The sequence below is a fragment of the Cornus florida genome, unplaced genomic scaffold, assembly GCF_030987335.1.
Source record: "Cornus florida cultivar Cherokee Brave unplaced genomic scaffold, ASM3098733v1 CherokeeBrave_3.0.0_Hap2_Chr09, whole genome shotgun sequence".
Classification (NCBI taxonomy): domain Eukaryota; kingdom Viridiplantae; phylum Streptophyta; class Magnoliopsida; order Cornales; family Cornaceae; genus Cornus; species Cornus florida.
This window is the reverse complement of record NW_026775579.1, coordinates 41,647,718-41,702,634: the sequence shown is the minus strand read 5'-3', so window position 1 is coordinate 41,702,634 and position 54,917 is coordinate 41,647,718. Positions and strand designations below refer to the sequence as shown.

Here is a 54,917-nt window from a genome sequence, read left to right as displayed (position 1 = left end):
TAAGATAGCCGATTAATTATAATACATGTACCTTTTATTTGAGTCAAAGAATTTATTAATTATAATACATGTACCTTTTATTTGAGTCAAAGAATTTATTAAGCTGGAGAGTGTGTTGGTTGGTGTAAATCTAATAAGTGTGTATTTATTAGTGGTAAGTATAGATGTAATAATCTCTCATTCATCTAATATCATCTCTAATGGAGTCTTTAAAATTAGGCTCTTCGAATTTGCAACGTAAGCATTTTTCAATAGCTACGTCAGCATTTTTTAATAGCCACGTCCGCGTCATTTTTTATAGTTACGTCAGTGTTTTAGAGTCTTTAAATTTTAATTATCACATGTATTTTAATGGTGCGTTTTCACTCTCTAAAAATTTTAATATTTTTCAATAATTTTTTTCTTTTAACTTTTTTATATCATACAAAAAAAATTAAATAATACAATATTTACTATGAATTATAAAAATTAAAAAAATACAATATTATATAAGTTTTAGTAAAATATATATGAATTTAAAAATTATAATAAATTTTTTTTAAAAAAAAGTTCAAAAATATGCTTTTGTGCCAATGTAGCCTTTAAGGTACTGTTTGGGTCAGCCAAACAGTGTCTAAAATGACTATAATGTCAGTAATGTGTTTGGGTCAGCCAAATAGTGCCTAAAAAGAAAAAAGAAAGGCCCAAAAAAAAAAACAAAAAAACAAAAATAGTTTCTGGAATGCTTTCCAAGCCAAGTGTGCCCTTAAAAATAAATTATGGGCTATGGTACTTTGGGCCACTAAATCTCGGGCCCACTTTTTGGCGAGCCTTTTCGCCCCAAATCTCGGATTCACTTTTTGGAGACTCCATTGGACTATTGACATCGCCAATTTAGGCCCAAAGCCTCTAAAATCGTAACCATTAGACTTGCTCTAACACATATAGAATTTGTAAGAAAATCTTCTATGAATTAGGACATGAAAATTAATAAAAGACCCTTTATAAAAATTTATATTGCACATCTTTATATATAATATTTCCATGGGCATGACTAATATTTTCATTTCATTGGAGGGTGGAGGGAGGTTCATTCTTAACTCCTCCTCCGAAAATTTTAGGAGATATTACTTGACTTCAAACTTTTGTAAAGTAAGATATTTTATTTATTAATTTATTTGAAAATGTAAATAAAAAAAAAAAAAAAAAAAAAAGAAAGAAAGAAGGAAAGATTGCAAATGAACTGTTATTTCAGGTAAGGTATGTAATTAAAATCATGCTTCATCTCTCTCACACGTCACTTCTATGAAAAAACAAAATAAAGAGCTACTGTTAAAGTAAAGTTAACAATCCATCACTGCGCGCCTTACATGGATAATACTCAGCTAATACGTTGTCTCCACGTCACAAACAATTTCCATTACTTCTGAGTTCGCACCCACTCCATCACTGCCACTGGTCCAAAATCTAAAAGACACATTTTGAAATCTACACACGTAACGCACCGTGCATAGAAAGCTATAATCCAGTGCTTTGCCATATATCAAACTCCAAATCTGATATCATTTGAACGGTCATGATTGTCCCTTTTTAAGGTCCAACCTCAAGATCGGTCATCAAATGCTACACGTACAGTCCACATTATGTCTGTTCAAACTATATATCGTACACTTCGAACCTCATAGCATGTCACAGTATAGATTCACTTTCTTACTAAAAAAATTGACCCACTTCTTAACCCATTAATGACTCGTTAATTATATCATTCCTTATCAATTGACCCGTTTACATAAATTGCTTAGTCAAAACTCATTAATTAGTAGGCGAGTTGGTGGGTTTGGGCATAAATTGCCACCACCCCTCATCACAATTAGTGATTCTAATGCATTAAATTAGGTGACAATTCAGGCACTACCAATATTGCTAAAGTTTCTTATTACTGTATAATTCTCCTACTCTTGGTAGCTGCAATTATTTTGACTATGGTCATGATCTTTGTATTTTCAAAATAATATGATTTGTCAAATAATCAAATTACTGTTATTATTGTGAAGCTTATAAATTTGAGTTTGTAATCCGTCAATATCAAATTATGTAGTTCCTTGATTCTTTTCTCTTTGCTCAATAAAAGAATTCTTTCCATTCAATTGCAATAAAAACTGAATGACATTATGAAAAACTTATTTTTTGATAAGCAAAATAGACAGGTACTCATTTGCACTCATTCTTAACTTTCAATGTATAACTCGTGTTAAGCTCTTAATATCGCTTGTTCTCAGTAATAAAATTTATCTGTACTTTTTATAATGACCATTAAATTTAATTTAATGGTCGGATTCCAAACCTACTAATATCATTTCCTTTTAATACAAAACCACCATCTCTATGTCTACTTTCCAAAATTAATATTTACCAATACTACTAATTACAACAATAAAAAGTAATTACTAAAAAAATAAAAATAAAAATAGAAACCTCTCCCTTCATTGTCTTTGACCTTGAATACCCATGAAGCTTCCCCTCTATGACTCCAATGGCAAGACTGTGAAACCCTACTCTCTTTCCCACTTTTACTACTTTGTATTATGTAATTTTGTACGTTAATCACATAATAAACAACCTAATAAATATATTAAGTATATAGATGAGGTTAGAGATAAGAATCAAAAGGAATTATTATCCTAACTTCAATTCGATAAGGATAAAATTATCTCTATTCTATCTAATGAATTATAATAAACACTACAATATTATTGTAATTACATTTTAGGATTTAAAAATTACAACAAAGTCCTATGCTACTAAATAATTATATATAAACCTCTCCATTATTGGATATCCATAAGTAACTCTAAGAAAAATTAAATATTGTCCACCTAAGACATGCTTACTTCTTATACTCATTGAGTTGCCAATTTAATAGTTATGTTTACTGAATTAAATTATTTTATAAAAGAATTTTATGAATAAATATTTTTTAAAAAAAAATAGAAAAAAATAATTTAGTAAACATTTTACTAAAATGCCTTCACCAGGTTCAAGTGATCAAACTTATTAAATTGTATCAATGGAATATATATTCTAACTCTAATAAAGAGTGTGGATTCCATATTAAACATTTGTATTCCCAGAACTCTAACATTAGCCATCCAAGACACCATTGTATTGACCTTAAAATATTTCACACGTTGATAAATCAAAGTGACTAGAACTGAAACTTCAGTCCACCAAACCTCTCAAGATTTAGAGTTTAATGTATCTAGTAGATAAAAATCACACCAAAATAATGATAGTAATTTCTATGGTGTAATTTTATGGGAATCCAGTTCAGTGTATTCCAAGCAAACTAACACGCTAATTTAAAGTTAACTACCCCAATGATCGAGATAAACCTTCCAATCTCATAGAGGTTAAGTGCGTTACAATCTTAGAGATAAAAGTGTCCGACTACAAATGATTTCAAGGTGCAGAAAATCGGTGAGATCAAATCTCCCGTAATATGAAAGAAAGAAAGGGAGGAAGAACACAAAGGATGGGAAAATTTCTACTTTTCTAGTGTTTGGTCCATGGCACTTGTTACTAAAACCTGAACTAAACAGGTTCAAATTAAGTTTACAAGTTCGCATCCACATGGTATTTATGTACGTTGACATTAGTGGCAATGTTAGGGGCAGATAAGGTCTAATTTTTCACATGTTTTTGAATTGAGAGGGTTGCCATTTTCATTTATCTTAACAATATAGGCATGCCTACATAAGTAACTTATGGGTAATGTAGATTATAGAAGTATTACACAGATTTTTAATGTTCCGAGACCTTCTTATCCAAATTGTGGAAAATATATATATATATATATATATATATATATATATATATATATATATATTATTAGCATTATTCAATTTAATCATTTATTTTAAACATTAAAATATTATTAGCAATATTCAATTTAATCTAAGACTTTTTTTTTTAGAGGAAAATGTCAAACTTAACCCATATAAGACATAAGTTTAGTTTAGAAACTCACAATTATTCAATGATTAAATTTGTTAAGCAAAGTAAGGACAATGGTTTATCAGGAATTTATTTTCAAGAAACATCTTTCAAATCACTTTAATGGTCTCACTTATTCATTTTATCACATGAACCATAGGATTAAAAAGGTTTATTATATTAGGATCCCACAAAATTTTAAATAATTTGAAAGGATCTTTGATCACTTGAGATCGATATACTTAGATCCAATAGTAATTTTGAATGACTAAAATTGAATTCCATTGATGAATAACCTTCACTTTGTGATTGAAATCAAATAAAATTTGTTACAATCATAATTTATAGAGTATTCCTTATAAACACAAAATTTATTTAGATTTTATAAAGTAAGAAGGACTAACAATAATTTTTTGTGATGGGTTACTTAAAAAAAACTATAAGATGACTAGACTTACTCGTGTCACAATTCGGGGTGACAATTGAGCCTATTTGGGTGAGTTTTGGATGAGCCAACTCCAAAACCCGCCCAATTATCGAATATATATATATATTTCATTTCTCTTTAGTGGTTAAATTACAAAAACAATATTTTTATTTCACTGGGGAGTGAAGATCCATTCTTAAAACCTTATTTGAAAATTTTAGGAGATAATACATCCTTCAAACCTTAATAAAGCAAGACTATAAGATATTTATTTATTTAAAAATGTAAAAGAAAAAAAATTACAAATGAATTGATGTATATAATTAATATCCAGCTCATCTCTCACATGTCACTTCTATGAAAAAACAAAATAAAGAGTTAATTACATTATAATAATCTATCACTCCCTGACATGGATAATCCTCAGCCAATAGCTTGTCTCCACGTCACAAACAACTTGTATTGCTCCTGAGTTCGCACCCACTTTATCACTACCACTGGTCCAAAATCAAAAAAAAAAAAAAAAAAAAAAAAAAAAAAAAAAAAAAAAAAAAATCTAAAAGACACATTTTGGAACCTACACAGGTAACGTATCATCCATAGAAAGCTATACCTTACGATATATCAAACTCACAAATCTGATATTATTTGAACGGTCATGATTGTCCCTTTAGTAGGGCCCTGCCTCAAGATCTCTTATCAGAAGGCCTGCAATTCTGGGGTAAGGCACACCTCATAAGGGTTTCTCTTCACAAAAGATTACCTTTCAAAGTAATACAATCAGCTGCAGCTAAGTTATGGGGCACTTATGGACTCACAGACACCATCCTCAGTGAAAATAACACTTTTCTCTTCAGATTCAAGTCTTGCATAGAGGCAGAGAAGGTTTTATCTTTAGGTCCCTGGTCAATTGCTAGACATCCTTTCTCACTCATGAAATGGAATCACCAAAACCACCTCCATCCAATTCACTCTACTTGCATCCCTACTTGGGTGAAATTTACAACATCCCCTTAAGATATTGGACAGCAAAAGGGTTCAGTTACATAGCTAGTTCAATTGGGGAACCTCTTTATGCAGATGAAGCAACTGAAGGAAGGACCAAACTCAAATTTGCAAGACTTTGTATCAACCTTGACCTTACCAAGCCCTTGAAGAATGAAGTCAAATTGCAATTGGACGACAACAACATTGAGCATATCACAATGGAATACCAGTGGCTACCCAAATTTTGCTCTGAATGCAATCAACTGAATCACTTTGATGCAAATTGTCCCCTCAACATCATCTTCCCCACAACTTACAGAGCCAAGAAGACTAATACACCACCTCATCCAAGAAGCACAACTTAGGAGGATAACAGCCCTACATGAGTTCCTCCACTAACTATTGAAAGGGTTACAGTCAGGAAAAAGAAGAGCAAAACCACTTTAGCTACCATAGTGAAACAAACCTCCCATCCCTCATACATCTAAAAATAACCACTTCCACATCTTATCCCAAATGAATTCTGAAAATATCACCTCTCTACATCTTGACAACTCCACCACTTCCCCTACCTCCACACATCAATCATCACCAATCTCACCTCATTCAGTTACTTATATCACATCTTCCATTCCCTCATTACCACAAACTAACATACCTTACCACTCTCCCCTATGCAGCAGGAAATTAAACTTCTCACCCCAGAAATCAACCCATAAATCAATCTCCAATACAAAACCAACATCCCAGCAATAACTCCAGCCACTCTCTATACCAACCAATTGCCACATCCTCCCTATCACAAACAAACCAAGTGCTACACCACTATCCAGGGATCATGGAGAACTACTAGGGAAGTCTAAAAATGAGTTCTCTTCTTGCCAATCTTCCCTAAGTGAACCAGAAAGCCCAAGCCAACTGCACAGCAAAAAGACAGTTAAAAGCTTCAAGAAGGAGGCTAGGAAGAAGACATGCTGCAACACTGGATTGATGTCTAAGCCATTTGCAAAGGGGAATGGACATCCTGGAGGTTACTTCACACCTCCATTTTAATGATTTCCTTACTTACATGGAATATTAGAGGGTTGAACCAACCCTCTAAGCAGTCAGAGATAAAAGAGACTAATCTTTGACAAAAAGCTTGACTTAGTCTCCATCATTGAAACAAAGGTATCTCCCATAAATGTGAATTCCATTCACAGGGTTTTGGCACCAAATTGGGACATAACTCACAATTACAACTTCTCTGATCTTGGGAGAATTTGGGTATTATGGAATCCCAACCAACTTGAACTTTTTGTTATTGATGCTAATAGGCAGGCAATTCATTGCAAAATAATAGTTATAGGGGAGAGCATTTCCTTTTTTACCACCTTCATATATGCCTCTAATCGTGTAATTGAAAGACAGTTTCTTTGGGAGAATTTGATCCACCATGCAGGCCTCTGCAGTTCCTTCCCATGGCTATTAATGGGGGACTTTAATGTCATACCCAATGTTGGTGAGTCACATGGAGGTTCAATGAAGTGGAGCCCTGCAATGATTGACTTCAAGGAGTGCCTGCAACATGCTGAATTGGAAGACCTCAAATACAATGGGATCCTATATTCTTGGTGCAACAGAAGTTTGGGTTCTACCTGTATTGCAAAGAAACTAGATAGAGCCCTTGTCAACCAAATGTGGACCTCTACCTTCCCACTTTCTGAATGCACTTCCCTCACACTTGGTATTTCAGACCACATTCTAATTTTCGTTAGCATGGATTTACAAATTCCAAGAAGGTGCATCCCATTCAGACTCTTCAATGATTGGGCCACACACCAAAATTTTGCATCTTCAGTCCACAATGTATGGAAAAACATTCATAAAAGGGATTGCAATGTTCCAGGTGGTCCAAAAGCTTAAGCTCCTCAAGCCAGTCCTCAAAGAATTGTCCAGGAAAGATTTCCTGGAATTGGATTCAAAGCTTCATGTAGTCAATGCTGAACTAGAGGCATGCCAACTTGACCTTGATTGCTCCCCTAGTGATGTCTCACTCAGAGAAATGGAGAGGTCATTCATCTCAGAGTTTTCAAAACTTGCAAGTCACCAAGAGGATATGCTAAGGCAAAAGTCTAGAATGACTTGGTTGAAGCTTGGAGACAACAATTTAGCATACTTCCATAAGTCATTATCCTCTAGAAACAACAAGAAAAAGATCTTATCCATCACAACAGATTCAGGCCAAATCATTGACAGCAAGGATGGAATCATAACAGAAATTGTGGGACACTTCAAAAGGCTGCTAGGTTCATCTCCTCTAACAACTCATTCCATTTCTGAATTGTAGCCATTTATCAATACACAGGTCCCATCACATTTTAAGGTCCTCCTTGATGAAATTCCATCCCCATTGGACATTCAAAACTGCATGTTCAAGCTCAATAGGGACAAAGCTCCAGGACCTGATGGCTATAATGCAGCCTTTTTTCAAAAAAGTTGGGGAATAGTGGGTAGATCAGTTACTAGAGCTATCACTGAGTTCTTCAATAATGGGAAACTACTCTCGAAAGCAAACAACACTTACATCTCACTTGTCCCTAAATGACAAAACCTTAATCCATGCATGATTACAGGCCAATCTCCTGCTGTAACATAGTGTACAAGTACATTGCTAAGCTGCTTGCAGTCAAGCTCTAATCCACTCTTCCTCACATCATTGACAGCGCTCAATCAGCCTTCATCCAAGGAAGGAAGATCACTGATCCAATACTTCTGGCTTGTGAACTATTAAGAGGTTACCACAGAGACAATGGTTCTGCCAAGTGCGCAATTAAGATTGACCTAATGAAAGCTTTTGACTCTGTCAAGTGAGATTTCATCCTAAGCTGCTTAACACTTCACCAGTTTCCAAGTAAATTCATCTCCCTCATTCAGGCCTGTATCTCTTCTCCTTCATTTACCATTGCAATTAATGGTGAATTCAAAGGTTTCTTCAAAGGCAAGAGAGGGTTAAGACAGGGAAACCCTATCTCCCCCTTCCTCTTTGTAATAGTGATTAATGCACTATCCTCCATTATTAACAATTTTGTTAGTAGGGTTAGGGCTTTCAGGTATCACTGGAGATGTGGAGAACTCAAGATCACTCACCTTTTATATGCAGATGACCTCCTCCTCTTTTGCCATGGAGATATCACCTCAGTGTCAGTGATTAAGTCAGCTTTGGACTACTTCAGCACCATATCTGGTCTTGACATTAACACCACCAAAAACACAATCTTTCTATTAGGAATGGACCAACATACTCATCATCTAATCACATCTCTTTTTGGAATTCAAGCAGTCTCACTTCCAGTTAAGTACCTTGGGGTACCACTGATCTCCACTAACTTTAAGTCCTCTCACTGCAGTCTCTTAATTGAGAAGATCACCAAGAGAATCACACATTGGTCATCTAGATCACTCTCCTATATTGGAAGGCTACAACTCATCAAGGCTATCCTAGATTCAACACAAATTTATTGGTCCATCATCTTAATCCTTCCTAAAGCAGTGATCAATGAGCTCAACAAGATTTTCAGATCTTTTATTGGTCAGGTCCATAAATGAAATCCACTGGAGCTAAAGTCAATTGGGGCAAGGTTTGCAGAACAAAGGAAGCTGGGGGGTTGGGAATTCCTAACTTGGAACTGTCAAACAAGGTTGGGATTATGAGGTTCATTTAGGACTTGCAAACAGACAGCAATGACAGACTTTGGATTAAATGGTGCAACACTCATCTAATAAAATCAAGGAGTCTGTGGGAGATCAATATACCTTATTCTTGTTCTTGGAGCTGGAGGAAGTTGCTGCAGCTTAGACATCCAACAAGATTACTCTTGAAGCATTCTATTGGTAATGGCTCAGATACTTCATTTTGGCTGGACAATTGGGCTCCAAGAGGTCCACTATGCACCAGGTTCCCCATTGCAATCCTTTTACAGACTGATATTAATCAAGCCACTACTCTGGATAAATTCATTGTGGGTTCCTCTTGGTCTTTCCCCAACTTCATCACAAACATTATTCTTGAATTGCTCAACATACAGCCCCCAGTCCCTTCAAGGAGAGACAAGAAGAGATGGATTGCATCTTCAACAGATTTATTCAGTTTTAGCCACACAGTTTCTTTCCTTGCAGGCCCTCAACCCTTAGTTTAATGGCACAATATCGTGTGGTGTTCACCAATAGTCCCTAGAATGAAGCTGAACCTATGGTTAGTAGTGCGAACAAGATTGCCAACTCTTGATAACAGATCAATAGGGAACCATCCAAACATATGTCCTCTCTGTCTGTCTCATCTCGAGTCACATGACCACATTTTCCTCCATTGCTGTTTTACCTCCCCAATTTGGAGATTCATTAAGGATCGATGCCAATTCTACACATCAATTACAAATTAGGAGGAGCTTATACAGTATATTAGCGTGAGATGGAAAGCAAAATCGGTTCCCAATCTTCTAAGGAAAGTTTGCTTCTTAGCCATGATGTATCATACCTGGGAAGAAAGAAACGAGAGGATCTTCAAAAATAAGAAATCATCACAGAGGGTTGTTCTAGCTTGAATCTGCTCCACCATCATTACAATTCTAAGGCTGGGCTTCCTCCAAGACTGCTCTACATCTAGGAAAATTCTTTCAGAATGGAATCTATCCCTCTCTTGCTGCAGACCCCTTCCTCGTCCGCCGGATAGTACCTACTGCCGGCTTAATGCCGGAGCCTAAGTTCACCGGATAACCACCATTAACAGCAACTAAGGCAGTTAATTTTGGTTTTTAGTTATTGATTAAGGTTAGGTGTTATTTGGGCCTCGTCCATTTTGTTTTGCCCTAAGTGGGCTTGTAATCCCTTTTGGGCTGATTGGCCAAATGCCCTCATTGTAATTACTCTTATATTTATAATATTTGCTTAAATTTTCAAAAAAAAAAAAAAAAAAAAATGTTCTAGAATACGGAACTTGGGCTATTGAAAAACAAACTTTGGAAGCTCTCATTGAGAGAAATAAAGGATTGTATATTTAAGTCTTTATTTGACATTGAATCAAATAAAGACTAATCTCAATAATACACTACTTGCATCCAACTATTGTACTATCATTATTATTATTATTATTATTTAAGCTGAGTATAAAATATGAATCAATCTTAAAATTTGAGTTCTGATTATGATCAATACTTTTCATACCATCTTTATTTAATGGCCATTTTATTTATCTCTTTTGATTAATTTTATTTGGTTTCTGTTTATTCAACGGGTAGTGATAGGGAAGTGTTTTTTTACTGGACAAAGAAACCCAGACAAAAAAGTAGCCAAATTATTTTATTTTTGTTTTCTTTAATAAATTGTCTAATTCTGTAATTTTTCTTTAATGGTTTGGAAAGAAAATGTAAGTTTCTTAAAATGAAGAAAATAAAAGTTAATTAACTAATTGCCGTTAAATCCTAAGACTACAATTAAAAGTGAGTATAAAATTTCTTACTTTAGGGAACAATTGAACACAACTGTATATATATACACACACACATATACCATTAAATACACACACACACACACACACGTGTATATTCATACTACTATAAAGTTGTAAAGTATTGTAATATGCTAGAGTAATAACTTAAAAAAGAAAAAAACTATATTTACCTCGTCTGCAGAATACCCAAATTGAAAAAAAAAAAAAAAAAAGAGGTAGAGAAGGAGGAGAAGAATAATACCACGTCTCGGTCAATTCTGAAAATCACAAACCTTGTCATAAATAAAACCGAATACTCTTAAAAAATAAATTTTTTTTTCTTTTATATGTTGGCTATACTAAAAAGTATTATAAATATAATAATCATTTATCACTTTTTGAAAATCTAAACAATGACATGATAAGTCGATGTTATTTTTGAAATTTCAAAAGAAATTCATGTTATTTATAGAGGTAAGTGTAATTATCCTTTTAGAAAATATGTAGTTATGGGCATGGTTTGTAATAAGGTAATTGAAAATAAAAAATTGTAAAAAAGGGCCAAAAAGGGAAGCTCAGATCCTCTGCGGTTCCCTCAGGTTCCTTTAAACAACAACCAATAATACTCGACACGTCACCCATCAAAATCTCGCGCATTCCCCACATATTTGTGACAGTAAATATAATTATTTTTGGATGCGAGCCAGCTGACAACCACTCTCCTCTCTTTATATATCTGAACGAGCACTCTTCTCTCTCTCTATATCTCCATCTCTCAGGCAGAATTTAAAATTTACCCATCCAAGTCAAATCTGGTGACGTTGCAAGATCACCTTTGTACGAAAAGCTTTTATGTTTTTATCTGGTAACAACTGTTGGCTTATGTAATCTCGCGCATTCCCCAGATATTTGTGACAGTAAATATAATTATTTTTGGATGCGAGCCAGCTGACAACCACTCTCCTCTCTTTATATATCTGAACGACCACTCTTCTCTCTCTATATCTCCCCATCTCTCAGGCAGAATTTAAAATTTACCCATCCAAGTCAAATCTGTATTTACTGGTGACGTTGCAAGATCACCTTTGTACGAAAAGCTTTTATGTTTTTATCTGGTAACAACTGTTGGCTTATGTCATCTTTTCAAACCTCTCTCTCTATAGTATACTTCAGTCACCATAGCATCCACATCAAATATATATGTATAATACATAGGGAGTGAGTTCATAATAATATTACTTAGTTCTATGATCAATTTGAACTTTTAATATAGCAGGCAACAAAAGCTCTATGGATAAACCAAATAATCAAAACAACCTCTAGTTAAGCCCTATGGATAAACCAAATAATCAAAACAACCTCTAGTATAGCAGGCAACAAAAGCTCTATGTATAAACCAAGTAAAAGAAGCTCCCTGAGCAGACAACCAAGGCATTTCCCGCCAAGCTCATACTCAAATCTCATTCAAGCCAAGTCTTAAACCAGCCAGATATAATCCGGTAAACAAGAGTAAAAAAAAAAAAAATTAGCCAAAACTCGCGGTAAACAAGAGCATAATTTTGTGTCTGGCTAGTGGAAGACTGTAAAACCATTATTAGAGGTAGCTGTCACCAGGGAAGACGGTGAGCCCGTTCACGTATCAGGTTTGAATTCTATCACCATTTGTGAAGTTGGGATATGGGACCCACCAATTGTTAATCAAATCAAGAATGACACGGCTGCGAGTTTTTTTAGTTGACACCTAGAACTCATCTAGGCAGGGCCCTTCGGGATCCATCCTAGGTTACAAATCTCAGAGTGTAAGAGCCTCACCCCAAGAATAACACCGGGTGAGTCGGAGGACAAGAAAGACTTAGGAGGAGTCGAACCTGGGCCGTTGGTGTGTTAGGAGTTACTCTAACACAAAAATACAAAAATAGAATTTAAGAGTATTATTCATGGAGTCCGAATGTTAATAATATCATTTTCATATATTTCTATTATTTTTACCTTTTAGGTATAGTCTTTTATTTTACTATTAATTAAACCTATCAAATCCAAGTTTTTTTATTTTATTTTATTTTAATTAACCTTCCTTAAGCTTACACGGACAAAATAGAGATCGGAAATATTTATGGAGAAAAAATTGGAGATAATTAAAGAATGGAACTAAATTCGTAATAGAAAACGACAATTAGTTCAGAGATATTTATAGAAAATAAAATGGAGATAATTAAAGAAGAAATTAAATTTTTAATAGAAGACGAATAATTAGGGGATCGGAAATAAAATTAGAAGTTCAATACTTTGTAATGAGTCAACATGACTCACTCCTAAATATTATTTGTCTTTTTGTGTTACATAGATTCTGCTTAACAAATCGGTCTAAGAAATCGGTCTAAATTTCCTGCCCAAGTATCACGACTTTTATAATTTTTAAAAGTTAACGTAGCACTTATTTTTCCATATTGAAACTATTTCATTTCATTGTCTATCTCAAAGCTACCATTTTGTTTGAACCTAATTCTTTACATCACTTAGTTTAGCATAATTTACCATGTTAAATATTAGTCACATGGTTCAAAATTTAACTTCAATTTTCCTAATGAAGATTATTCAATTATAGTATATATAGTTTAATCTGAAATAATTTCTTTACATGTGGATGTAGAATTTGAAACTCTGAATGTGGTTTTAAGTTAAATATTCTAAATAAAATAATTATTGAATTTACATTTTTTTAATAATATTTTTTGAATTGTTAGTCTCAAATTTGGATTCGCTAAAATAGTTAATGAGGTGAATTCTTTTTTTTTTTAAGTAGTGACTGAGGTGAATTTATCTTCTAGGTTAGTTAAAAAGACCGGCAAAAATGGTCCAGGATTAATCAAGCGTGGTCCTTTGAATACTATTTTACTCTAATCTTCTTTTCAAAATCTATCTAACAAAGAAATTTTTTTTTTTTTTTTTTTTAATTCTCTTTAGTACCTTCAAATAGCTAGAGAGATTAAAAAAAAAATAATTAAAAAAAAATCAACATGAATGGCAAATTTTTGTATAGTAAGTTAATTAAGAAATTCCCAAAACATAAATTTTTTTTTATTCCCATCCATTTAGCCAGGGAATTCGCAAAGCATACAAAAGGAAAAAATATATATAAAAATTATTTCTAATCCGTTCAACCATATAAGGTTGAAATATAGAAGGAAGACAGTGAACTGACCAAATACAGAAGACAGTGTGAATTTTTTTATTGGCTTGGCAGTGTTGAAAGGAATGAATTTATTTTTTCAAATGCTTGGTTTTATTTTATTTGTCTTTTTGTGCCACATAGATTCTGCTTAACAAATCCATTTAAGTTTTCTGCCCAAGTATTACGACTTATATAATTTTTAAAAGTTAACGTGGCACTTATTTTTCCATATTGATATGAATTTAACATTTATCTAAAAGGTAAGGTGAAGTGATTTTAATTATTTTTTAAAAATAGTTGTATTGATATTACCAATTACAATTAACATTTGTCCTACCATTTTTATTTTGATACATTAGTGTATTTTTATACATTTTTATACATGTTTATATTATTTTGTAAGCTATAAGTTGTGAAAAGTGTTACTTTATGAGCTTGCGCAGTTGAAATTATAATTTCATTTTTTTTAAGGTTGTTTGGGTTGTTTATTTAAATTAACATGAGGATTCAATCATGTCTTAAAATTAGTTCATTTCATTGTCTGCCTCAATGCTACGATTTTGTTTGGACCTAATTCTTTACATCACTCACTTGAGCATAATTTGCAATGTTAAATATTAGTCACATGGTACAAAATTTAACTTTAATTTTCCTAACTAAGATTATTCAATTCTAATATACATAATTCATTCTGAAATAATTTCTTTACATGCGGGTGTAAAATTTGAAACTCTAAATTTAATGTGATTTTGAGTTAAATATTATAAATAAAATAATTATGGAATTTATGTTTTTTTTATAATTTTTTTTGAACTGTTGGTTTCAAATTTAGATTCGCTAAAACAGTTAATGAGATGATTTTTTTTTAATAAAGAGTGAGTGAGGTGAATTTATCCTCTAAGTCAAAACGACAGGCAAAAAATGGTCCAGTGTTAATCAAGCGTGATCCTTTGAACACTATTTTACTCTAACCTCCTTTTCAAAATCTATCTAACATAGAAGAAAAGAAATTAATTCTCTTTAGTACCTTCAAGACTGGCGTTCAACTGCGAAACATTTGAAACTAGAATAAAAAAATTCAATGTCACAGATATCCAGACAAAAATTAAAGCCTCTATATCTCTCTCTATGTATCTCTCTCTGAATCCCTCTCTCACTTCATCTCAACTTCTCTCTCACCGTCATCACTTTGCCAATCTCCACTCTGGTCTCAGTTCCCAAACCCAGAGATGGTGTCATCTTCACCATACCAAATCAAGTATATTTCACATTATCTCCAAGGCTTCTTCTCCTCTCAATTCAAAATGAGATCTGGTTCTCTCTTTCCCCTCCTTTATAAATCAGTTGGCTTTCTTCTTCTCGGCATCATTTTCTTCTTCTTGTCTTCACACCTGCTACATCTCTCTCTAAAATGGGACCTCTAAAAAATGTTCTGAAAAAGCTTTCTTCTTCTCGGCATCATTTTCTTCTTCTTGTCTTCACACCTGCTACATCTCTCTCTAAGATGGGACCTCTAAAAAATGTTCTGAAAAAATTGCATTTTTTCCGAAGGAAAAAAGATGTGGAGACTGGAAGGGCTTCGACTTCCCGGTCGGCCTCCGCCCGTCACCATTTTCTCCCTTTCCATGGTCAAGAAGGGAGCAGTAGCAGCCGGCATAGCTTTGCAGGAATGCAGGCAGCTTTCTCCAGGTCATTCAGCGTTTCAAATCCGGTCAACATTGGAGAACCAGCTTCTACCGGGAAGGAAGCAGTTCTCTCGCCCCTCCTCGGAGCAGCTTTGCTGAGGAATCCTCCAGAAACATCCATGGAGGAATTCCAAGACTGGCCAAACACAAAGATCATAAATCAAGAGCTCAACAAAAACGGGAACACGAGAGGGACATGCGAGATATGGAAAAGGAGGACTTGCAATACGAGGAAGAGGATGAGAAAAACCGGGAACCGCTAAAGTTGTACTGGGCAAAGCAGATCTCAAAGGGTAAATTGGAACAGAAACAACAGAAGTTTGGAAAGATGGCTCGATGGTTCCGACTTACCCTTCCAGATTGTGCTGTCACGTAGGATGTGTATGCACAGGGTTCCAACTGGCGACCTTTTTAAATTTTTTTTTTTTTAATTTTTAATTTTTTTTTGAACTTGATTTATCAAGACAATCTGACTATAAGAAGTATTAATTTGTTTGGGGATAGTTTTGTGCTTGTTAATGAAAATTTTCTTTCTTTTTTGATAAGTAAACTTTTGAGTTTATTATTAGAGATATATAGACATATACATTCTCTCTTTGTATGTTAGAGAAGATATTGACTCACATAAGCAACACTGAGTTGTGACCAGGACCCACAAAGAACATGAACCATAACCATCAAAACCTAGTGAGGATTCCAAATTTCTTGAAAAAAAACAGAAGGGGAAATTCTTTTTCCCTTCCGTGAGGCTTGTGTTACCTCTCACTAAATTTAACCCCAAAGGATAGTTTAATGACAAAAATTCTTACCTCACATTTTAGAGGTTGGGAATTTAAATTCCCTTGGGGCCACCCAAGAGAAATTTTCTGGTTTTTTATGAGTGCATATGAGACTGGGGGTCTGCACACCATCATCAAAAAAAAAAAAAAAAAATCTCTCACGAAAGTTAGACCTCAGATAGCGAAAATTACCATTGCTAGCAAATGAGAAACATAAGTAGTCATTCTACAAATTTCCATAAATACACGATTCAACAAATTGACTACTTAGTTATGGATGAATTGACTAGATACATTTAGGATGAAGTTCCATACTATTTGATATTTTTTTTTTCCTAGTCGATACTCACACTCTCCTTTTAAGGAATCATTCGCACCTAATGGTAGTCAAACCTTAGACCTAATTCTTCTTGAAGCATCAGGACCAAGTGACTTATTCACTTGAGCCAACCCCTTGGGGTTATACTATTTGGTATTTGCTAATGATGTTTTTTAAGTGATCAAATTAACCTGACAAAAATACTATATTAGAGATTCAGAGAAGCTTTATAATAAGAGTACTTATAATCAATAGGATTTTACTAAATACATGAATCACATTGGGACACTGTGAAGATCAAAACTCTAGAGAAGTAGTAGATGCGTTTTGTCACCAAGGATTGACTATTAGTAGGAAAGGAGAGCTAGAGATGATGTTAAGGGTAGAACTAAAGCACGATGGGTTAAGTGGACGATTTCTTAGGGCATTATGTGTGATTAACGTTTAAATAAAAAGTTGAAAGACAAATTCTATTAAAAAAAAAATAATAACTAGATTAGTCAAACATGTAAGAGAGAGCCTAGGAGATCAAGAAACAGATGTTCGTAAAAACGAGCAGGTGGAAGATATGGATATATAAATAGATGTGTAGTGAGATAAGATATGATAAAGTAAAATAAAATGTAAACGTTCGTGGAAAGAAGTAAGACATAAAATGAGAAAATTTGATTGAGAGATGAGGATACCAAAAATGACCTGGCCAGACACGACCTAGATTTCTAAAAGCGGGGTTTGGGAAGAATACTTGGTCCAATAAGATCATCACTTATCAGGCCCAGTACCAAAAAATCAGTCGTAAAGCCCAATCTCAAAACAAAGGAAGTGAGCCCATATCTAGGACGAGCCCAAAGGATTGACCCAACGAGAAGAATTAAGTAGGAAGCTTCTAGAATAATTTTAAAGGTCTATAAATAGATTGAAAAAAGAGGGAAAAGCGGTTGAAATATTTTGATGCAATAACTAATCTTTCTAAATTGAGAGAGCTTTTTGTTGCATGTTCAAGATAGTTTTGCTACGTGCAATGATTGCGGAAATCAGCAAGAGTCACGTGGTTTCTATTGGCAATACTGCTCTGGAAATAGGAAGAACAAAAATAACCTAGGCACAAATTGTAAGAAAAGAGTGGAATGACAGAATTGATGATTCATGTGTTAACGCTTAATTAATGGGGCAATGTTCATCAAATATTTTAGGTTCACACAATTGCTTGGTGTAAAAGCTAGGGTTGCCAAACATGAGAAAAGAAATTTTAGTTTGAAAGCAGCCATTTTGTGTACAAAAAGAATACAAAGGTTGCGTGTGGCGAATCCACACCTCCCAACACCCAGCATAGATGGGATTAAAAATGGATAATGACCTATTTTAGGCTCATTACATCCACATTGAATTCAACTATTCAAAAAATAAACGATTAACTACCATGTAGAGCACAATTCATAACTTCTTTGAGAAAACATGAAGAATGTTTTCACTATTTGCCAATTTGAAGAAAATCAAGAGAAGACAAAAAATGTAACTCTTCAAATGGTACAAAAACTAAAGGTGTCAGACCCCTCCTATGTGAAACAGCTGGCATGTCTGGGTTGTGTGTCTCATCCTCCTGCCAGCCTTCAACAACACCAAGAATGTCCCCATCAGGGCTATTAACCTCACTATCCAAACCACTTGTAACAAGTGAAAGTATATCCATGCGATTGTTAGCCCTTGGCTGTTGTTCCCCTCAACATGTACAAAGAAGAAAATGCTAATATGGTCTGGTTCACCGTGCATCTTGGAGGAACCCATGAAGTGCATCCACTATGGGACGATTACTAAATCATACAATAAAAAATTAAAATGACATCCTAACTTGAAAAATTAAAAAGACTTGTCTTACAATTACTTCTTTTTTCATTGGCAAAAAACTCACACACCCATTTGTCCTTATGGGAACTCGAATCCTCACTTTCCCCATTGAGAGGTATAGGAGATACCACTAGTGGTGCAATTAGAGTTACTCACTACATAATATTAAGCACGCCATGTTTAGAGATTGAGGCTCCATGAAGCATCCACCAATGCACACACACACACACAAAAACACAGGTAGAGGCTGCATGACACTTCTGATCCTCCTCAGTTGTGACAATCAAGGGGCAGCCATGCTTGTAAACTACCTAGGAAATATTAATACATTCTACAATTTAAAATGTACTTCGGGAACACTCACCAATTTAAAAATGCTCATACTAGAGGACAATAGTCCATTCACCTAAATATTGAACCATAAAGGAGTGGGCAACTCCTAACAATCATTAACCTTTTTATTTTTTTAATTTTTAATTTTTTTTTTTGACAAGAAACAATCATTAAGTTTGACGCAAGACACCCAAAAAAAGGCAGTTAATTTTTACCCAGAATAAAGGGCCTATGGGCTACACATGTATTAAGACAATTGCCAATGTTAAGAAGATATTAAGTTATTTCATGACCTGATAATCCTTTTATTGGATTATGGAAATCACTGAGTAATGAAATATATGGGAGAAAATTCTTCTCTGATATTTTTACACTCTCTCTGGAATAAGTGAATTACAAGAATAAATAGGAGAGGAAATTTGTCTTTTTAGATGATTTAAGGCCTTGTTTGGTTGGAATTTTAGAAAGGGGGTGTCATTGTCCACAAAAAACAAGTAACTTGTATATGTGTGTCCTTTTGGCAAACCTTGGGGGGTGTTGTTATATCCTAAAAATTAAATACAATTTTTCCTGCTTAAATTTTAGATGTTCGATCATTGACTTGATCGTTGATTTCCTAAGTTTGCAAACACAGGTAATGCTGTATGGGTTTTTAAAACCAGGAGGAATCTTCATGTAGACTTCATCTTCCAAGTCTCCATTAAGGAATGCATTCTTGACGTTAAGTTGATAAAGAGGCCAATCCAAATTGACCGCCAAGGATAGAAGAACCCGAATTGTGTTTAACTTAGAAACAGAGCAAATGTTTCTTGATAATTAATCTCGTAGATTTGAGTAAATCCCTTGGATACAAGTTTCACCTTGTATCGGTCAACACTTCCATCTGCCTTGTAGTTAACATTGAATATCCACTTACATCCCACATGTTGTTTGTCTTTGGGAAGTTCTGTGAGTTCCTAAATACCATTCTTCATAAGAGCTCGAATTTCTTCACTAACTGCTTCCTTCCATTCAGGTGCTTTAAAGCCTCTTGTATGCAGCTTGGAATGACTATGCTGGATAGATTCAAGGTAAAAGAACGGTAACAGGGAGACAATCTCTCATATGTCACAAAGTTTGAGATCGGGTGCCGAGTGCATGAACTAACACCTTTCTTTTGAGTAATAGGAATATCAAGATCATTATTAGGATAAGAATCTGTGTTACCTTGAGTAGAAGTGATTAGATTTTGAGAGGAACGCTTGATTCTGTTCAGGAAAAGTGAGTTGATCCACCTCCTTTGGAGCTGTTTGCTTTCTTGAGTAAACAATCCCTTTAAATATTTTTTATTTTTCTTGTTGAGTCAGAATCTGAGGAATGTTTGGAGTGGGTTCGAAATGAACAAGTTTGGATGTTGACTCAAGTAGGATAAGTATAATTGGAGGTGTGGTGGTGTTACTTAGAGTAGGTGAACTTGAGGTGATGGAAGGCACGGAGGTATCCGCATCTTGCCAAAATTGATATTCTTCTAGCACGATAGAATTCTCCCCCTGAATATGAGTTTTGGAGTAGAAAGGTTGATTCCCAAAGAAAGTTGCATCCATGGTGTTATAGAGCTTCCCAGTAGTGGGAGAGTAGCATTTGTAACCTTTTTGGTGAGAGGAGTATCCGAGGAATAGGCATTTTATGGCTTTGGGATCTAGTTTGCTCCTCTGATGAGGTGGTATATGGACAAATGTTGAGCAACCGAGGACTTTTAGTGGCAAGGATAAGATGAGTCTGGATTGTGGGTAGACTTGTGTGAGTACTTGGTATGGAGTTTGGATTTTGGTATATTTATGGAAGTAAATATTCTCGCATTTATTGCTACTGCACTGTTCATTCTAGTTTCTACTACTTTTCTACTTATCATTTATGTAAAAACAATCAGTCCAAATGATTAATTAATTTGAATAAAACTTAACTTCTGAGTTGATTGAAGAAAAAAAATGAAAAGGATTCCAATTTCGCGTCTTAAATGAAATGAGCGGATTAGAATTAGCAGTATTCTATGAGATCCGATAGTATGGTAGAAATAAATATACGAATATTTATTTCTACCATATATTATCTATTAGTGTTATTGTAGTGTATAAAGTCGTACTCTATAATAAAGATAGGGGCTTTAATATAAATCAATCATTAACCTTTTTTTTTTTTTTTTTTGACAAGCAACAATCATTAAGTTCGACGTAATACACCCAAAAAAAGGCAGTCAATTTTTACCCAGAATAAAGGGCCCATGGGCTACACATGTATTAAGACAATTGTCAATATTAAGAAGATATTAAGTTGTTTTATGACTTGATAATCTTTTTACTGGATTATGGTAATCACTGAGTAAAGAAATATATGGGAGAAAATTCTTCTTTGATATTCTTATATTCTCTCTCTGGAATAAGCGAAATACAAGAATAAATGGGAGAGGAAACCTTCACAATTAGGTTAACCAACTCCTTGATTCTAGGAAGTAAAATAGGAAACTAACTAACAGAAATCTTAGAGATTTGGATACTAATTATCCTCTTCTCTTTATTTAAGACTAACAGAATCAACTAACTAAAGGATTGCACTCCAAGATCTTCTCTGATTGCATATCCAGAATTTCCACACTACCCCTCAAGCTGGGCAATATATATCAATCATTCCCAGCTTGAAAAGAAGGACTTCAAAGCGATCTCGGTTAAGAGCCTTGATGAGGATGTCTGTGGTTTGAAGACTTGAAGGAGTACACATCATCTTGATGACTCCGTGATTGATCTTTTCTTTGATAAAGTGCCGATCAATCTTCAATATGTTTAGTTCTGTCATGGTGAATTGGATTTTTAGCAATACTGATAGCAGTTTGGTTGTCACACAGCATCTTTATTGGACTTTCAGTAGGGATTTTCAGTTCTTCTAGGAGTCGTTTGAGCCACATTCCTTCACATATTCCGTGTGCCATAGCCCTGAATTCGGCCTTAGCACTGCTTCGAGCAACTACAGACTGCTTCTTGCTTCTCCATGTAACAAGGTTTCCCCACACGTAGGAACAATAGCCTGAGGTAGATCTTTGGTCAGTTATGGATCCTGCCCAATCGGCATCTGAGGAAATTTCTATGCTACAGTCTGTCCCCTTTTTGAATAACAGCCCTTTCCCTGGAGTCTTTTTGAGATATTTGAGAATCCTGTAAACTGCTTCAAGATGTTCATTAGTTGGATTGTTAATAGACTGACTGACAGGAAAACTGATATCTAGTCTTGTGTGAGACAGGTAAATGAGTTTTCCCACCAGTCTTTGGTACCTCCCTTTGTCAACCGAAGTAGAACTCTCCTTCATGTCAAGTTTGTTGGAAGGTCCGTAGGTGTTTCTGAGGGCTTACAACCTAGCATACCTGTTTCTTTGAGCAAATCAAGCGTATACTTCCATTGAGAAACAAAAATACGTTGAGAAACCGAAATACCTTTGTTGGATCGAGCCACTTCCATGCCAAGAAAATATCTCAATGTACCAAGATCCTTGATTTCAAACTCTTTGGCACGAGTACTCTTTAACCGACTTATCTCCTCTTCATGATCACCTGTCAAGATAATATCATCCACATATACAATAAGGATGATAATTTTCCCTTAAAGAGACTTCTTGATAAATAAGGTGTGATCTGACTGGCCTTGAGTGTATCCATGCTTCTTGACCGCTATGGTAAATCTCTCAAACCAGGCCCTTGGTGACTACTTAAGGCCATAAAGAGATTTCCTAAGTTTGCAAACACAGTTAATATTGTTTGGGTTCTTAAAACCAGGAGGAATCTCCATGTAGACTTCATCTTCCAAGTCTCCATTAAGAAATGCATTCTTGACGTCAAGTTGATGAAGAGGCCAATCCAAATTGACCGCCAGGGATAGAAGAACCTGGATTGTGTTTAACTTAGCAACCAGAGCAATGTTTCTTGATAATCAATCTCGTAGATTTGAGTGAATCCCTTGGCTACAAGTCTTATCTTGTATCGGTCAACACTTCCGTTTGCCTTGTACTTAACATTGAATATCCACTTGCATCCCACAGGTTGTTTGTCTTTGGGAAGTTCTGTGAGTCCCCAAGTACCATTCTTCATAAGAGCCCGAATTTCTTCACTAACTGCTTCCTTCCATTTAGGGTGCTTTAAAGCCTCTTGTATGCAGCTTGGAATGACTATGCTGGATAGATTAGAGGTAAAAACGCGGTAACAGGGAGACAATCTCTCATATGTTAGAAAGTTTGAGATCGAGTGCCGAGTTTATGACCTAACACCTTTCCTTTGAGCAATAAGAATATCAAGATCATTATTAGGATAAGAATCTGTGTTACCTTGAGTAGAAGTGACTGGATTTGGAGAGGAATGCTTGGTTCTGTTTAGGAAAAGTGAGTTGATCCACCTCCTTTGGAGCTGTTTGCTTTCTTGAGTAAACAATACCTTCAAATATTTTTGATTTTTCTTGTTGAGTCACAATCTGAGGACTGTTTGGAGTGGGTTCAGAATGAACAGGTTTGGATGTTGACTCAAGTAGGATAGGCACAATTAGAGTTGTGGTGGTGTTACTTTGAGTAGGTGAACTTGAGGTGATGGAAGGCACGGAGATATCCACATCTTGCCAAAACTGATATTCTTCTAGCACGATAGAATTCTCCCCCTGAATATGAGTTTTGGAGTAGAAAGGCTAATTCTCAAAGAAAGTTGCATCTATGGTGTTATAGAACTTCCAAGTAGTGGGAGAGTAGCATTTGTAACCTTTTTAGTGAGAGGAGTATCCGAGGAATAGGCATTTTATGGCTTTGGGATCTAGTTTGCTCCTCTGATGAGGTGGTATATGGACAAATGCTAAGCAACCGAGGACTTTTAGTGGCAAGGATGGGATGAGTCTGGATTGTGGGTAGACTTGTATGAGTACTTGGCATGGAGTTCGGAATTTCAAGACTCTTGAAGGCATCTGATTAATGAGATAAGCAGCTGTAAGAACAGCTTTCCCCTAGAAATGTTTAGAGACATGACTTGTGAACATAATTGAATGAGCAACTTCTAGAAGGTGTCGGTTTTTCCTTTCGGCTATCCCATTTTGCTGTGGGGTGTCTATGCAAGAACTTTAATGAACTATCCCATGATCAAGAAGGTAATTCCCAAGAATAGAATTAAAGTATTCCTTGGCATTGTCAGTTCTGAAATCTGAACTTTGGCTTGGAATTGTGTTCGGATCATTGAGTGAAATTTTTTAAAAATTGGTCCTACCTTAGATTTTTCTTTCATGAGAAATATCCAGGTGATTCTAGAATGATCATCAACAAAGGAAATAAACCATGGGGTTCCTGTGATATTAATGACTCGAGAAGGTCCCCAAATATCGCTATGTATAACTGAAAAAGGATGTGATTCCTTATATGGTTGAATCGGATAAGAATTTCGAGTATGTTTAGATAGTTGACAGATTTCACATTAGAAAGACTTTGAATTTTTATTAATAAATAAAGTGGGAAACAATTTTTAAGGTATATGAAACTTGGGTGACCTAATCGAAAGTGCCACAACATAATTGCACTTTCATTATTGGAAACTGGAACAGAATTGGAATTCCTAACAGATTGACTCTATGCACAATGAACACTTTGAGATTGTTTTTCAAGTTGATTATCGCTCCTAAAGAGGTAGAGCCTTTCACTTTCCTTAGCATTGCCAATCGTCCTCCTCGAATCCAAATCTTGAAATTCACAATGAGTGGGAAAGAATTTAGCAACACAATTCATATCTCTAGTAATTTTGCTAATGGATAGCAAGTTACAGGTCAGATTAGGAACCAATAAAACCGAATTTAGAACCAGGGTCTTTGAGATGGTAATTGACCCAATACCAGCTACAGTGGAAAGAGAACCATCCGCTATTCTCGCTTTGTAATTTTCAGAACACGGGATGTACTTGTAGAATAACGAAGCATCCCCAGTCATGTAGTAAGATGCACCAGAGTCAATAATCCAAGATTTTTTATTCTCAGTTTTGACTCTAAGAGCACCTAGAAAAGTACATTTTTGTGCTACTGGACTTGTGCTGATGACTGGTATTGCAGATGACTGGTATTGCAGAGCTTAACTAAAGTTGGCTTAACATCTTCTACAACATCTCAATTTGTTTATTGCTGAAGGGTGCAGTTTCCACTGTTGGTTGCTCATCTGTGGTGGCTGCAAAGCCACGACCTTCTCTGTCCAGAGATGTTTTGTTTGGCTTCCAGTCGGCTGGCTTCCCTGAATTTTCCAGCATGTTTCTTCGGTATGTCCAGGCTTGCGACAGTGATCACACCAAGGCTTGCCTTTACGGGTTCGATTGTCACTGGTTGGATTCATTCCACGGTTTGCAAGAGCCAAGCTTTTTGGAACAGTAGGAACGCTTAGGATGTTTTGATTTCCCATAATAATCTTCTTCTTGCTTTCTTCTCGACGCACCTCAGAAAATGCTTCGCGAATTGAGGGCAAGGGCCTCATCCCGAACACTCTCTCCCTGATTTCATCAAGGTTTTTATTTAGCCCAAGTAAGAGTTTCAAGACTCTCTCCTTCTCGACTATTTTCTTGTATTTAGCCGCATCTCCAGGGCAATCCCAGTCAAGTTCTTCAAAGACATCCAATTGTTGCCAAAACCGGGTAAGAGTGTTATAATATTGGGTGACAGAAAGATCACCTTGTCGCAAGTCATGAAGGCTGCTTTTAATCTCTAATAATTCTGCCGCATTGTCATTGTCGGAGTATGCTTCCTTTGCCGCATCCCAAATTTCTTTGCGGTTACATAGAACATGAAATTCTGCCCAATTTCATTGTCCATGGTATTAATCAACCACGACATCACCATGTTATTCTCTGATCTCCATGCTCGAAATTTTAGGTCTTCCTTTTGAGGAGGTATGGCAGCGCCGGTGAGATAGTCCTCTTTTCCTTTTCTTGATATGAACATCATCACCGATTGAGCCCATTGAAGGTTGTCCGTTCAGCTTGTGCCCAGTTATTGGCAGCGTGAGACTTTCAGATCCGCCATGGCCGCCGTGAGAGATTTGTCCTGGGCTGGAAGAGACGTCGGGCGTGCTGCTTTTATCAGTAGCCATTCCGTACTTGACCATCATAGGAAAATTTTTAGGTTCAGAGGCTGCTCTGATTCCATAAAGAAATATATGGGAGAAAATTGTTCTCTGATATTTTTATATTCTCTCTTTGGAATAAGTGAATTACAAGAATAAATAGGGGAGGAAACCTTCACAATTAGGTTAACCAACTCCTTGATTCTAGGAAGTAAAATAGGAAACTAACTAACAGAAATCTTAGAGATTTGGATACTAATTATCCTCTTCTCTTTATTTGAAACTAACAGAATCAGCTAACTAAAGGATTGCACTCCAAGATCTTCTCTGATTGCATATCAGGAATTTCCACACTCAGAGAGGGGGGTGGAGGGCTGTGGAGAGAGATTGCAATATCAGAACAACCTACAGAATCATCCCAACCAGCCTACTGAATACCTTAAGCGGATTCTCCACATAGTAGGACGCAAGCCAGGATACAAGAAAGAAGCTTCAACCTGCAGATGGGAGGGCAACTATAACTACTTTCAGAAGGCAAATGAACTTAGAATTAAAGGAAGAAAAATCAAGTGAGAATTTTGCAGGATGGAAAATGACACTCGAGGCGTAACAGCTTCATTGGATTCTGTAATATTAATGGAATAAAGCAGAAACAAGTGGGAGCCCATATCTTGCAGAACATAGAGTTTGAACAATTGGCCATCAGGAAAGAAATGAAACCTGACCTTGTCATCAGTCAACGTATAATGGCCACTATAAATAGAGTCTACTTTAGCTGCCCAAAAGTTCATGGATTTCGCCACATCCTTTATTTTTTGTGATGAATTCTAACCATTGCAAATGTGCAGAAAACATGTATTGATCAGATAGAGCAACAAAATATATTTATTTTTCAGTAATTTTTACACACTTAAGGCAGTTTAGGGATATAAACTTGTAAAGAAACCTGCCAGCAGGATAAAATCTCATGTATCTGAAGTAGCAGACCTGCAATACCAGATGATAAATTTAGAACAATGGCAGCAATGAGAACTAGGCAACAAGCACCACCAACCAATGCTGAAATCCTTATGAGACCATCACATGTGGGTTTCTGGCCTTGACCTATTCTTCAAGACCACCTTCCATAAAATGATCCATATTCCTTTTAAAAACTCTCATTCCCATTTATTACTGTGAGGTTCTGTGATTAAAGAATCAGTTCAACGCAACAATGGTAGAATGGCTCAACTGAAGGCATGAATTTAATGAAATAGCTTAACTTCAGAAAACACACTAAGGGACTAAGAAATAAATACACGACAACAACAAAAAAGAAGAAACATTTTATTTTAAAAGCATCTCAAATATTAAGATTAATTATATGACAACATTATATTTTCAGTTTTTGAAGGCAAGACCACTTTAAGTTGGTCAACAAAGAAGTTTTACTACCAAAGGTTGTGTAGCTTAGTGGTATTTCCTCTACCTTTCAAAAGGGATGGTAAGAGTTCAACTCCCGTATGGACAAATGGGTGTGCGAGTTTCTTGTTAATGAAAAAAAATTTACTACGTAATAATTTAAAAACTCAATTGTCAACCCCAGTGCCTGGTTCAACCTTATGAGTCTAAATTGTTAATCTATTATTAATCTGGAAGAAAAATAAGGCAGTGGTTTGGCTTGCATTGTCACAACGTGAATCATTTTATTTCAAAATTCTCCTTAGATAAACCTTATACAAAATTTTACCGGTACCTTTCCTTCAATGTGGGAAAAAAGTCTATATGAGATTTACATGCCAAGCTATAACAGAGAGATAGAGGAGAAATATACCACATGAACTGGATTGGAAATCTTCCACTCTGCAACTCCAGCATGAATGTAGGTGTTCCTACTGACATAAAGACCTGATGAAGGAAAGGAAGACTCAGTACCAGTCATCCAAGACAAACATAGACTCGAAGACACTTGAAAATAAATTCCTAGAATCATGAAGTCCAAGTTTGGTGCTGAGGCTACACCCTACATATCCATGAAACTCAAATTTTTAGCATTTTAAAACACATGCATTTGGCAATTCAGGCATCAAACTAATGTTGGATGCACTCTGATTTTGGTCATGAAGCAATAAGCAATCATACTATTCAATTTTATAATAAAAAGGCAAAGGTACCCCTTGAGAGGAACGTAGTCACCCCCTTCCTCTCCCTTTTTCTTTGAAATGGAAAGAACACTCCTAAAACGTAAGACCTTAAGCTTCCAGGATACACCAAGTCCTTACACAGACAAATTATGGCTAACACATCCACAAAACATGGTCAAAACTATACTCATAAAATATTGAGGATGAAATTTGAAAAAGGAAAAATAGAAGGTAGAATGATAAAAATGATGTATTAAAAGATGGAACATGATTAAAACAAACTCGCAGATGTATATCAGAGAGAGAGAGCGGGAAAAAAAAGGGAATATATGTATGCATATATATATATATATAATTCATTTTTGGGGAAAATGTAACACTTAGGAAAAGAAGTTTTCAAGGGAAGATAATCAAAGCAACATGGAATGGGGGGAAGAAGAAGAAAAAATCACATTAGTAAGTTACATGTAAACAAAGCACAAATATGTCTGACACAAACTAGAGAGTTTGAATAAAGGTATGTCTTACCATCAGTACGGACCCTCGGTCTTGAAAGCCCATTTTCCTCCATGAACCATTATATTTTGACTGCAAGATTTTATAATTTTCCACCAACCCAGAGAACTTCACCAAAAAATAAAAATAAAAAAGTGTCGAAAAATTTAGGAATGACTAACTTTCATACAAATATAATGAAAAAGAATGTTAATAGAAATGCTAAATCTACCTGCCAAGCCTTTAGGCATGCATTGCGCCAGAACACGGGATTACGAACTGTATATCTCCATTTCCGACAAACAAAAGCTGCCCTTCCCATGATATATGGAGTCATTCTCACGAAGATCTGCGCGTAACCAAAAATTACTTAGGTCCCGTTTGTTAACCGTTTATGTTTAGTGTTTATTGTTTATTTAAATAGATCTAGAGGACCACGTTTGTTAATATTTGTTTTGTTTATAAACAAAAATTGTAGCCAAAGGCATTTTTTTATTGAATACCAAAAGGGTGCTTATAACTTTATGTTTAGTGAATAACTGTAGCGGATGCGTGAGTTCTTGCACTGTAGTGGTAACTAAAATATACTGTAGCAGCCCTTTTGTTCTTTTGTGCCAAACACCACCACAATTTCCTTCATAAACCCTAATAACCATTGTGCATTTTCTCAATCTGTCTCCACCAGCGAGCGATCTCCTCCATGGTCCACCACGAGCTCCTCCACCAGCGAGAAGACACCATTCTCTCTTTCCTCAGGTGTGAAACTCTCTGGGTTTGTGGTCTCTCACTTTCTCGTTTCTCACACTTTCTATTCTTCACTGAGTTGTATAGATCTACATGTTTTTCTTCTTCACTGAATTGTTCCTCTGTTTCTGACTCTTCTATTCTCTCTCTGGTTTCTTCCCCTCTGTTCATCTTGCAGTTAGTTCTTCTTCTTCTTTTTCTTTTTTCTTTTTTCTTCTTTTAACTACACGTACAATTAGTTCTTCTTCTTAAGCTTATTTCATTAATAATTGTTGATGTTTTTATAAATTGAACGTAATTTTCTGTTTATCAGCTTAGCCAGTTTTGGAGTTCAACTAGGCAAAATCTAATCTTGAAGCAAATGGCAACTGAGGGTTTAATTTTTTTTTTTTGTGGGTTTTCTGTTTGGATTTTATGTAGGTCTTGAAATTGAAAACTTTTTATTGCATAAAGCAGAGGAAATTTGTGTAGTCAATGGAGTAATCTGCACATTTCAATGTCACCAACTTAAATTTCTATTAAGGAGTCAAACTAGGGATATCCTAATATAGAAGAAAAAGGAAACCAGAAGTAACAAAGACCTGTAATCTTCAGATCTTCTTAACTATAAGTGGGACTCAACTCATATTAATTCAACAAAGCTTTTACCCAAACTACTTGGTGTTAGATCCAAGATATTTTTTTACCACCAGTATGGCCTTATCTTAATTTATGAGCAGTGGTGAATTTTAGTGCTATTTTGATTTTTTTTCACTCCATTCTTTTATTCAGATTTGGAGCTGGAACATTTGGAGTGATGGGTAGTTATGAAATCAGTGCATTTCATGTTTAGGCTTGGGAAGCTACTCAGTTTCTGTTTTATATCAATATGTTTTAAGGTTGATTTGTTGAAAAAAAACGTTTGAGCATATTGAATATAATGCAGTAACTTTTTTGCATCCTTTTTACTTCATTATATATGCTGACCATAAGAATATGAGATGCCTAGGGGTGTAAACGAGCCGAGCCGAGTAATGGTGTGCTCGAGCTCGGCTCGGTCAGGTAAAAGGCTGCTCGAGCTCATGTCAATCCTAGAAAATTTAGTTAGAGCTCGGCTCGGCTATGTTTGACGAGCCTCGACCCGACCTCGATAGCTCGTTTAATTATTTTTTTTTTGGTTGGTGGTACTTCGCATCTAAGTATCTAACAGTTCTGGAACAAAAAATAAAATAAAAAAAGTTTGAGAGAGAAATAAATTTGCAACAATAAAAAGAGAAAAAGTTTGAGAGAAAAAGAGAAAGAAAGTGATAAATTTGGTCAAAAATTAAACTCACTAGAGTTAATTTTGATGGAAGAAGTTGAGAGATGCACAAATCAATAGTAAACCCCAAAATTTATACTAAAAATTAGTTTGAATGAAAGACGATTAATTGAAGAAAACAAAGAGTTTTGGGGAGAGAAATGTGAACGGAAAAATGGTCCAATGGTGGCCATTGAAGTAGGTGAGGAGCGCTGCTGCATACAAACAGGCAAGAATGAAAGTGAGAAGATAGAAAAGTTAGGTTTGAAAAGTTGAATATAGACTAGGAAGTCTAGGATGGCATGGCGGCAGATTTTAAAAAAATTGAATATTTTTTGTATATAAATTTATTGATTGATGTGAAAAAGACTTTGAATCACATGGGCATAAGTTAAAAAAAGTTGAATACATTTGTATATATATATATATATATATATATTATAATTGGATATATGTGTGTGCGCGCATATATATATATATATATTATAATCGAGTATGTTCGTGAACGCATAATCGAGCCCAGTTCGTGAACGGTTCATGAACAAACGAGTCGAGTCTACTGATATTCAGACTCGGTTCGTTTATAAATTGAGCCTCATAATTCGGCTCGAGCTCGGTTCACTTATTAAATAAACGAGCTCAAGCCGAGTAATTAACGAGCTGAGTCCAAGTCGTTTGCGAACGGCTCGGCTCGTTTGCAACCCTAGAGATGCCTTAAACTTAAAAAAAAAAAAAAAAAATTAATGAGATGCCTTAACATTCTTGGTTGATTATGCTATTGTACATTGAATTCTAAATGACTAATCTTCTCTTTCTTGGATCCATCTATATGCAAATTATAATTACTACAACAATGCTTAGACGGATCCAAATTCGAAAATCTCTCACAACTCAACGTTCTAACATCGGAGTTTGAGGAGGAACCTACTAAGATAGGCAAGGATGGAAAACAACTATGGGATGACCAGTTTGAAGAAACATTCATTCTCTTAATGGAGCATGAAGTTAGAAATGGAAATCGGAATGCATCAACCTTCTCAACGAAAGGATGGAATGATTGCAAGCAGCAATTATTAAAAGAACTGGATATGAACCAACTTAGGAACAAATTCAACCTCATGAGGACTGAACATAAGGTTTTCAAAATGCTCTTGCAAGGGCAAGGTGTTGGGTTTAATCAGACCACCGGAGCGGTACTTTTTAGTGATGAGAGATGGGAAAAGTTGTCAAAGGTTAGTTACATTTACTAGCCATTTATTTCAGTATTCTCTTTTATCACAAGTGCTAATATATATGAACGTGTAATTGCAAAAGGAATTTTTATGGTAGCTAAACACAAAAGACAGTCTTTCTTAACCTCACAATTTTTTTTTTTTTTCGTTCTCTTTTCTATACTTAGAAAATGAATTTCAAAAAGACCATTTTTTACATTCAATCAAGCAAAGAGGTTTACATCCTTAATGTAGAAGACCTGCAAACTCAAGTCAACAAAATCTCAAAGTGCAACCACTTGGAATCTTTTTGGCCCTGTAGCTCTACCCAAAACATCTGTTTTGTTACTAACCAATCACTTTCTCCGTGAGAGGTCCATGATTCCTTAATATGCAGATGGAACCCGTAGATCAAAGGATTATATCATCCAATTACAGCGTGACATTGTGAAGAATCTTAATGATGTGAATGGGGAACAAATTATTATGATGGAACCGACGGAGGAGGAAGGTAGTTTATTTGCATAAAATATTACTAGAACAATAAATTTTGATTCACAAGAACATGCGCTAAAATTTGAAACCCAGGGAGAAATTTATATTGAAAATCTAGCTCAGCAATTTGATCAACCCCCATCATCAATATCTACAGTAACTAGGCGCTATTTTCGTCAATTATGTGTCCAAACTTAACTTGTTTTCTTTCCTGAAAAAGTAGAAAGGTATGTCTCCTGATCAAATTTCTTGTTCTAAGTTTTACATTACTGTAGGGATTCCTTCTTCCCTACCTTCCCCGCTCCTCTCAAAAATCACTTATTAATAGAAGTTAGTTATTATTTAATAGTTGCATATATTTTTCTACATTTAAAAAAAAAAATTATTTTCATGTATCTTGTTATGTAGTTCAAAGGTAAACACATCGCATATAAGACTAGCTAATCACATGCCAGTAGAGATCTCGCTTTGGCTGCTTCTGTGTTACCGAGTCCATCAAAGAAAGATATCTGGGAAAATTTTAGTTTTAACTACCAGTTGGCAACTCCGATTGCCAGATCACAGTGCCTAATATTTATAAGAAGGAGCTCCTTTCCTCTTAAAAAAATCATACAGTTTGCTTGGTAAATGGGAATACAACTCACTGTTCACTTCATAGAGAACTGAAGTGGAGAGAACTACTGAGAATATGTCGGATTTTAGAACTCGGTCATATTGAGCTTGTCCTCCATTTTAAGTATAAATAAAAAATCATAATGTATGTTAACATAATTAGATTATATTATAGCCGTTGTCTAGATTGTTACCATAATTGTTTTATAGTCGTTGGTGATCTCTAACCTATATATATATGTCTCCTTGTACATGTTTTACATATACTTCAATATACAGAATCTATACATTTCATATATCTCTGTCTCTCTCTTTGTTTCTCTATCTTTGATATTCAACATGGTATTAGAGCCATCCTGTACTGAGTGCCTCTGATATTCATCATAAATCTGCACCATCAATTTTTATTATCTTTTTTATCTTTATTTTATTTATTTATTTATTTTTTCTTGTTGAAATTGAGACTGAAGTTCAAAACCCATATATTTCAGTTTATCCATCTGTCTGCAAGAATCAAAATTTCAAAACCTATTACCTATATCAAAACCCATATTGGCATATCATTTCAGATTGTTCAAAAAATAATAATAATAATAAAATAAAATAAAATAAAATTCAAAACCCATATCTTTCAGTTTCCTCCATCCTCTGCTGCTGCCCAAAGCCCACAGTCGCTGTAGAGAATCAAAAGTTCAAAAACTATTACCTATATCAAAACCCATATCAGCATATCATTTCAGATTGTTCAAACAAAATCAAACCCATATCTTTCAGTTTCCTCCACCCTCTGCTGCTACCAAAGCCCACAATCGCTCGCTGCCATTACACCACCTCGAGTCGCCATCGGTGCAGCACCACAGTCCATCTCTTGCTCGCCGCCGCCTCCATCACGGCCGAGCCACATCGCCGAGCTCTCTCTTGTCACTGCCGCCTCTGCCACAGCTTTCACGGTATCACTGAGTTATGCCTTGCCTTGCCTCTGCCCCTGCTCTCTGATTTCTGCCAGTCCAGGTTCTGCCCGTTTACTCGCCGCCGCCTTGCCACTGCAGGTATCGCTGAGATATTTCGCGCCTCCTCGGCATCTTTCATTGAGGCTTTATTCAGAATACAATTTCTATTTTCCCACTTGTAATATTCAATTTCTCTCTTCTGATTGTAATACACCAACAGTATGATGTACACATCAGAGTTCTATCAATAATTTGTAAGTTAATTTATATTTGTAATTTCAGTATTGTAATTTAATTCCACTTATCGCTCATCTGTTACTATAATATCTACTTTGGAAGGTTATACACCTCCTATTATATATTATATTTTATTTTATATCATTTTACTGTTTTAGTTAATGTGCGCGCTTCCCCTTTTGGTATCAGAGCCATTTGGTGTAGTTGATCTGTTAATCTGTTTTGATTCTTCTCTTTCTTCTCTTACTAATCTTGTATCGTTCTATTTCCTTCCTGTGAGTCCAGATCCAAACAATAAGTCCTAGGAACCAAACAGTAAGTCCCGGTGAAGGGCCTGAGCGGTGTGGCATGAGCGGATGAACGCCTGGATAGGATATAGAGTCTAGCTTACCAGAGTCATGGCAATAGTCTGTCTTCTCCATCGACAAACCAGTATTAGTTTGTAGCAAGTCATCATGAATAGGTTATTCAGATCCACCTCTTCGGTGAGTTCTAAATCCAGTTTACCTCCTATTCCTCCAATTCCCAACATAGTTAATAAAGCAGAGTATCGTATAAAGGACAGTAACCTAGATTTTAGGGATTGAAATATCCCAAGAGTCCCAACCAAAGAAATATATGAAACCAGTTTCTTTAAGTCAACCTTTATTAGTGATGACACAGTCAAAACAGTAGAACAAATATACTCTCTGTCTAAAGAACATGAAAAGTGCCGGTTACTCACTGCTGAAGCAATCAAAAAACATAGGGAACGAGGTTATAACTTCATCCACATAGGACTAGTTCAAGTAGCAGTCAACCTGTTAACAACCAGAGGAATTAATGCCTCTGTCCTCTTAGCCCTTAGAGATGCTAGGTTCATTGATTATAACCTTAGCCTCTTAGGTGTAATGGAAACAAGCCTTTGTAATGGACTAGTTCATTTTAATTGTTATCCAGATTTCACCCTTAGTCTCAGTGACCCTCACTTACTAAAAGCCCTTACCCTCAATATTAAGACATCAGGTTACCCTATGCTTCCTGAATCTCAACCCTTAGGTTTGATCTACCGAATTTATTACAAAACAATCAAGACAAATCTTAATATTAAAGCAATTCACAAAGATATGAAAGGTCACACTTTGTTAATCCAAAGTAGCACTTCCAATGCTAATATTCAAATAAAGAAAACAATTACCTGGAAAGACATTTCGTTACCCAATGAATGGATTCTCCAGAATGAGAATCATCCAGCAAAAATTGATAATGACATAAGTAACCTTGATGTTCAGGAATTTCTTGACGGAACGGTCAGAATAAGCTTTGATGAACAGCGTCTTTTGACTAGATCTCAACCCTCAACTTCTTTCCATAGGTTAGACAACAGTCTGCTAGGAAAACAAGCTGAAATTCCTCCTCTACATAGAAAAAATTCTAATTCACATTCAAAATTAAAAGATATCAAACTAGATGGTTTAAAGATAGAAGATCAAGTTAATCATCCTTGTTATACACAAGAAAATAATTCTTCTGCAAGTTCTCCTACCCCTACCGACTTTGAAGCCAAGCTTAATCCCATTAACCCACAGTTAACCCCCATTAGTAAGCCTTTTTCATATAATCTCTCTAAATTACAGACAGAATATGACTCAAAAGGTAACAAAGAAAAACGAAAAGCCTTTAATAATAAATATACTGACAGAGAAAAAGATAAAATCCTTCATAAATGGAAAAAATTGTGTAAGAACTCTCTAGTAAGAAAATCTGGAATAGAATTGTTAGTTCCTTTAATATATTCTATATCAAAATCAAATATGCTTAAAATAGCTTGCCATCGGGCAAAAATCTATTTAGAAGCAATATTTTGAACATCTTTTTCCAAAACATATTTTGCACTTTGACAATCAACACGGACTAATAATTTTTGATTTAAAATGTCGTCATGGAATTTACTGATGCATAAAACAATAGATAAAATTTCTTTTTTAATAGTACTATAGTTACTTTGTGCACTTGTCCAAACACCAAAATGGAAATGAACTAATTGTTCGGGGGCATCTGAATTGACTTTTTGTTTGAGGATGCCACCATAGCCAATGTCTGAGGCATCTGTTTCAATGACTTTGAAGGAGTCAGGAGTAGGAATGCCAAGGCATGGTAGAGACTTGACATATCGTTTTATGGATTTGACTATATTAATATGAATGGAAGTTCAAGGAGGAGGATTACTCTGAAGATGATCAAATAGTGGTTTACATCATTTTCTGAGATCTTTGTAGAAATCAGCAATGTAATTAAGAGATCCTAAGAATCTTTGGAGATGACTTTTATCAAGAATTTCGTCAGGAAATTTATCAGCAAACTGAAGTGACCGATCAATAGGACGAATTTGTCCTTGATGAATGTGATAACCAAGAAACCTGACTTTGGTTTGGAATAGTTGAATTTTTGAGGCAGAGACTACAAGTCCATTTTTCTTAATTATAGCTAGAAACGATTTCAAATGTTTCCAGTGTTCATCAATTGACTTAGAAAAGATGAGGATATCATCAATATACACAATAGAGAAATGACTGTAAGGATTAAAAATATCATTCATGATATTTTGGAATTCACTCGGAGCATTTTTTAATCCAAAAGGCATGACTTTCCACTCATAATGTCCAAATGGGGTAGTGAAGGCAGTTTTGTATCTATCTTTTTTCCCAAGTCTAATTTGCCAAAATCCTAACTTTGTATCGAACTTAGAGAAGATAACTGCTTGACTTAACCTACTGATGAGGTCCTTTTTATTGAGAATGCAATATCTAATCCATTTTAAAACCTTATTGAGAGGTTTATAATTAATAACTACACGGGGAATACCTATTTCTATTTCAGAATTTTTCTGAACATAAAAAGCTGGGCATGACCATAGGGATTTACTTCTCCAAATGATCTTCTTATGAAGAAGGTCTGAAATTTCTTTTTTGCAGAATTCCATTATTTCAGGACTCATTTGAATTGGTCGTGCTTTAGTGGAAATGTGCTTTTCTCTAAATCTTTTAATGTAAGGTAATTTAACCGAGTGCTTTTTCTTATGCCAGAAAGCAGTTGGAATGTTAGAAGAGACGGTGTCTTTGATTTGTTGTTCAAAATTCTAGATTTTTTGTTGAAGGACCGGGTAAGTTAGTTGTGAATCTATGCGCTTAAAATTGACTTCTTCTTTTAAGAATTTTAATTGTTGGGTTTTACTGTGAAGTAGATTGATGGATTTTGAAACGGAAGAATCGATGACTGATTTTAACTCTTTTTTGGAGGGGCGACTTAAGAACTTAAATTGTACTTCTTGTCCAAAAGGTCGAGTGACCAGTCCTTCATTATCAGTTGTGAATGGATAGAGAAAGTAAATAAATGGTACTCCTAGAATTAATTTGTCGGTCATATTTTTTACTAAAACAAACGATGTCTTAAAGCACACATTATTTTGGCAAATATGGGCCTTAGACAATTTGTATTTTATATCCATCTTACTTCCATTTGTGGAACTTAATTGTTCAGAAGTTTTTTCATAATACTTGGTTGGTATTAACCCTTCTTCAACACAATTAAGATCTGCTCCTGTATCAATCAAAGCAATGATGTCAAGTTTGAAATCATTGTTGATGATAAGGGTAACCTTAGCATACCATTTTTGAAATGATATTTCATTTAAGGCCTGGAGGTGATGGGAAGGAGTTGAGTGTTCTGAGTGGGTAGATTCTTCTTCGTCAAATGACGAATCTTTCCCCGTTAAAGGAGAAAGCAGGATTTGTGTTGAGTTTATTTATGTCATTTTTTATAACCTGGTTTTCTAATATACGGTTTTTAATTTTAGTTTTTATTGTATTGATTTCTGTTTGAAGATCTTAAATTTTTACTTCTCTTGGTTGATTATTAAATCTTTTAAGAGTTTTATATAGACTAAAATTTGGTTTAGTAACTTTTGGAGCGTCAGCTTCTTTATTTCCAAACAATATCTTAAGTTTTTTAAGATAAGAGGATTTTAACTCAGGGTCTTTGACTTTACTTATGAGGTCAATAAGAAGATGTTCTTGTTCTTTAGTTTTGGTGAGAGCATTAACTGATTTATGATTACAACAACTATCCTTACATCTATATATATATATATATATATATATATATATATAGTTATAATAGAAGGGCCAAGACTGTGGGTCAAAGGGCAATTGATCTATTGGGCCTAAATTGGGCTTATTTTTTAGGCTGCAGTTAGAATTATTTTTGGATTTGGCTAATCTTACTCCATCAACTAGGTAAACGTCTCATATATTTCCAAGTTATGGACCGGCCCGAAATTTCTCATCCTATTGGCACTACCTTGGAGGGTTGTTCAAATTAGATCCTTTGGTCTCAAGCTATGTCTAGTTTTCTTAAAGGTAAGGAACTATGGCGCATTATTACCAGTGATATCTTTGAGCCAGTGTAAGCCGGTTTAATTCTGCAAAATCCATCTGGGATTTTTTAAAGCACCGTTACACCACTACTGATCTTACCCATCAATATCAACTTCTGACCAATCTTCGCAGCAAAACTCAATAGCCTGGTCAATCTATCAGTACCTTTGTGTCTTAAATACAAGCTATTTGGGATCAACTATCTCTTTTTGAACCTACTTGGTCGTGTGCTTCTGATGTTGCAAAGTTTACTACCTATCGAGATCGGCAACGTGTCATCATGTTTCTCATGGCTCTTCAACTGTCATTTGAACCCGTTCGAGCCTCTCTCCTTCATCGGCATCCCCTGCTTACCTTATAAGATGCTATAACCGAGTTTCTTCTGGAAGAAACTCGTCTAAATACATCTTAACCTCAGGTTACCGATGCAGTTCTTGCTACTCATTATTATCCCAGAAAGAAATCAGCTTTATCTTTCTCCTCTCTCAAGGAGTGTACCTACTGTCACAACACAGATCATGTTTTATTAACCTGTCCCACCAGAATCTCCTAGTTTTGTCCCAAGAAAGGCCCAGGTCACTACCAAAGTGATTGTCCCAAGAACTGGCAACCTTGCACCAATTTTTCCAAAGGCACTTCATCTAGCCATAGAAATCCATCTTCATCTTCACTACTGTCACTACTGAGGGGTCCTGCCTTCGAGCTCCTATAGTCATAACGATGTCCACCAATGATATCGAGGCTCTCCTTGGGTAGATTCTCTATAATAATGGTACTCCTTCCACTGCTCTGTCAGTTACCTCAGGTAATTCTTGGTTTTTTTATTCTGGCTGCTGTAATCATATTACCTCTGATTCTATAATGTTTTCTTTCCAACGTCCTGCCACCAATACACCTACAATTTATAAAACTGATGGATCTCACTTACATGTCAATCACATTGGTCAAATTTTCACCCCCAATGCCTCAATCTCTAATGCCTTTCATATACCAAAACTCAAAATTAATCTTACCTCTATTGGTCAGATATGTGAACTTGGACTTAATGTCATTTTTTCTTCTTTCGATTGTCGTGTACAGGATCCACAAATGGTGCAAATCTTTGGGATAGGCCGTAAAGCGGGACGTCTCTTTGAGCTCATCCATCTTCGCATTCCTTCTCATCGGCTTTCTACAGTTTCCATTGTTGCCGCAGTAACCTCTACTTCTTCACTTAGCCTCTGGCATTCTCAATTAGGTCACGTGTCTATTAGGCATTTACGTTTCTTAGTATCAATCAGTCAATTAGGTTCAGTTACACATGATGATGTAACTTTTTTACCTCGTCAACTTGCAAAATAACTTGTTTTACCTTTCAATAAAAGCATATCTATAACATCTGCTCCGTTTAACCTAGTACACTATGATGTATAGGGAGCTTCTCCTCACAGTACAATGGGGGGGATCTAAATACTTTGTTATCTTCATTAATGATTATTCACGATTTACCTGGCTATATCTAATGAAAAATTAGTTTGAACTACCCCAATTGTACTGTGATTTTGCAAACATGGTCAAAATAATTTTCATGATCCATTAAAATCTTCCGCGCTGATAATGCTATGGAGTACAATGAAACAAATTTTTTAAACTTTCTGCGACAAGATGGCACAATCTCTCATTTTTCTTATCCTGGCACATCTCAACAAAATGGGCAGGCCAAACGTAAACATAGGCATATCTTAGACATTGTTTGTTCTCTCCTAATATCTAGTTCTTGTCTTGAGCATTTTTGGGGGGAAGCAGCTCTCACTGCTGTATATACTATCAACAGTGTTCCAATGCCTATTATTGGCAACCAATATCCATATGAACGTTTATATGGCATCTTTCCTGCTTATAATCTCATCAAGGTTTTTGGATGTGCTTGTTTTATCTTACTTCAACCTTATGAACGTACCGAATTAGAGCCCCGAGCTCGACTGTGCTGTTTTTTAGGTTATGGAATTAAACACATAGGATACAGATGTTGGGATCCCATTTCCAAACGTCTTCGTATCTCTCGTCATGTTATCTTTTGGGAACACAAAATGTTCTCTGCTCTATCCAAATTTCATCTATCTTTATCTTCTACTCCCTTTTTCTTTACCGATTCTTCAGTTGAACTCTTCTCAAACGACACAGGTACAATATCCTCATCTGAGCTTCCAAAAGCTATCTCATCAACTCCGGAAATAACGTTTCCATTTGAGCTCCCACAAATGGCCTTACCTGATGAATCTGCTTCATTTGATGGTCCTGCTACTGTATCTTCTTCATCAGATATCATCACTACTACTACACCTCCTTGCCAATCTGATCGGGTAAGAAAACCACCTAGTCATTTACATGATTTTCAGTGTTTCTCTACTATCATGTCTCATCATGAGCCTCAATCCTATCGTGAGGCTAGTTTTAACCCCCTTTGGCAGCAAGCTATGGTAGAAGAATTATAGGCTCTCGCACAAGCTCACACCTGGGACATGGTTGCTTTTCTCTTTGACAAAACTGTTGTTGGCTATAAATGGGTTTACAAAATCAAAACTCGTTCGGATGGTTCTGTGGAACGATATAAAGCTCATCTTGTTGCAAAGGGCTTCACCCAAGAATATGACATTGACTATGAGGAAACATTTGCCCCTATTGCTCGACTTATTTCTGTCCGTAGCCTACTGGCTGCAAATGGACATTGTTTCTGACACAAACTGAGAAAAGAATTTTCTTCATTCTTATCTAATAAAACACAAAACGTTAGCTATATACATCAACCCTAGCAGCAGAAAAGGAAAACTAACTAGGTTATATCATATCCCATGATTTATGGGATATTCTAATATAATAGGAAACTAACCAAATCAGCATAATTATAGGAATACAAGCTGTTACAAAATTTCCTAAGATAGCTAACTATACACGTGATGAGAGCTGAAAAGTACACATTTAAACCCCTTAAGCTTGAGTATTCTAGGACATTTATCTATCTTATTTATTTGTTTTAGTACTTATTTGTGTTTTTATCTATTTCAGGTCAATAATGTTAAAATGGGTTAAAAATGAGTTCTTACGGCCTTTTTGGAGTCAAACTAAGTCTTAGCGATGATCCGGAGCAAAAAGAGGCTGATTTGGAGCAAAAAGAAGCTGATACTGAAAAGCTAAAAAGTTGGATGGATCGCAGAAAAAGTTGGATCGATCAGAAAAGTTGGATCAATCGAAAAATAAGTTGGATCGATCGAAAATAAGTTGGATCGATCGAACTGGACATGCTGGCAGCAAGCTGTCACTTTTTCCGTGCGCGCCCAAAAGTTCACCTACCAAAAAGTTGCGGGATTAGATATTTTTGGGCATATATTCTAGACTTAGTGACTAAGAAAAGGACCTTCTATATAAAGGGAAGCAACCCATTTGTAAAGAGGGATTCTTTAGGCTTTTTATCATTTTATTTTCTACATTGTAATTTTTATTTTCTCTCTCTAGAAAAATTAGAGATTAGGGTTAGAAGAAAAGAGAGAAGTGGAGGCACATCTCAAGAACACATCTCTAAATCCACTATCTCTCCATCTCTAGAGCTTCAAAGAAGAAGAAGAAGAAAAGGAAGAAGAAGATGGAGCCATGTTTGGAGCTTGATTCCATGACTACATTCACCTCCTCCATGATTGACTAGATCTACACTTAGGGCTTGGATGAGCCCTAAGTCTTGTGTAATCTAAACCCTTGTATTTCTATTTTTGGGGATTTTTATATATATTGTTGTGATTAGTGTTCTAGCCTTGTAAATTTCATGAATCTTGGTATATTTCTATGATTTCCATGGTCTAATTCTTCCTATTAATTCTCTAGTTTATTTACATGTCTATGTATGATTAAATTAGGAATTATGTCTCACATGATTCAGATGGGTTAATTCTTCCATTGATTCTCTATTTTAATTACATGTTGTCCTATGTGTGATTATTTGGGGAATTGATCTCTACACTAGTTTTTCTATATTAATTGCATGTCTATGTGTGATTGATTGAAAATCTAGTGATGGCTAGACATTAGTGCTTAATGGAATGCTCTTGTTATGTCTCTTGATGGTTCATACTTATTCCTTGATGGATTGTACCTCTTCCTTAGTTTATTTTCATGCTAGTAGTGTAGTTGTAGTGTAGTGTTAGATGGGGGAGACAATTCATGCTTGTTCTTTGATGTTCCATGTTTTTGAATGCAAGAAGCATATGCTCTAATATTGTGGTGTAATGGAATTTTGAGCTTAATGAAGGATTAATGACTAGTTATGATATGTTGTATCTTTCACATGTGTTTAGACAATTTATTCCTCTCCCAATAGATAAATTGTGGCCTCTCACATGATGTTTAGACAATACATGTTTAACTAAGTCATCCTTGTGAATTATTTGGACTATGAGCTTAATGAAAGGTTTAATGACTTGATTTGATATTTTGTTCTCTTCACATGTTGTCTAGACAATATATTCCTCTTCCAATAGATATATTGTAGCCTTTCACATGTTGTTTAGACATTATACACTTGTTGAGTCACCTTTGCTAGTCGAACCAATTTTGTTCACAACAATGTATTCCCCATTAATAGAAAGCAAGTGGTTAATTACATGAGCTTAGTGGTGATTCCAACACCCTAAATCCTCTCTTCTCATATCTTAAATCCCTATCTCTACTTAGTTTTATTTTTATTGCATTTTAATTAATTCTTTTCTAGAAGTAATCAACCAACCCAACTCTCTTTTGCAATCATTTGGTATGCTAGAGTCGAAGTTGAAATTCCAACACGTATAATCCCTTGGGACGATCCTTACTCACTCTTGCTACGTTAGTAGTGGTGTTGGTAGTGGTTTTTATAATTTTAAATTTGATATAAAAGGCTTTTCTTGAACCACACATTCACTACATTCAGTTTGGCGTATTGGAACGGCCGTCGTCAACACGTATAGAATACAAGTCATTAAACACATTTTCCCACACTCCCCTTCAAGCTGGCGAATAGGTATTTTCCATTCCCAGCTTGGATACAATACTCTGAAACACTAAACTACTTAACCCCTTGGTAAGTACATCTGCAAGTTGGTCATGTGTAGACATATAAGGTGTACAAATCAATCCGCTCTCCAACTTTTCTTTGATGAAGTGTCTATCAATTTCAATGTGCTTTGTTCGGTCATGCTGTACCGGATTATAAGCTATGCTGATTGCGGACTTATTATCACAACAGAGTCTCATCAGACCATCCCACTTAATCTTCATGTCTTCTAAGATAATCTTCAACCAAAGTAGTTCACATACACCTTGAGCCATTGCTCGGAATTCTGCCTCCGCACTAGACCGAGCCACCACATTTTATTTCTTACTCCTTCACGTCACAAGATTTTCGCCAAGAAAGGTGCAATATCCAGAGGTCGACCTCCGTGTATGCCTCAAGAACTAATCCTCCGTTCCTTTTAAACAGAATACCTTTTCCTGGTGTCCCTTTGAGGTATTATAACACACGGTGAGCTGCCTACAAATGGACTTCCTTCGAGCTATGCATAAATTGACTAATCACACTCACTGCATAAGCTATATCCGGTCGTGTGTGAGACAGAAAAATGAGTCTTCCTACCAAGCGTTAGTACATTTCTCTATCTACTGCAACATCCTCATCTACCTTTCTAAGTCTAAGGTTAGGATCTATTGGAGTACTTGCTGGTTTGCACGCCATCTTGCCGGTTTCTTTGAGGAGATTGGTAACATACTTCTGCTCGGATATAAAAATGCCCTGTCTAGAGTGAGCTACCTCGATCCCAAGAAAATATTTCAGCCTCCCTAACGCCTTGATCTCAAATTCCTTAGTCAAACACTGACTCAAAATCTGTTGCTCCTTATCACCATCCCCTGTCACTATTATATAATCGACAAATACCAAGAGGGTTGTGACTCCCCCTGAAGGTGAGTGTTTAATGAACAATGTATGATGCCTTTGGCTCTATCTATATCCCATGGCCATCATAACTCTTGCAAACCTTCCAAACCATGCCTGTGGCGATTGTTTAAGACCGTACAAGGCTTTTTTCAGCTTACACACAATATGGGCAGCCAAATTATTTACATAACCTGGGAGGACTTCCATATAAATTTCTTCCTCTAGCTCTCCATGCAAAAATGCATTCTTGACATCAAACTGCTGCAAGTCCCAACCATAATTAGCTGCTAGAGACAACAAAATTCTAACAGTGTTCATCTTCACAATTGGAGCAAAAGTCTCTAGGTAGTCAATTCCATAGGTTTGAGTATAACCCTTGGCCACTAACCTTGCCTTGTATCTCTCTATTTATCCATGTGCTCTATACTTCACAATGTAAACCCATTTACACCCCACGGGTTTATTTCCTGCCAGCAATTTCACCAACTCCCAGGTTTTATTTTTTTCCAACGCCTCCATCTCCACATTCATAGCTTGTTTCCATTTCTCATTGGATAAAGCCCTGGATAAGGTGGTAGGGATGACAATGGTGTTTAAGCTAACAAGGAAGGATCTATGGGATGGTGAAAATTTTTTGAAGGACAAGAAATGTGAAAGAGGATATAAAGGTTGTTTTGTGCACTCTCTAGTTCCTTTCTTAACAGCAATGGGAAGATCTTGGTCATTAACCTGAGGTTCGGTTTCAGCTTGCAATGAAGGGTTAGAAATTGTTACCTCATTCTCAGGATCCAAGTTAGAGTCTCGGATTTACACAGATTCAGGGACAGCCATCTTCTTCCTTGAAAACACTTTGCCAAATCTCACATTCTCAAGAGTAGAATTAGTTTTTTCCTTGGGGAATTTTGGGCACGGGTTTGGACATATAATTTAGCACAGGCTCAGACACGGACTCGGACACAGGATTTGGCATAGGGAAAAAAAAACTGGTTTAGATACGGGATGGGACAGCAGATCAAGTAAAAAATCCCTATCCTTATCTTCCATTATTGAACTCTCCCCCTGAAGATAAGGGGTGGTGAAATAGGACTCTTGTTCATTGAAAGTAACATCCGCTGAGACATAGAACTTCTTAAATGGAGGATGATTACATTTATACCCCTTCTGAGTCGAAGAATAACCCATAAAGACACATTTTAATGCCCTCGGATCTAGCTTTCCCCTACTTTGACCATAAATATGAACAAATGACATGCACCCGAATGTCCTAGGGATAAGATTATTTGTAGTGTGTAGGTTAGAATGGAATGTTGAGAGCATTTCCATTGGACTTTTGAATCCCAAGACTTTGGAAGGTAAACGATTTATAAGATGAGTGGTTGTAAGAACTGCTTCCCCCCAAAAGGATTTAGGCACATTTTTTCTGGAACATGAAAGCTCAGGTTGACTCAAGAAGGTGACCATTTTTCCTTTCTGCTATGCCGTTTTCCTATGGGGTATTGACACAAGATGACTCGCGTACTATCCCTTCCTTCTGAAAGTATGGAGTTAGGACTTGATTGAAATAATCCCTAGCATTATCCGATCTGAACCTTTTGATATTGACCCAAAATTGATTTTTAACCATAGAACAACATTTTGGGAGAACAGTACTGATATTAGATTTATGTTTGAGCAAGAAAATCCAAATAACACGAGTACAATCATCAATGAATGACACAAACCAACGTGCCCCAGAAACATTAGGAATGGTAGGACCCCAAATATCACTCTGAATGAGTTAAAAATGAATAGAACTTCTTTTATTACTGACTGGAAAAGATACACGTTTGTGTTTAGCAAGTTCACATACTTCACAATGAAAATTCTCAACATTTAAACCTTTAAACAAAGAAGGAAACATAATTTTAATGACTCTAAATGACGGATGTCCAAGTCGGCGATGATGAAGCCAAACTTTCTCTTTATTGGATGAAAAATGCTTAGAAACAAAAGAGTGACATAATTTGCCCATGGTAATGCTTGACTGACTCGGTGCTTCGAGGTTGTAGAGCCTATCCCATTCTCTAGCATGTCCAATCATCCTCCCTGAATCCTTGTCTTGAAATACACATCCTGAAATACACAATAACTATGATGAAAAACCACATTGCAACGTAAATCTTGAGTGAGTTTTTGAATAGAGACAAGGTTTATGGATAATTTAGGAACATGGAGAATATTTTTTAAAATCAGTGATGGCCCTATTTTGACATCTCCTACACCTGCTATAGTGGTCAAGGAACCATCGGCTGTGACTGCTTGGGCATGGCAAATGTGTGGAAAAACCATTCGGTGAGGTAGTTATATGGTTGGTAGCTCCTGAGTCCATGACCAAGGAGTTGGCAAAGGTTTCACCTGAGAGACATTTAATCTAATAGAGGCAGGAAACACACCTGAATATGTCAATGAGCAAGTACCTGAAGGTTTGTCAAGATTGCCAATAAGAGATCTCACCCTCTCGACCTCTTCTTGGTGAGACCGCCTAACTCCTATGGTGCTGCTTCATTTTGTTGTATCGCAGTAACATGAGCCTGACCATTGTTCTTTGGCTGCTCTCCTTTCTGTCCTCACTCTCAGCTTGGAGGTTTTCCATGACGTTTCCAACACCGTTCATGACTATGGCGTGCTTTCTTACAATAAGTACACCACAAGTTGTCCTTGTAATCACGGTTTTGGGCCTTTGGCTGACCAGGTCTCCCATTTTCAAAAAAGGGTGCTCGTTCCACATATGTGACTGAATTATTGCCACCACTAGTCACCATAGCCGAGCTGTCCGTGTTCTGTGGTTCAAGCATCAGACCTCTTCTGCTTTCCTCGCCTCAAATCAATGCCACCACCTCATTTAAATACGAAACTTCCTGCTTGCCGAGAATTTGAATCCTCACTTGATCAAATTCTGGATTAAGTCCAACAAGAAAATCATAGACTCTATCTTGCTCGATGAAATCCTTTAGAACATCGGCATCTTCAGGACACTTGGTTTTTATCACTCTATAATGATCAAGTTCTTGCCACAAAGATTTCAATTGGTTGGCATATTCAGTAACAGACTTACTCCCTTGTTTTGTTGCAATCGTTTTCACCTTCACCTTATATACTTAAGCCGTATCTCTAGCTTTTGAGTATGTCAGTTGAATCGCATCCCAAATATCCTTGGCAGTAGCCAAGAACATACATGTGTCACTAATCTCAGGAATCATAGAATTCCACAGCCACGCCATAATCATGGAATCTTCTTCATCCCATGCTTCAAAACGAGGATCTCCTGGTTTCGGCCCCGCACGACACTGTTAGGCTACCACACTGGTGAGCTACGGGTGCACAGTCCCACATCGCCTAGGTAAAGGAAAGGTGAAGTGCTTATATGTAAGTGTGTCATCTCTAATTGGTATGAGGCCTTTTGGGGTGAACTCCAAGAGCAAAACTGTGCAGGCTCAGGTCCAAAGCGGACAATATCATACCATGTGGTGGAGTGAGTTATTACATCTTTCCTTTGCCCTTCATCACGGCGCGGACAAGTTGAGACCATTTGAGGTAGTTTTTTCCATTCAGCCTATATGCTGCCGGGATATTTTGCAATTCCCCGGGTTGTTGGGATCGAACAATCTCCTCCGATTGTGTTGTAGCGATCGTCTCTGCAACTTCCGACATTCTTCAAGAACAATGATCTCTTTGCGATTAAGGCCGATCACTTAAAACGGAAACCACCAGCAATGAAGGCTGGCAAAGGTAGAAATAAGAACAGAAATTTCTCTAAGAAATTTCAACAATGAAGGCTGCATAGAAAAAGTGCAAAAATACTCTGTTTTTAAACTAAAAAAAGGGTAAAACAGGATACAAAGAAGCAACAGTATGGCCTTGGCAATGAAGGCCTGTGTGAAGAGGTTCTTAATCCCAAAAAAGAGCCTAAAGCTTTGATACCATGACACAAACTGAGAAAAGAATTTTCTTCATTCTTATCTAATAAAACACAAAATGTTAGCTATATAAATCAACCCTAGCAGCAGAAAAGGAAAACTAACTAGGTTATATCAAATCCCAGATTTATGGGATATTTTAACAAAATAGGAAACTAACCAAATCAACCTAATTCTAGGAGTACAAGCTATTACAAAATTTCCTAAAATAGCTAACTATACACGTATAGAATACAAGTCATTAAACACGTTTTCCCACATTTTCAAATGGATGTAAAAAATGCCTTTCTCAATAGCGATCTCGATGAAGAAGTATATATGAAACCCCCCTAGGATATGACCATTCTCCACACCAAGTTTGTAAACTCTGTCGAGCACTATATGGTCTTAAACAAGCTCCAAGGGCGTGGTTTGCAAAATTCAGTACTACAATTGGAGATTTTGGATTTACTTCAAGCTCATATGATTCCAGTCTTTTCATCCACAAGACTAATTCTGGTATTACCCTTCTTTTACTTTATGTTGATGACATGATAAACACTGGAAATAATCTTGCAGGTATCTATGCACTCAATTTTTTTTTTAGTCATCACTTTGATATGAAGGTCTTGGGCGCCTCAATTATTTCCTAGGCTTGGAGATTCTCTCTGATTCGGATGCTATTATCTCTCCCAAGGCAAGTATTCCTCTGACATTCTTGCTCGCGCTGGACTCACGGATTGCAAAACAGCTCCCACTCCACTTGAGACCAATGTCAAGCTCACTCCTCTAGATGGTACACTTCTCAGTAATGCTACATTATATCGATAGTTGGTTGGCAGTTTGGTATATCTTATTGTTACTCGACTTGACATTGCTTATGCCATGCATCTTGTCAACCAGTTCTTATTTGCACCTCGATCTACTCATTATACTGTTGTACTACGCATCCTTCGATACATTAAAGGAACTATGTTTCAAGGCCTTCATTTTTCTTCTTATTCTTCACTTGAGTTACGTGCCTACTCTGATACTGATTGGGCAAGTGATCCAACTGACTGACGTTCCACTACTGGCTACTGCTTCTTCCTTGGGAATGCTCTCATATCTTGGCGCAGCAAAAAGCAATCTGTCGTCTCCACGTCCTGTACAGAGGCCGAATACCGTGCCCTTCTAATTCCACACAAGAACTTATTTGGCTTCGATGGCTCTTAACAGATATGGGTATTTCTCAATCCACTGGCATTGTTCTTTATTGTGATAATTGGAGTGCTATTTACATTGCTCATAATGATGTCTCTCATGAATGCACCAAACATATTGAAATTGATTGTTATATTGTGTGTTAACATGTTGCTCGGGGCACTGTACGCCTTCATTCTGTAACTTCCATTGATTAGACCGCTGATATTTTTACCAAAACTCATCCGTCAGGCAAATTTCGGGAATTAGTTTCCAAACTCAAGTTGGTTTCTGCTCTACCACCTTGAGTTTAAGGAGGGATGTTAACATAATTAAATTATATTATAGCCGTTGTTTAGATTGCTACTATAATTACATTATATTATAGCTGTTGTCTAGATTGTTACCGTAATTGTTGTATTGCCATTGGTAATCTCTAACCTATATATATCTCCCCTTGTACATGTTTTATATATACTTCAATATACAGAATCTCTACATTTCATATATCTCTCTCTCTTTGTCTCTCTATCTCTAATATTCAACAATGTATAATACAATAATGTAAGATGAACAGATTGAAAATTGAAATAAAAGAAGTACTGAAGTAGCAACTCATCCGAGTTTGTAATCTCGTTGTAATAGTACAATGACCAAGTTAAATGTAATAAAAAATATAGAAATACCTCAAAAAGTAGCTCATCGAGCAAGGACCGGTGTAGTAGAGCTGTAGCAACAAATGGTTTACTAGTTGCACTCCCAAATGGAGCAACAGGCCTGATATTAACTCCGTAGAGATCTGACACAAAAACCCAAAAAAAATCATGAATAATCACAAACTTGTACTTTTCTAGAAGATGAATTCACGTACTATTAACCTAACATACACAAAAATGTAATCAGAAAGATAGAAGGACAACCAAAATGAACCTTCGATTAAGACCAAATAAGTGAAATAAAAATGGCATAGCATTGGGGCATTACCAAGCCATTCCTTCTGTGTAATTAAGAACTGCGCGGTCCTCAACCGTGAAGCCGACTCGAGGTCTGCAACAATTTTCAACGCATAATCTACAAGAAAGAAGGAGATCATGAGAATAAATAGCCCAAATAACGTAAAATAGAATCCGAAATCAATGAAAATTTTCCAGAGTAAGCTGGATAATTTACAAAAATTAACATTGAACCTCTAAAAAAATCTGAAAACCCAGTACAAATCATGGAAAATATTGATAATCGATCGATACCCAGATGGTGAAATTAGATTAATAGACCGAAATTGGTGGAAACAATTGTTGGGATTGTGTAAAGAAACCATATTTATATGAAATTTGCATTGAAACAGAGGTCTGCAACTAAATAAATTGATTGTTTCCGTGAAATTGACGGAAGTCTTTAGAATTTGGGGGTGTAGCTGAAGTCATGAGGGCCGGGATGGATCTCTCTCTCTGAGAAAAGCGAATCCTATTTTCTCTGATTTTCCCGAAATTTTCGATGAAAAAAAACGACAGAGCGGGAAAATGTGAAACTTCTGCTATAACCCTTTCTTTCTTTCCACCGGCAGGGTAATAACCCGTTTACCGAACACCGACTTGAATGTGGAATGAACGAATCAGCTGAAATGGGCCCACATAATAGAACTGAACTGGGTCCAATCATGTACTGGTGTTTAGTTCATCTGCAATTACTCCGTATTTTATACTGTTATACCCTACTGTAATTTGTTAAAAATTTTTTTTTGTTGAGAAAAGTGCAAAAAAAACCCGAACTATTGAGGTTTTGTAAGTAACCCTTGAATAACAAAAAAAAACCCCTGACTTTTAATATTATTGCCATTAAATCGATTAGAACAATTGCCGGTGCCGGAAAAGCCAAAAAACATCTATACCCTTAATAGAAACGGCGTAGTTTCAACGTTTGTACACTTAACTTGCTGACATGTAAAGTGAAATTTGAAAGGCCACTAATATTGTGACAACACACGATTTAAATATAAGGTTTCTCACCCTTATCTAATTGGCGCCATTACACAGCCCACCCTTCTCATTTACGCGCCATTATAATGAATGAAGGACAGTATCAGCTCTGTTATGGAACTTCTTTATTCTCTGTAACTCTTTTATTCTCTCGAACACTAACTGTAGTTTTAAAACCCTAATAATTTCTCTTGGTACGAGCTGACCCCAAAGGATCTGTCTTGCTTCAAGCTCTGGAACTGAGTAAATTGCTTACCTTTATTCCATTATTTTCAGTTTTCTTCTAGCTGATTTATATATAGAGAAAGTGTAAACCACTTATGCTTTATCTTGTTTTGTTGATGTTGACAAAGTATTATTTGACAGAGACAATGATTGTTATTTGTTCCTTTTTGGTGCCTTTATCTTGCTTTGTTTGTGAGTTTTCTGTGCTTTTTATATTTGTTGCTTACTATTGAAAGCTCCTAGGTACAAAAGCTTAAATGTTGTCTTTGTATAAACGACCTATGTTCTATAAAATGCTCATTTGTGGTCTCCATCAATAAAAGTTGTCTACATCAGAAGACACATATGTATAGTGTATGTAATTTGTGGTCCCTCTATTTAAGTCAAATGTTTTTCTATGTTCTGTAGTGGTTGAAGGTCCTTGTCGTGTGTTTAATTTTTTTTTTTTGTATTATTGATTTTTTTGTCAATTTGTTATGTTGAATATTTAATCATGTCTTCCTTGTTTGTGCCTACCATGTGTTATTTATTTTGCGTCAATATTAAAATTTAATTTTAATTTACCTTAATTTTTCCTTAACACTATGATAACCTTGCAAGCACTTTATGGTATTTAAATATTCTCTCAGCACTATATATTACCATGTCTGCACTATATGCCTTGGAAAGATCTTGGTATTGTTCCTACTGATACCACTTATTTGTTATTGTAGATGGATGGTCTTTACACAATTGAACTTCATCATGGGGGTGTTTTTGAGAAATCACTCCCCATGACATACCTAAGAGGAAATATCTCACACTTTGAGAAAGTAAACCCTGACTTGATGTCAATGATTGAGATTCAAGGGATGGCAAGTAAGTTAGGATATGGGGATATCAGTGAAGTTTTTTACAAAGTACCCTATGAGTGGCAAAGCTTTAGAGAAGTCAAGTGTGACCTAGATGTGTTTAGAATGTTTTATGATCATGAAGCCCATAGGGAAAGTAGTAAAGTGAAACTTTACATTGTTGCACCTTTGTTGAGCAATACAGAAAATGTGGCAGGTTTAGATGGTGAATTAGGTTCAGATGGTGAATTAGGGTGGGATAATGCAATACACCAAACCCTTATTGTTCATGTGTCTAGCCCAAATTGTCAAAATGATGAGTTGATAAGTTTATGTGGATCTGATGATGATGGATTTGACAGTGGTTCTATGCAGCAAGAGTTTATTCCCTTAAGGGATTTAGGGGAAAATGAACTAGAAGTAGGCATGAAATTTGGTTCAGCTGAAGATTTTAGGTTGGCATTGAGGAAAACAGCATTGAAGAACAAGTTTGATATAAAATTCACAAGAAATGATGGAGATAGGGTAAGTGCTGTATGCAAGGCTGAATGTGGTTAGAGGATATATACAAGTAAACTAGAAGATGAGAATTGCTTAATAGTTAAGACATATGTATCAGAACACACAAACTGCCTTTGGTTTCACACCAATGCACAAGCATCATCTTCCTATTTAGCAAACAAATACTTAGAACAATTGAGAATTAACCCAAAGATGGCTTTAAGTACACTTAGGACCAATATTGCATCTGATTTAGACATTGATGTATCTAAACACAAAGTGTATAGGGCATTAAAATTGATTGAGGGAAATGATGCAGAACAGTATGAAAAAATGAGGGATTATTGTTGTTGATCTTAAGGATTTCATCCAATGACAATCTAGGTGTTTTGATGATAACAAACCATTAATGGTGTTTAAGGACTAATGTTTACATTCAATATTATATAGATTATTTACATTCAAAGAATGACCTTAATGAAGTACTAAAGATCATTCAAAGTATTCCATTATTCAAGATTACATCAAGGAAAGAAATGGATACAATGAAGAAATAAAGTTGCAAGGAACCAAATACAAAGTCCATCCAAAGATAATTTGGACTACAATGAGCAAGAAAGCAACTCAAAGGAAGAAACAAAGCAAGAATATCTTAAAGCCTAAAGATCATGGACAAAGCATAAAGAAAGGGATAGATAGGATGGTGATTGTTTAGGATTCAATGACAAAGTATTTATGAATCCATTTGAAGCTCATCTCTATAGGACCATGTATATCATTACATCATTCATAAGTTCTTATGATCATTAGTAATAGACTATGTACTTCATTCACATTCAATTGACATATGAAGTCATTGCTAAAGAATAAGTTAGTTCAAGCTTGCCTAAGCTTTGAAAAGACTTAACATTTAAGCTAGAAATTATAGGACCATGCACATTAATCATAAGATTTATTTTGGTCATCAGAAAGTAAAAATAAGACATTGAACTTAATCTTTCATCTTTAAAGCCTTTGTTACCATAACTTGGTAAATGACTATAGGACACAATGCACTTGATATTTATCATCCTTATATGTCCCTAGACTCTTAAAAATTGGACTTGAACTGAATTGAACCATACACCAAAGTCCTAGGTGATAGAAAGATGGATATCTCATAAGAAGCAATTTTCAGCCCAGAAAATATCCAGACCAGCCTGTACTAAAACTGCTATAACTATTTTTGAAGTTAGAATTTTTATGTAAGGCCAATGGCATTGGAAATATGACTTCGAGCCCTTGAGTTTAGACTCAAATTTCACTTAAAAAGGATTTGAATTGAATGAGATATGAGCATCACAAAATGCATGTTTTTTGTCTGCGAAATTTCTGACCAGGTTGCACTAAAACGGCCATAACCATTTCTGTGGTTGGAATTTTTTAGTAAGGCCAGTGGTATTAGAAATCTGACTTTAAGGCAATAAAGTTAGACTCAAATTTTACCTCATTTGGAGTTAAATGGACTGAGTTATGTCCATTTGAAGTCTACCCAGCAAGGGAGCCGACTCCATGTGAAGCGGAGCCGGTTCTTGTCATTCTAGTAGCAAATTTAGGATGTTCCCAGCAAGGGAGCCGGCTCCATACAATGGAGAGAAAGCTCTCAGAGCTAAAGGAGTAAGCTTTATGTGCTCAAAATTTGAAATTATGCCTAGATTTT

The 54,917-nt window shown here is 35.8% G+C and overlaps 1 pseudogene; it reads right to left on the bottom strand.

Annotated features, from left to right (window-relative positions):
* Positions 1-15,654: 15,654 nt before the first annotated feature.
* Positions 15,655-50,800, bottom strand: LOC132272528 (F-box protein 7-like; annotated as a pseudogene).
* Positions 50,801-54,917: the final 4,117 nt, after the last annotated feature.